Source organism: Perca flavescens, chromosome 9 (assembly GCF_004354835.1).
Source record: "Perca flavescens isolate YP-PL-M2 chromosome 9, PFLA_1.0, whole genome shotgun sequence".
NCBI lineage: Eukaryota > Metazoa > Chordata > Actinopteri > Perciformes > Percidae > Perca > Perca flavescens.
The window spans coordinates 19084405-19155029 of record NC_041339.1 but is presented as its reverse complement, the minus strand read 5'-3'; the positions used below and the strand labels follow the sequence as shown (position 1 = coordinate 19155029).

The window sequence follows — 70625 nt, the reverse complement described above, 5'->3', positions numbered from 1 at the left end:
TTGCCTCAAACCACTTCAAAACCAAAAGGACAAAGAGTGGGTGGTGTAAGGAGGAATCAAAGCAACAGATGGTGATAAGCAACAGTTATGTGTCTGTTGTGAAGATAATGACAACATATAATGGTATTAAGATGATCTTCAGGTGGCCGATTCTGTCACACTCTTTCTTTAGATGATTAGAGTCGAGGAACAGCAGTGGTTGGCACAAGGTTTTTCCATTGGCCTCCAATGTATGCTCCCCCAACCCCACCACCCCTCCATCTTCCTCCACATGCACCACCCAAACCCGGTCTATCCTGTCATCCCCATAGAAGTTTTATTCTCCTGATCGGTAAGGAAGTTAGCCAAATATGATGCAGTTGGAGAGACCCTAATAGTGGTTTGATAATGATAATCATTACTGAAATGATGATGAAAGATGTGTTGCTGTGAGTAATTCAATGATGTCACTGGAAGGCAATGAGAAGCTGGGGTGGGGAGAGGCAGCTGTGTGCGTGTCCGGACCTGTAAAGCGAAGGGACAAGGCTGAGGGCAGCTGGGATGAAGGTGGACTCACGAGACAGAGCGACAAGGACTACAGAAGAGTTTATTAAAGGGGGTGTCTATGACGTTTTTAAATATTTGTCCAGACGCTAATGTTAGTATGAGGTCTGGTCTGAACCTTGCTGACTAATGAAGGACATGTTTGGGAATGGTTGGGTAAAAAAAAGGTAAAGGCTGCCAGGAGAGCAGGGGGGATTTTCTCTGGATGAGGGCACATTTTTATTTTAAACTACAACAAAATGAAGCTCATATGGGAATTAGAAATAAAGGGAACAATGTGTGCAATTGCAACATGGCAAGCAGTGATGGTTTCCATTTGAATTGTGAGTCTTAGTTCTCTGGATTCCAGAGAGTTTTTCTTGTTTCCAAATATAAATTTGTCCTGAACAATATGAACACATGAGAACACACAAATTGCTAAGGGATAAGGCGGGCTATATACATGTATGTGTAGCCAAAAGCCTCAGAGAGCTTATTTCCACTGTGCCATACCATTGTTGTCCAAAAACTATTCAAAAAACATTAATAAGTCACAACTTGGCACTGGGTGACACATGTTCCTTCTTCACAATGAACATGGGCACTGTGGATTATTTTGAGTCAATGGCACAAAAAATAATTACAAGTGTGAGCGTGTATTAATCTATGCCTGAAAATAGTTCTCAATAAAATCATTTATTCCTGTTTGAGTTTCCCAAAATCTGTGATCACTTTTTAAAAATGTCTTTAGTAGGGACAAATTAGGTTTGTGTGCCACAGAGAGGGTAGGGCAGTCAGAAAGAAATAAGACCAAGATATAAATTTTTGGTTTCATGGGATTTGATGACAATAAGAAAATCCAACCTTATCCTTTGAATTAAGTGGTTCAAACTACTTTTGAATAAGTGGACAATCTGGTTAAATTATTTCCAGTCAGAAACATTCCTTTTCTGCCTGCAGGTGTACACCACGTATCTTCAGGTCTTGACTCCATTAATCATCCCTACTATCTAATATAGTCTGTGAAGATGTCAAAATGAAGGTGTATGACCCAATCTGTTATGGAATACATTATGATTTTGATTGAGAATGGTTTCTTGATGTTTTTGTAAATTAATCTTTCACTGAAAGAAGAGATGATACGAACTGCATTAATAATTTGATGTTGAAATAAACTGAATTTGAGAATTTCACACAAAAACTAGGACAGAACTGAGTAGCTGAAGAAAAAGGATGACATTCATTCCTGAGGAATGCCACAAAACAGACATTTACCCCAAACAAAAGTGGCCAAACACCTGCTAGACATAATAGCAGGTCATTAGTGAGGTGTACAGTTAGCTGGGAAAGCAGCCGATGACCAATAACAATGATTTTACTGCTCAGCTTCACCTGGTTTCTCTTTCCAGACGTTACAAGTTAAGCATGAAGGTGAGAGTCTTCCCCGGAGTCATTATCCAGTATACAAACCTGGGTCAAGTATTATTTGTTTGAGCATACATTGGAGAAAATGATATAAAACAACATGTTTATAGAATCATAAAAATATTTAAAATTCAGGTTGTGAAGCTCCTGTCTTCTGGCTTTGTTGTCTTATACTGGTGTTCTAAAACATCACCCATCTGTGTTTCATGTTTCTTAAAATAAACTAAGTATTTGCAAATGCAATACATGACTCAGGTCTGTTTATTTCTGTTGCCATTATTCTACTATAGTTATGTTTTCAAGATGTTTCCATTTCACTTCATGTTCTTTTCTGTCCTTTTGTTTATTCATTTTGAAAGATTTTGAATAGAAATCCAGCAGAACAAACATACAAACAACACATGCACAGAAAACAACAACGAAAGAAAACATTATTCTCTGAACCTAAACAGTTTTTTAAAAAGTTACACATTATTTATCACCTAACTTACAAGGTATTGACATGTGACACATTTAAGACTAATGACAGGTTGCCAGATTTTCTGAAAGAGTCTCTCGTTGTTTTACATCTAATTTGCTCTCATCGCTCTGGCAATTAAAATTGACAAGCGGCTCTTCGAACGTGAAAGAGAGAGGTTTGACTCCAAGGGTTCTCCGCTGGATTATCAGAGAGTAGTCGTCTCGGGTAAAGGGCGCTCCTCGCCATCGCCATCCACGCCGGCCGTTGCTTCACTTCCGGCTTTCACGGGTGAGGAGCCTATGCAACTGGGTAGAACCCAGTTAACCCATAAGAGAGAAGGAGGAGAATCCGGGAAGGAACATGTATCTACTGCACCCAGCTGGGTCACTTCATCAGTCAGCGTCCAGTAAAAAGGGAGGCGCCAGTAAAGGAGAGGGTCCTGGTGAGTCGTACTACAGTTTCTAACGTTCCCTCTCGCTCCATGTCCACTGTAACTCTGTCCTCCTCTGATATTTCCAGTACTCAGGCGGTGATGGTGGATTCTGGGGATGTTGCTAGTGCATGGACTTTTCCCTTGCCAGAGGTGTGAGCCTGAACTCTGTTCCTCTTGCTGCACCTTTGAGGGCCACAGCGCTGGATGGCTGGCTGCTCTGGCAGGTGACTCACCACACCACTCCTGTGACCCTTGTTTTTCCTGACCGACACACTGAGACTATGGATTTTTACCTGGTTGATTCCTCCCAACACCCGATTATCCTCAGATTTCCCTGGCCTTTCAAATGTAACCCTCATATTGACTGGACTTCGGGGGTTGTTAAGGGGTGGGGAAAACCTGTGCCAAGACCTGTTTTTGGTTCGGACCCGGAAGGAGTTCTGGGAGGATTATTCCTGTGTCTACTCCTGCGAATGTGACTGTGGTTCCTGCTTCCCCTTCTGTGGACCCTGAGGCTTCTTCTGAGAAGGATTTTCCAGTCATATTGTCCTGGTTCCTCTCGACCTTGGTCAGATATATCTCTGGACTTCATCACAGGTTTGCCCCCTTCTGAGGGGAACACAACCATTCTGACTATTGTTGATAGATTTTCCAAGATGGTTCACTTTGTTCCCCTATCTAAACTCCCTTCCGCCAAGGAGATGGCGGAGGTTATGCTTCAGCATGTATTGGTAGGTTGCATGGACTTCCTAGAGATGTGGTGTCTGACTGGGGCTCAACCAAGAGTTGGAGGTGGGTCTTCGCTGCCTATCTTCCAGGAATCCTGCCAGTTGGAGCAAACAGCTAACTTGGGTGGAATACTCCCATAACACTCTGCCCTGCTCCTCCACCGGCCTCACTCCCTTCCAGTGTGTGTATGGATACCAACCCCCCCTCTTCGCGGCTTTGGAACAGGAGTTGGGAGTTCCCTCAGCCCAAGCATTGGTTCGCCAGTGTTGGCGGACGTGGACCAGGGCACGCGTCAAGTCCTTCTACACAAGTCTTCATTGTACAAGAAGTCTACAGATCACTGGAGATCCAAGGCTCTAACCTATACTGAGGGTTGAAGAGTATGGCTGGCTACCCGGGATCTTCCTCTTCGCGTTGAGAGCCGCGAGTTGGCACCCCGGTTCATTGGTCCATTTCTTTTCAAGAAAGTTATTAACCCTGTTGCTGTGAGACTGAAGTTACCTAGGACCATGAGGTTTCATCTGACTTCCTGGTTCTTTGTCCTCCTTCCCACCTGTGTGATTACCTGTCCACGCCCCTATGTGTTGCCCCTATGTGTATTTAAGTTCAGTCTTCCCCTTACTCCTGTGCGAGATTGTCTGTTTTCCTTGTGTGCAACCTTCAAGCATTTTTCCCTGTTTTCCCTGAGTTCCTGATTCACTTGGATTTTTGACTACTGCTTGTTTCGGTTTTTCGGTCGTTTCTTGGACACTGTTGCCTGTAAGTTTTATTAGTGCTCTAATAAAACCATTAAACTTCTACTTACCTGATTCGAGCATTTGTGGGTCCATTTCCTGATGTGCGTGACATTTTGTTGTGTGACGGTTTTGTTTTGTGGCTTGTTTTTCTCAACCACTTATTTTTCTATTGTTCATTGTTTCAGTGGTAGACACTGTTTATATTTACTCTGGCATTAAGAACACACCTGCACAAAAAATTTGCAATTTCACCTTTATAAAAATTCTAATTAAATTACACTAAATTAAACTTGTATGCTGTTTCTTTGTTGTTGTTTTTTACCTCCTCTAGTTTTCTGTTTATAGGAATAATAACCTCTAAAACTGTGTCCTATTATTGTCAAACAATGATGCCAATACTCAGCGTTGGTTTGTTCTCTGGGAGGTTATGTCTTATGACCTCAGGGTCTCTTAAATACTTCCAGAGTGAAGCTATGAGAGACTGACCCAGAGCTCAACAGAACTGATGACATAGTTTCCATCTGACTTGAAGTTTGCCTGTTAATTAAGGCTGTAAACAGGTGGGTGAGAGAGGCTTTGTAGCTGACTTTATACTTGACAATCAAACTTCCTCACTTGAATTTTAATGATGTTTACCTCCTCAGGTCCCCTTGAAGGATGGAAATGTACCTTTCACTAAGCACACAAACACACATCTGTACGCACACACAAAAACACGCAATGTGAGGAATACCCATACATGCTTGTTGTATTAGGTCAAGTGTTATTGCTTCCGCAGCAGAAACTCATTAACAAAAGAGCTGCCTATATTCACTTGGCACGCATAATGCACCTGAAACAAATATTGAGTATTGTATAGTTACAAGGTAACCACTTGGAGTGCTTTTTTCATTCATTTTTCATTAATTAAGGATGTGGTGTGTTCTGTCAGCAGCAAAAGAAAAAAAGACATAGCCATAGCTATATACTATATATACTATGTTATACTACTAAAATTACAGCACCTAATCTGGGTTTTACCTGTAAACCCCTAGTCAGAGGATAGAGAGATTAAGATTTACAGATTAATTACAATAAATTACAGATTCTAAAAGCAAGCATTTCTTTCTTTCAAGGCTTTTTTTTTAACCAAGTAATCTTACAATGCAGTTACATGTGGGATGTATGTGCAGTACAATCAATATTTATTGAATCAAAGCATGTCAGTAAAAGAAAACGGAAAAGGCTACATTTTGTGAAGTAAATATGTGTGCTGAAAGATGGTGCTTCGATTCCCATGTTGATATAATATGTGTGTAGTCAGTTTAAAGTCAAAAAAGGGAAAGGGAAAAAAGCCTTCAGTTTGACAATGATATCTGTATCATGTATCAGTTAAAGGTAAGAGCTCCCAGACTGTAACTCCTGTGGGTTAGATATTTACATTGTGAGAGAAAGGGTGCTTTGGGGAACATTTTGTATCTACAGTTTGCATCTGAAGGGTGAATACTACTTAATGTGTTAAATGTAAAAGTACTTGTTTTGCAGAAAAATAAATTATTATTTATACTGATGCATCAATATACTGTATACTTTATACACAGTTTTCTGCAGATCCTGTAATGTCTGGTGGCCTCTGCTGGAATAAAGTGGTATCACTTTTTAGTCCAGGGTAGGAATGAGGTCACACTTTGTCCATGAGTTACACTTCCAATTATTCCAGGCCCATCCTTACTGGATGTCCCCAGTTGTTGTGTTAGCCTGGTCTCAGAAAGAGCGTGTGTTGAATAGGAGGCCTTGCACTGTTGTCTTTAGAGCTTAGAGCTTGAGAGTTAACTGGCTTCACTCTGGGGGTCCGAGGGTGAACTGATGCCAAAATCAACAGGAAAAAAAGAGAAACAACAGTGGACAGCTTGAGGAATGCTCCAGGAAAGAAATTATTAGGAAGGAATAGAGAAAAATGGGGAAAGAGGGGAAACAGAAAGAGAGTATGCATGCAAGGGCTTGTGCCTGTGAGTCTGGATCTAGACAAAAAGCTAATGGGTACATGTGCATGTGTGTTTTTGTGCACACTGTAATCCCAGTCAGGGTCCCATGGGAAAGCAGTGTGTGTGTGTGTGTGTGTGTGTGTGTGTGTGTGTGTGTGTGTGTGTGTGTGTGTGTGTGTGTGTGTGTGTGTGTGTGTGTGTGTGTGTTTCCTGGAGGAGCCCCCCTGGCCCCAGCTGAAACATGACTGTGCTCCAGCTAGGTCCTCAGCAGCTCAGCTCAGCTTAGCCAGGCTCAGAGCCGCCACTGCCGCTGGTGCGAAGTATTGGTTTCCTGTGCACATTCCCCACCTCCCCCGCTGTGTTATTGTTGGCCCAGACAGAGGGGTACACAGCTAAGAACCAGGGGTCTTGCAGAGGCTTCCACGGGCCCTACTCCTCAAGGCCTGCAGAGCCCTGAGAAAGGCGGCTGGATGTACATGATGGTGGACCTTGTGGACATAGGGCTGCAGTAGTGGAAAAAGTATTCAGATTCTTTACTTAAGTTAAAGTACTAATACCACACTGTAAAAATACTCTGTTACAAGTAAAAGTCCTGCATTGAAAATGTTACTTAAGTAAAAGTATGTAAGTATCATCAGAAAAATCTTACCAAAGTATTAAAAGTAAAAGTACTCAATGCAGAAAAATTCTCACATTTTTGAAACTAAGTGTTTATTTGGCTAATCATTTCAGCTGTACTTGTATGCCTTTATATTGTTGGGTTGTTTAATGTATAATAAAACATTGTATTTTATAAACTAGCCTACATTTGTTTTGTGTCAAAAATCTTAATAAGGTAATGGATTACAAATCACAATATTTCTCTCTGAAATGTAATGGAGTAGAAGTAAAAAGTAGAATGAAAAGAAAAGACTCAAGTAAAATAAGTAAGTACTTCAAATGTATAATTAAGTACAGTACTTGAGTAAATGTACTTTGTTACATTCCACCACTGTTGGCTGTCAGTCGGTCAGTCCAACACTTTGGTGCAGACGGAAATATCTCAACAACTATTTAATGGCTTGTCCGTGCTTTTTTGTGCAGACATTCCTGGTTCCCAGAGGATGCATCCTATTGACAACACCCCCTGACTTTTAATAGTGTCACTATTAGATTCACATTTGTGTTTTTAACTGAAACTTCAACTATTGGATGAATTGCCATGGAATTTGGTACACACATTCATGTTTCCATCAGGATGAATTATAATAACCTTGATCTGTTTAGTTTTCATCAGTTCCAATACTTTGGTTTACAGAATGACCAAATACCTGCTAAACTATAGACATTCCAACCTTTGGGTTTGGTTCTGATTAGCAGATGTTAGCATGCTAACATGCAGAATTAATATGGTGTACACAGTAAACATTATACCTGCTAAACACCAGCATGTTAGCAATGTCATTGTGACCATGTTAGCTTGCTGATGTTAGCATTTAGTTGAACTACCACTGTGATGATTTAGCCTTGTTTCACTTTGCTTACCATTTTCACACTGTGTACATTCTTACTTGCTGTATTTCTATCCAAATTGTTTTTGCATGGTGTAGCTCCCTTAGGGCTGCAGGTCAGGCCAAATAACAAACTGCAATCAGCCAGCAGAAAAAGCTTTTGTCACAGAGGAGAGGATGAATAAAAAGGTAGCAAAAAAAGCTGCGAATGTCATTAGGACACAAGAAAAGGCAGCAGGCATTAAATTATTTATGAACATGTATATCAATGCAATATTTATACAGACTACAAACACTTTTACACATGGTTTGAAGTTTAAAAAATTAAAACTTTTGCTCTGTATGTTCAGCATTTAATTAATATTTACCACCTTACCCGCTGTGCCATGTTTGTGCATCTGTTGTTGTGATTGGCCGTAAAACAGGAAATGAACTCAGTGGTTGTCAAAACCCACTCTATAAACCATATGTTTTCATTTCAAAACTAACTTTGATTTCACTTTTTGCATCACTGCTGTTTTAAAATGTTGCAGACATCTGTATGTGTGTATTAAGGGTCTACCAGCCTGATCCACTAAATGAGGTAACCTGCTAATAGTCCAGACAGCGTACATTCCACATCAATAACATAATTACATGTCATAGATTTGCTAAGGCGTACTTTAAGGAAATTCACTAAACCCTGAGTGTATGACAAGGCAGTAAAAAGGGACTGCTCATTTGCATATTTGTGCATGACCGCATGGGAGTGTATCGACTTCCCGCAACACTATAGTATGTAATTAACCTCTTGCAGAACATGTCACGCATATTTTCAGGAACTGACAGAAAAATCTCTTCATCTCTCCATCATAGCTGCATCATCAGTGACATGTTCTGTCTGAATCACACTCAACTCCAGCTCCTGGTCAATTAGACCTGAACAAGCCCTGCCAACTTAAGACAGTTAGTTAAGATAAAGCAGTCTAAGTCGATACTCCAGCAACACCTGTAGTATAGAGAACAACTTTATTGCACACACACACACACACACACACACACACACACACACACACACACACACACACACACACACACACACAAACAGACAGAGAGGCCAGGCAGACCATTAAAGTAAAGATCAGATTGTAGCCATGGGCACAGGTGGAGCAGTCTGTTGCACTGCAGATCACAACATTGAACTTTAATTTACTGCCTGGCATCCACAAAATGAACAACTTGGGAAATGGTGGTTTATTGTCCTTCAGGCTGTTCTATAGAGCCCTCTAGGATTTATATATAGAAGCAAAATGGGCAGAGATAAATTACAATACATCATTGGCATTGTAACACCTCTTACTTTATTTCCTAAAGAGGTTAAACATTACATGGCATAGGCCAATATTTTCTTTATTACTACACCTACATCTACACGCTTAAGTAAATGGTTTGAACTATATATGACACAAACAGCAATACCTGTATAAGGTGGTTACTTTGTCTGTATAACAAGTAAAATGCGTTGATTTTCATTTTTACATGAATGTCAGTTACATACAGCATTACTGTAAATCCCATCAGTATGTGCCTCCACACTTTACATCAGGATTCATCGCTTAAGGATTTTTGTAATACAAAGAGAAAGGAAAGTGTGTAGCCTATATTACAGTTTTTTCCGATTGCTAAACGACAGTGGGCACAACTGGAGTCACATGTGCAAAACTCAAACTACAGTCTGCACTACCAACAGTCACCTGAGCTAAACAGTTCACATCAGCTGCAAAACAGGCTCAGTGCAGCCAAACACTATGCACAAGCCTCACTGAGATAACACACACTGTCACTCAGAACACATTGAGGGTAAAAACACTAGCGTCAAACACCAATACAGAAATTACAAACTTTCTCATCTTTACAGTTTGAAAAATTTGAGTGACTTCACACTACTCAATAGTTTATTTAAGGAAAAGATATAGATTGTATAATACACCAATTTTTACATGGGGTAAACAAGAAGGAATGAAAATGTTCTGCAATATAGTATTTTGTCTCTAGTAATTTATGAAATTACTGTGGAAAAAAACTAAAGGTACATCACAGTAACAAAGAATAGTGTGACTAATCCTGCCTCTCTCCAGCATCATGTGGCAAGTTTTCTTCATTACATTGGATGTCTGCATCATCTCTAAATACAAATTCATTGCTTTCACCTCCATTACTTTCTGAAAAACAGTAAGAACACAGTTTTACTGTTGTAAAGATATAGTGTTTTTCACTTTTTTTTATAGCTGTGTACATAACCTCAGACATCTTACCTGGACATGTTGATATCTCTGTTCTTTAACCTGTTTCTCTCAAACTATACAGTTTATAATTGTTTCATTCTTATTTGGGGTTTGTATACAAAAAAGTCTCTCTGAGCTTTCTCTGTATAAATACCGTATATGTTTACTAACTAGTCTAAAACAAGACACCTGCTTAGGCTTTCAGCTAAAATTCCAATTAGCAGTGTTTGATAGGCACCAGACTGAAATCTATTCTGTTTTGAATGTGTGGTTAACAGTTTTGACAGCAGTGTGTTAGCATTTGAACAAATTGCTGTAAATCTACAGTGTTGTGCACGTTGTGGTTAAAGTCATGGAATAAGTGTGTAGAGTTTTGAAAACTGTGTTCAAGCAATGAAAAAACAACTAGAGTTTGGTCCACATGAACTGCTGCTGTGCAGACTGGAGTTAGAGTTTTGCACATGTGACTCCAGTTGTGCCCACTCGAAAAAAACTGTATCTACATAAACAACTGCTGGGTGGCATTTTCTCTTCTATGTATGTACTGTGATTGGTATGAAAAGCAGCACCATGTGAGCACCACTCTGAACCTTATCAGCATTCTTAACCTGACATTTAAATGATGAATGACATGAGAGACAGGAAATATGTAGTAATTTCCTGTATCCACCCAGTACACTGAAAACGTGTCCTTTCCTCCCTGATGATAACCAAACAAAAAACAAACTTGATAAGCTGGTGATTAAAAAACATGACTGTTGAAAGTATTCTGGTAAATACTAATAGTAACTAGGTAATATCCCCTATTACCTCTGTTGTAAATGTACTGCATGATGTACCTAATAAAATCTATAACATAATATTGAATTTACTCTAATTACTTCCCATTATGTTCTTCTCTGTTGTGTGTATTCTGCAAAATCCTGATACAATTGTATGACACCTTCACTCCTCTCTGTTGCTAAGCATATTGCTACTTTTTTGGTGCACTAAAGAGATGTTTTGAATAAGTTCTTCTACAAAGAAATCATTGATGAAAGCGCTGTCTTGGATTTATTTCCCTCTGCTCGCCTTAGGGAGTGGAACAAGAGGAAAATAGGACATCATTCAGGCTGCTGTGATCTTCTCCAGAAATGTCAATGGCTCATTAATAACGAAATAAAAATACATTTGAAAAAGAAAAAGCATATAGATGCTTAGCTCCTGCAGTCTTGGCTGGTAAGACATGGCTAGCTAACCTTATCTCATGCAGGTGGGTGACACAAAACCCAACGAGATGGTGAAAACAGCACGTGCCTCTCCCCGCCCACACAGCAGAAGCAGGTTGCGTAACTCTCCCATTTGCTGCTGTGCATTTCTAATCTCCATCAAAGGAGCGCGGACAGGTAACCGCAATGTCGCATTTATATTCTGTCATGGAACAACAAGGGGGCGGTTTTACGGTGTTTCTGACATGTGAAGTAGATAGGCTACATGTGATTAAAAAGGCAGGTTGTTTGATGATATGTATGTTCGGTTCCAGGCTGTTCGGCGGTAGCGGGATGTGAGAGGCTATGTGAGATTATTATTAATAATATGCTATGTGTCGTGTTTTTAATATATAACTTGATTTGTGTGTCTCTGGTTGTGCCTCGATGGATGTTTTGGTTTGTTTTGCAGGCAGGCTGCATGGAGGCTTTAACACGCGCTGTCTTGCTTAACCGCTATGATCAATATGCCGCATAATAACAATGTGACGCGATGAGAAGCAGCTTTTAAACTCATATCGATCAGCTGTGAGCATGTGGTTTCATAATCGCACAATCGTGTGTATGTCTGTTTGTGTGTTTATGAATGTGTGTGTGTGTGTGTGTGTGTGTGTGTGTGTGTGTGTGTGTGTGTGTTTTGGCTGTTGGATTTGTATTTTGTTATGTATTATGCTGTAGGTAGCCTACTGTTGTTTTTTCTTGTTGTTGTCTCCTTGCTAAACCAATGAATATGTGATGACTTCATTTTTCAGGCGAAAATGTCGAATATCGTCTGTTTCAGCTCCTCAAATGTGATGTGAAAATCGCGGTTTTGAATGGGAAAATGTCATCGACGCGAATCGTGTAGATCCGAAGAGTTTTTATTTTAGGGGGGAACCCGGTGTTACGTCACCGGTGCCTTAACGACCGTTATCTACCGGACCGAATAACAACTCGGATTTCGGTGCCTTATTTAGATGCCTCCGCTTCTCTCTGATGCTCCGAAAACGGGGATGATGATGTGTCACCTTTTTCAGCTTCTGTTTATAGACCAACAGAACTCATTAAGATCAAGAAATCAAGAAAGCAAACTGCAGATTAAGTGGTTCAAGGTGTGTGTGTGTGTGTGTGTGTGTGTGTGTGTGTGTGTGTGTGTGTGTGTGTGTGTGTGTGTGTGCGTGCGTGCGTGCGTGCGTGCGTGTGTGTGTGAACATGCAAGAGGCTGCTTTGCTCCCTGCGTCTTTTAAGGTCGGATCTTGAGGGTTTCTGCTGCTGTTTGGCATAAATATGAATAAGGCATCAATGTTTTAACAGTTAGGTCTGCTCTGGAGCTCGACAAACACTCACATGAAACTGTTCTCCTCTCCTCAGGATGGAGGCCCTGTTAAATGAGTGGCTTTGGCGGGAGGAGTACTGGCTTCCTCCTGGCATCCGCTGGCAGGACATTGAGATGAAGGAAGACGAGGGTCGCTTCCCTCTACCCAGGGATCTCATCTACACCTTGCCACTGGCCTTCGCCTTTATAGCCCTCAGAATTGTCTTTGAGAGGTGAGACACACCTGCCTCCATCAGAGCTGGACCGTGAAATCACAGATGCAAGATCTACTTTTTCGTTGTTTTCATTAACTTTGACGTCTGCTGTGCTTGACTCGCTGGAGCAGTAAGTTTTCAAGATGTATGGTGGAAATTTGTGGTGATCTTAAATGGTGTATATTGATGTCAAGTATCAAGGAAACTTTAACAGAGATGGGGACTTAAGTCTGTCACCAGGCGTAGCAAATGTTTAATCACATTGTGTGTGTCTTTCCTCTTGGCACTGGTCATGCTGGCTGGCTGGCTGGCTTCAGCCTGCTAAACTGCCTGTGTAGCTCAGCATAATGGCTCCTTTACCCTTCATTTGTGCTCCCAGTAGATGGAGGGTATAGATCAGACATGCAGTGGGAGGCAGGCATCACGAGTGGACAGTTTTTTAGCTGTGTGAAAGCCCTTCTTCCTCTCAGAGGGACTAGGCTCTGCCTTATAAAATATGCTGTGTATGTTGGAGGAAAGGGAGGATAATAACCATTATGATGATAGTGGTGTCTTTACAGTTGATGTAGGTTTAAAGCAAACTTCAGCTGGTGGGCTTTACTCAAGTTTTTGATGTTGAATGGCTACTGATTCTGTGATGATTCACAGTACTCATTGCTAGAATGGCCTCTGCAACCTCTAGAGATATACCAAACAGTGGGTGTTCACCAGGAAAAAAAGACAGATGGGCACACAAAATAAACATAATGGCATACAAGTATGATATTTTCTTTTTTACAGAACATTTTCTGTGCACACTTTGCCACTTTTCTGCACCAATAAAAGACGTGTGATGTGATATTATAGGACTGGGGGGCCTGTCTATATGTATATAAACTATTACAGGCTAATGGGGCTGCTTGGGATTAAACTGTATTGTATATGGATATGGGGGCTGAGTTGTTGTGTGTGTAAGAGTGTTTTTCCTTGTTTTTTTGTTTTTAGTTTCTCAGTGGGTGGTTGTGGTGTATGCATGTGTGGATGCGCACGTGAGAGTTTGTGAGTGTATGGGTGAATAAGCTGGGTTTAAGTGTATATAGGTTGTAATTTTGCTGTAATAACATCAAAAGTAAAGTATAGGACTGGGCAATAAATGTCCCCATCATGAATCTCTTACTGACCTTAAATTTACACATATTAGAAGTTTTAACCAATCAGCACACAGTACAGTCTGGTAATCCAGAATCTGATGAACTTTGAAGGTGAAACTGGGAAGGAAATATCATGCACGATGTGTTAAAAACATGTCGTCATTACATGCATCATTATCAAGGTCAGTTTATTGTGTTATATATTTTAGATTGTATCACCCAGCCATATGATATGTGGCAAAGGAGTAAAGCAACATTTATTTTGTCTTCGAGAGCATTCTGTTTTTTTTTTCACAGGTTGCATCAATTGTGTGAATCAAAGACCAAGTGGCTCAGGAACGCTTGTATTTTGAAAATTGTAAATTAGCAGGAAAGTTAACTTAACTTGTTTTGCTGGTAGCAGGAGAGGAATGGAGAATGTGATGTGATGGATAAACAGATAGGAGACTTGTTTGCATACTTTCCCTTATCAGCTCATATATTATCTGTCCTAAAGTTAAACTTAAACTTGTGAGCTTGCTTGGCTTGAGCTGTGTACAATTAGTACCATTATTTGGGCTTAAAGCCTAATTTGTACCTTCATCAGATATTTATTAGAGTAGTAACATCAGATGTATTACTAGCAGAGGAGGGGTCAGCATATGCTGAATACCTGTGTGTGTTAGTGTTGGGTATGTGTAGTTTGAGGTCCAAATGTTTGTTAGTTGTTGTGGTGTCCAGTCAGCTGGAAGGTGAAAAGTGAAAAGTCTTAATTCGATCATCCTGGGCCGCAGCTGTTTCCTGTGTTGAGGTAGGGTGTGTGTGTGTGTGTGTGTGTTTTGTGTGTGTGTGTGTGTGTGTGTGTGTGTGTGTGTGTGTGTGTGTGTGTGTGTGTCTGTGTGTCTGTGTGTGTCTGTGTGTTGGAGGTTCCTGTAACCAGAGACAATGTTTGTCTCTGTCTAAAGCTTTCCTGACCGTCTCATTCCTTCTCATCTTTCCTTCCCTGCCCACTTCAGGATCATTATCTCTGAGGTAGAGTTACACACATGTGATTATGCACACACACGTTAATGTGTAATCTTTCCGAGGGCTTTTACACTCACATTGTCCTCTCTCTTTCCCTCTGTCTCCCTCCCTCTGTAACACACACACTCACACATGCAGATCAAGTGTCTCTTGATGCCATATCAGCTAATGGCAAAGGCCGTCTGGCCAAATGTCACAATACAGCCATGAGAGCGGCTCTACAGGCTGTCAGGAGCATCATAATGAGCAAGCTTGTTGCCATTACTCTGTACTGAACTTTGGTAGGATCACATTGGACAGCTGTTGATGTCATCTCACATTAATCCCTCTGGAATTATAATCCAGTTGGTTGGACTATCAAGATTGAAGTTGTTATGGAAAAAACCTTAATTTTTTTCGCTCATGTTTTCTGTCCTCTCAGGCTCATCGCCGTCCCATTAAGCAAACATTTTGATGTGAAGGACCGGATTAGGATTCAAGCCGCTTCCATCCCAAAGCTGGAGACCTTCTACAAACAGAACAGTGCGCAACCATCGCAAGTTCGTATTACCCCCCCCCTCCCTCCACACACACACACTACAGCGGGAGGAGATAAAACTGTGTCTGAGGGTCTGAAAGCAGTTCTTTATGTCAAACTAGTATCCCACAGAGATGCTGTATAACCTGCAGAGTAGATGCAAATTTTAACAGGACTGCGCACCACAAGCCTCACTCTAATAATGCTTAGTGTGTTTCTTATAGTCAGGAACAGTGAAGGTAAAGGCATGATTGACTAATGCAAACATATGGAGGTTTACATACATTTGCAAACCAAAATTCAGAGAGTGAAGACAGGCTGTTGCTCTATTGTATCATCTACTGGTTCTGAATGTCGTATAAAGAGCCTTTACAGTTTTCTTTTATTGCTAAACGACAGTGGGCACAACTGGAGTCACATGTGCAAAACAGTCTGCACAGCAGCAGTTCATGTGGACCAAACTCAAGTTTGTTTTTTATTGCTTGAACACAGTTTTCAAAACTCTACACACTTATCCCATGGCTTTAACAACAACGTGCACAACACTGTAGATTTACAGCACTTTGTTACAATGCTAACACACTGCTGTCAAAACTGTTAACCACACATTCAAAACAGAATAGATTTCAGTCTGGTGCCTATCAAACACTGCTGATTGCAATTTCAGCTGAAAGCCTAAGTAGGTGTAGGTGTGATGTTTTAGACTAGTTAGTGAACATATATGTTATTTATACAGAGAAAGCTCAGAAAGCCTTTTTTTGTATACAAACACCAAATAAGAATGAAACAATTATACACTGTACCGTTTGAGAGAAACAGGTAAAAGAGCAAAGATACCAATGTCCATGAAAGATGTCTAAGGTTATATACACAGCTATAAAAAAAGTGAAAAATACTATATCTTTACAATAGTAAAACTGCGTTCTTACTGTTTTTCAGAAAGTAATGGAGGTGAAAGCAATGGATTTAGAGATGATGCAGACATCCAATGTGATGAAGAAAACTTGCCGCATGATGCTGGAGAGAGGCAGGATTAGTCACACCCAGTAATTCAATAAATTACTAGAGACAAAATACTATATTGAAGAAAACTGCTGATTTTCATTCCTTCTTGTTTACCATATGTAAAAATTGGTATATTATACAATCCATATCTTTTCCTTAAATAAAGTCACCCAAATTGTTCAAACTGTAAAGATGAGAAAGTTTGTAATTTCTGTATTGGTGTTTGTTGCTAGTGTTTTTACTCTCAGTGTGTTCTGAGTGACAGTGTGTGTGTGTTATCTCAGTGAGAGTGTTTGGCTGCATTGAGCCTGTTTTGAGACTTGTGTTAAGAGTTGTGTTGCTTTGAATGAGTTTTGCAGGTGATGTGAACTGTTTAGCTCAGGTGACTGTTGGTAATGCAGACTGTAGTTTGAGTGACTCCAGTTGTGCCCACTGTCGTTTAGCAATCGAAAAAAACTGTAAACAGCTCCACTATCAGTGTGCTCTCTGTTCTCCTCACTAATCACTATCACATTTTATTGCCATCATTTGCTTCTGTGAAACTGCTAATCAGAAGTGTTAGATAACCTCTGCATCAAACACAATAACTTTATGATGACATTCATATATATCTATTTCCTTGTGCAGAGAAAGTTTTACTATTTCCCCTTAATCAGTGAACAGGTGTAGGCAGAGAAGAGAAGACAGAGAAGATTAGGTTCACATGGAAATCTCCACCCTCCTCTTGGTTTCATTTTGCACTGCGACACTGATGTTCATGTGCTGCTCTGCACATGACTTGACATATTAAAATTAAAATGCACCGCTCAATGAGCTGTGTTCTGTGTTGTGTGTCTATGCATGTGCATAGATGTGTGTATGTTCATGTGCATGTATGCCTGTGTGCTCAGACTTATTTTCAAATCATCTATTTCCATTTGGCCTGGAATAGCAGCAGCACCTGATGCCTTCGTTGTTCTGCCATCTAAACTCCAGGGACATGATAGAATAGGCAGAGTAGTACCATATTTATTTGTACAGTAAGATGCAGGCATTTGCACAACACAGTCAGGAGAAAATGTTGCACCCTCAGTATTGTTGGCTTCAAATTTGAACACAAATAGATTTCTACACACGGAAATAGAAAAACATGGAAAGATGTGAGTGTTGTTGTTTTGTATTAAAAGTAATTAGGTTTCCTCTAGCACAAGGACATATTGTGCAGAGCCACAACCCTGTGTAAAGGATCAGGATGCAGAAAGAGAGAGTTGCCATTGTCTCAAGTGCAAAAATGAAGTCTAACCCTGTATGCGTGCACCTATACTGTATGTGTAAATATGTATTTGTGTTTCTGTGTATTAAGAGTGAGGTGGTGAGCTTGGGTAAGCAATGTGGACTTTCCCAGAGAAAGATCCAGACCTGGTTCAGACGCAGAAGGCACCAGGACCGACCCAGCAACACCAAAAAGTTCTGCGAGGCCTCGTGAGTTTTTGTTTTCCTAAACACAGTACACACAATGCATCAGTAATAATGCAGCATGTTGGAATGAAACATTACAGTACTGCTGTACAACATGCCTCTTTGACATTTCTTCTATTTGTTCCTAATAAAACAAATTCAGTAACTGAATTCATACCATGGTCTCTAAAAATGTTTGGTGTTTATTTTTATCTGTGCAGCTGGCGTTTTGTCTTCTACCTCGTATCGTTCACTGCGGGGCTCGGCTCTTTAATTAATGTAAGTCTGTTAGTCGCTTTTTTTTATAAAGATCAGCCTTCCTTATTGATTACAGTTATTTATACAATGTGAAGGAATAACACTGGGACTTGTTTTTGGATGTGAGTAGTGATATATACACATTTTAATAATCCCATGTGGTGTCATAGTCACACGCTGTATAACTTTATTTGCTTACGAAGCTGAAGTTTGTATCATGTGAAGAAGAGATGATTGTTTGATCTTCCAGACTCCGTGGTTCTGGGATCACAGAGAGTGTTGGAGGGGTTATCCCAAGCAGGTGAGCAGGACATAGCATGATTTGAAATGAAAGTTTTAATGTCGTTGATGTGAACTGTTGATCATTATCAGGCAGGATTTCATAAGACAATCTAGCATTTTAAAAGGAAAATTGATGTGATTTTCTTTCATTCCAGAAATGCCAGTAAGAACTCAGTTATTTTTTTTTTTAACCTTTATTTATTAAGGGAAGGTTCACTGAGAGGCAACCTCTCTTTTGCAGGAACGCCCTGATCACATTCACACAGTTACACATTCATACCTGGAAGCTGCCCAGTACAACCACAGTCTGATCTGCTGGCCACTGAGCAGCTCCACTGGAATGGAATAACGAATGCATAACTAAATGGAATATATTTGGCTTTGGACTGTTGGTTGGACAAAACATGCAATTTGAAAACATTATTCTAGGCTCATTGAGCTTGTAATGGGCATGTTTTACTATTTTCCAACAATTTATAGAGTAAATAATCAATTATCTGACAATAAATTAGAGATTTATTGGTAGCAACAATAAATGTTGTCTATACACAGCCCTAGTACCATTATCAACCTTGTCTCAAGCACAACTGGGATGTACGCTAACACCTTTAAAATAAAAGTGAGAAGAAAAAACAACAGCTAAAAGGAATTCAACAAAATAAGGTATTTAGCCTGTGTAGAAGACAGATGACTTTGAATTCATATCATAACACAGTTTGGTCAGTACACTCCACCCACCCATTAATGTTTTTGCCTTGAGTTTGAAAAGCTAATGTCTCTTCTGCGTTGATGACACTTAGGTATGCCTGCAGGTCGGCATTCCTTGGGGAAGCCAGCCCCCCTGACTGCAGGGTCAGGGCCTCAAACAGAAAACACTAGAAAAAATGCAAAGCCGCATGTCTCTGTATCTGCAGTTTGACTGATTACAGCTCCTCCAGGCAACACTGCCGCCGACCTTTTTTTTCCATTTCTAAGGTCTTGTGGCCTCTGACAGAGAGAAAGGATGTTTTTAAATGCTTCAGTCCACTTCCTACCATTGTGTTGCTGCAGACTGTGAATGCATGATATGTTTTGATTTGAGATATAATACCACCACTCTCTTTGAATAGAAAACACTTTTAATATAGCCTACAGTATGTTCTAGATCAGGGGTCTTTTTTAAGCCAAAGAGAGACGGATCAGGGACCCCCTACCATATATATTATATAAAATTAAGTTGCATATTAATCTGTTCCTACAGTAACTTTTGAGGGCAACCTAAAGCATTTTAAGATACCTTTTTTTTTTTTGCATAGAATACTAAGCTATTCAAATAGCCTAATAATTGTTGCCATGATTTTATAACTCATGTTTTAATGTTAAACACACATGTGGAACAGTCAATCCTTTGAGATGAACTGTATCTGTGGATGGCTACCTTAGTGACTACATTACCTGTTGGCCAGTAAGATTATCATCAGTGGGGATTTATATTTGCTAATAATATGTTGGAATGATGTTAAGATTTTAAAAAATTTTGAAAAAAAATTTAGAATTATCTGGAGGCCCCCCTGGAGTAACTCTGATGACCCCCTATGGGTCCCAGACACCCTGTTGAAGATCCCAGTTCTAGATGGTAATGTGAGGGAGGTATTATGGGACCATTAAGAGCTTTGGAAACACTTGATCGACTTCACTAATGTACTTTTTCACACACACACAAACCAACCACACAGTGGGAAGCTGTTAATGCTCAGCCCTGTGGAATCCTGGGTAGTTTTAGGACAAAGGGTGCCTTTGGGGGTCCGATTACCTCCAACTCCCTAAAAAATAATCTTCAGATCTTTCTCAGGACACACATGCTCGAGGGGCTAAGTCACTTAGCAATATCAGTTCATTCTCCTCTTTTAACTTTTTAAACATCTAGTTGAACAACATAAGTTTTTGCAAGAGTTTCACAAAATGTGTTTAGATTGTTTTGCTGCCTGAACACGCTTCACATCTATCTACATTATGTTTTCATGAGGCTTCACAGATAAGCAGGATGATGGATGATGGTTCTGTTCTGTTCTGCCACACACCACTAAATGTTCATTTTGACTTATTGTTTCTCTCTTCCTATCATTCCTCAGCCCGTGGCCGAGGCTCATTACTGGTATTACATCTTGGAAATGGGCTTCTATTTGTCGCTGCTTCTGTGCGTCTCTGTGGACATCAAGCGAAAAGTGAGTTTGATTGATTGATTTTCAGGGATCTTGTGCTCTAAACTACTCAGTAAGACTTTCTGTATTGCTAAATTAATCTATATACAGAAATTACACTAATAAGTAATGTAGTTCTTCTATTTTTCATGCTTCTATGTTTTAAGGAAACAGTTTCAGATGCTTGCTGCTGCTGCTGCTGCTGCTGCTGCTGTTGCTCCTGCAGCCTTGTTAGGAAACTTCTTAAATTCAGTGTAGGAAAAAAACTAAGATGGTTATACCAACAGCTCCAAACTGCTGATCAAAGATATCTGAGCTTCAAACACAACCACAAATCACTCCAGACAACATGAAAATCTGCCTTTCCAATACTTGGACACTGATGAACAAGACTGCAGATGGAGAGCTGCTGAAGACTTAGTTATGCTACTATACATCTTCCTACTGTGTGGTCTCTGTGTGTTCATGTGTGCGTTCCAGGACTTCAAGGAGCAGGTCATTCATCACATCGCCACCATATTCCTCATCGGTTTCTCCTACTGTGCCAACTATGTGAGGGTTGGCACTCTGGTGATGCTGGTGCACGATTCTTCTGACTTCCTTCTCGAGGTAAAACCTCACATGAATTTCAATCTGCGTGAAGTGATTTATTCATTCAATGGTGTACTTTAAGTTGGAGAAGAGGGAATGAGGAAATGCATCACTAAAATCTTCTGAAAGTTGAAACAACTCTGTTAACTCACATGCTTTGAAATGCCAAAAACATTGTACAAAGGTCACAGAGAACTTGCCTTGAATACACCCATTGTGTGTATTTATTGCGGAAGTTTTCTTTACACCCTGGCACATTATAAACCTACGTCCAGTATGACCTGAGCTGCACATAAAAAAACATTATGGTCAATGGTCTATGGTAAAAAATACCCTTTTTGGCTGTAAAAGTCTTACCTGCAAGTCCCTCCGCGAAACAATAGCTCCATTGTTCCATTGTGGTTTTATGAGGCTGATTTTCCTGGGTGTAACATTTCACTGATTGTATCTGAAAATAACAATTGCCACTGTCATCTCAGAGCTGAGTAAATATGTGGAGCTATATGTGACCTCAGGCGTCTGGCCTCTGATAAAAGTCAGGAATTAATTCATCTCTGTCCTGCCGCTGCTGGAGATCTCATTTTGGAGCATTTCTTTTTGTTTTACATTTTAAAAAATCTTCTTTTGTCATAATTTCTGTCATTGGAATCTTTCATTTGAGAGAATGGTAGGGATATTTTCTGATAAAGCAAACCATAGTTGATAAAATAAGGTCAGGCAAGGTACAGTACGTGGTTAGGGAGACTATCCTGCAGCTAAAAGACTGTCAGTCTTGTTGGCTGCTTACTGTTGCTCTGGATACAATATCAGAGAAAAGCCTTGGATTGTATGTAGAAATTAATCATAGATGTAAGCTGTAAGAGTGTTTGGTTTGGATAACTAAGAGGGACTTTTTCATCTAAAAGTCTGCCAAGATGCTTCACTATGCTGGCTGGACGAAGACGTGCGACTCACTGTTTGTCATCTTCTCTCTGGTCTTCCTGGTGACGAGGCTGGTGGTGTTTCCTTGCAGGTAAAACAGGTTTCATGTTTTCTCCCAACTTTCACACATGTTATATATAATATATATGATATGTATATACTGCATCATACACTGCATTTGTTTTGTAGTTCCTGTATGTGTGTACTAATGTTAACCTGTTAAAGATCTGCTCCGTTCTGCAGCAAGCAACTCCATGTTATCTTATTTTTCCTTATGCATCTTTGCCCTGTTCTCTCTCTCCCATCAACCTGACATCACTGGTTTCTTACCTAGGAGCAGCAGGTCTACAGTCCCTGGCAAAGAGTTGAGACACCTGAGTGGTCAAAATGCTCTAAACCTTTCAAGATTTTCAATACTAAAACAGTGTTTGTTTTGCAGAGTGGTCCACACAACCTTGGTGGTGTCTGTAGAATTCTTCCAGCCCTTCTTTGGTTATTATTTCTTCAACGCCCTTCTGTTAGTACTCCAAGCATTGCACATCTTCTGGGCTAATCTCATCCTGCGCATGGTCTACAAATTTGTGTTCCTGGGCAAGGTGAGAAGAGTGCGAATGAAAAGGGAACGGGAAATGAGTACAGTCAATTTTGGACCAAAAATTGTTTGTTTTTTAATATATTGTTTTCTTCATAGGTGGAGCGTGATGAACGCAGCGATGAGGAAAGTGAGGTGGATGATGAAGAGGAGGAGGCTGAGGAAGAAGAGGACGAGTGCAGCTGGGAGCAAAGAAAGGGTGCAATCAACTCCAAACTGGCATCGCTGGCAAACAACTGTGTCCTGAACAACCTGACCAACCCGAGGAATATAAACAGCAGACTGCCCAAAGCCAGATAGTGGAGCAACCTCTTTACGCGTCGACCGAGCCTTTCCAGAAGATTGTATTATTTACCCTTTCCGCCTATTGGTGATTAACTCATTTCTGACATATGATACATCCACATGGCTTGTGTACATCCCAGTCCACTGATGATTTCAGACAAGGGTTGGTCTGCATCCTGCTTATCTTCAAAAAAAGAAGGTGAAGAAGCACAGATGAAGAAACGCCATCATTACTGTCACCCATACCACTGCATACTGATAAAATATATATGGCAAAACAAAGAGTGAAATTTCCTGAACAACAAATCATGTGTTTTTGCACATTTTGTATTTATGCTGTTTCTTTTCATTGTATTATAATAACTAGTTTGTAAATACATAAGGATACAATTTCCTGACCTGTGCTATAATGCATTTATCCTTTCTTTGGTCAACAAGGAAAACAAAATGTGTTTTACACAAAATCAAACTGTTCCATCTAAAACAATATGTTTTAAACAGAGCGAAACTAAGCTAGAATCTAATAGTAATTCACTCTCCCAGCTTTGCATCCACATAGACAATACAGTATGGTTGATTGAACATAGACTATTAAAGAATATTGATCGTAGTAAATCTGTTGATAAACCACTTCATATATCTAACAGGTCCATTTTATGTTGTTGCAACTTGTGACAGAATCTAAAAGGCTACTGCAGAAGTCCCATAAAGTTATATTTTTCTGTGATAGGATTTGATTTAGGTCTAAGCTCACATCTTAGCAGAGATATGGCGCCCCCTGGTGCAAAAAGAAGAATGTATCGTTGTAGAGAAAGCACTCTCCATGTCTGATAAAAATTATGCCTTTACAAAAAAAATGTCTGTTCCTAAAAATCAGGACCTAAACCACATGTATGTGAGTGTGTGTTTTGTTTGTTTTTCTACTTTGAATAACATGGTAACAGGCAGCATAATTTCTCAATGAGGTCTTTTGGTTAAGGTTTGCTGAACTGGACTTTATTTTTGTGCCTTGGCTGATGTTTTTACACTATTCTGTGACAAACGCTTAATATTAAGCTCTGTGTGTAAGTAGGATTGCCATCACTGGACAGGTTTTACTGTGACGAATTTTAATGTTTAGCTTGAAATGTTGGTGAGGCAGCGGCTGGTACATAGTACCTAGTGCACACAGATGGGCATTAGGGAAATGTGAGATATTTTAGATAGCGGAACAATCTACAAAGGTCAAATGCTTTATAGCTCAGATGAAATTTGATGATTTTTATAAAAGATGGCATATTTTGATATCACTAGACCAGACAAGAGGTCCCTTGGATTTTAACATGTATTTTAACACAGCGAAAGATGTGGCTCAGTGTCTGTAAAGTGTTTCCAAGCTAGGCTCTAGATAGTGCATCATTATTGTCAACAGTACAGCACAGAGATCTTGTTCAGAAACCATCAAACTACAGTACACTCATACACAGTATTCACTACCAAAAACTGATGTTAATGTTTTACAGGTTAGTGAGAGCAACTCTTCAAAATAAGTGGTTAGAGTAGAAACGTGTGTCTGTCTCTGAACAGGGACTTAACAGCACTGGGGCCCACACATGATCAAGTTGTAGAGCACTAAAAGTGGTGATCCACTATAACGCGCCATGACCCCCACTAGAATATTGTTTTATAAATAAAAACAATAGATATAAAATCAGGAGCAATGTCATGTTTCCACGAAAGTAACACTTGACTGTTCTCTTAAGACTGCACACGGATGCTTTATTGATTGTGTGGCCAGTTGGAAAGTTTTAATAAATTACTTCTATTGAATAAATTAATACTGCTGTCTTATTTTAAGTTGAAGTATGTGAGTATGTGTTAATTCAATCAATTTTTCAGATTTTCTTTTAATGAAACAGCTTTTTATTTTATTTATTTTTTCTTCACCCAAATCATGACCTCTTACATAGAAATCTACTTGTGAAGTGCTCGACACTACATGCATACACATAACCACAAATAGTGTTATATGTGGAATAGATTAATGCATTTTCATTCAGTCACATCACACGACCATTCTCATGGTGACACACCCTCTGAGGGGCACAGGGCAGGGTATGGCATCATCAACCTCAATGTAAGTGTCTATGTAAGGATCCATCAGCACCATGTTTGGGAATGCTTTGTTACTCTTCCTCTCGCTGACCAAATATATCTGGCCGTTCACTGTTGTGCAGCCACAGAAGAACTTCCTGTCCAGACATTCCTCCTCCAGCACAGTCCACTCGTCTGTCTCTACGTCAAAACGCAAAGCTTGGCCTCCAAACAGGTAGAGGGCGCCGTTGAGCTCCGTGGCAACCAGGTCATATCTGTGAAAGGGTTGGAGAAAAAAAAAAAGGAGGTTCATTTTCACGTAATAACCCTGCTAACTAAGGTGGAAAAGAGAAGCTATTTAAAAATAAAAATAAAATAAAAATAAATAAACAAAAAGGAGTACCGGTAACTATTTAAAAAAACAATATCTTAATAAAGAAATATCAGTTGGTGTTGAGAAAGCAAAGATGAAGAGTTGGTGCACTATTAAAAGTCACTCACCGTGGAAATGGAGAATAGGAGACCACATCCCACTGATCCGTCTTCACTGTGTACCTCTGAATTCCACCGTACACTTCCCCGTTTTCATCCAGGCCACACGCCACGTAGATACACGACCCCAGAGCAGCAGTGGCTGCCCTCTCCACAGCCCTAACCATTGGGCTGACCCCCTCCCAACAATCCTCCGACCCCAGGACCAGCTTTTCCACATCGTCCACAAGCCCTTCATCCATGCTGCCCCCTAGGACATACAGTACAGAGTCCAGCCCTATGGAGCAGTGGCTGTGCCTGGACTTCTGCAGGGCCGGCCCATCCACCCAGCGCTGGTTCCCACATTCGTATATCCTGACCCAGTCCACACTAAACCACAGCACATCCCGGAAGTAGCCGCCAGTCACAACCACATTGTCTCCTGCATAACGAGTCAATCATAAAATAAAATAAAATTCTAAGGTATTCAACATACATATGTTGTGTTATTTGGCATTTAATGTAAGAACAAAGACAGATTGAGATCCATTTACACACTCCACATGAGGAATAATGCACATTCAGTCCCTCACTTACCAGTTTAATTACTACCCTCATCTTAATCACTATCATTCACATCAAACCATTACCTACTGCAGCTACCGAGTACTGTGTGAGGTTCTTCCTCTGCAAAGGTGGACAGCGCTGCCATCTACCACTGAGTGGGTGAAACTGGTAAAGTGACTGCTGCTCCTGATCATGAGGTCCACCTAGGACAAAGAGGGTGTCTCTGGCCCTGGTCCTCGTCATTGACCTCCCCATTGACCAAGATGCCGGGAAATGTTCATTCAGCATGCAGATGAGCTTGGCTCTAGGGTCACAGCTTTTCATTTTGGTTAAAAGATCAGTGATAAATGGTAAAGAGAGCGACTCAGGCCTCACCAGCTGAATGAGCTCCAGAAAATGTTCCTCTCGTTTAGGGTCAAATGACACCCAGCGCAGGGTGGCGTCCAGGGCCACATCATCTTTATGGATGGCCAGGTCATCACAGGCAAGAAGGTCTGCTATGGTCTCCTTAGACAGGGACAGGAAGTCCTCTTCAGCGACAACAGCAGGGAAGTGTGTGAGCACCACCTGTCGTGCTGTGGTGTAGAGCTGAGTGCAGCCCAGCCGCCAGGCGTAGGCCATCATTCCCAGACAGTTACTGAGGTGTAGCTCACGCTCCAAGAACTTGCAGCACAGCAGCCCGGCTCGCTCCAGTTGTAAAAAGTCTGCGGTCTCAAGGATCCCCAGAACGTTTGTTCTGTCCAGAGTTAGGTTGGATGTCTTGCTGTATTCCATCAAAACCCTGAAATCTTGAAGACTCACACCTTTGAGCTCAACTTTCCTTTTGGTGCTCTCTAGGCCACAGCCAAAAAATAGAGCCCTGAAGTAGGGACTCTGGAGGGCCAGTTGTTTACGGTTGACATAAAAACTCTCTCCTTCTACACAAAGAATAGCATCAGGGATTACATCAGGCGCAGAGACATGTAAAACAGATTTGTCCTCCTCTAGTTTGTTTATCTGTTCAGAGAGAACTGTGAATTTAAAGCTCTGAGGTTTTAGCTCAATGTCGGCTCTGCCGGCCATGTCACAGCCACACCAACCGTCTTCTGCACAGTGCCTCGTCCTCGTTCTAGTTTACAACACACCAACTGGTGTTATTAATAGACTTTCTCCCCTGACTGACTGCTGGCTAACCACAACAAGAAAAAGGAGGTCAGTTTGAAAAACAGATGCTATTTATACAACAGATAGGGCAGTGACTTATAATTAAACGCTACTTGTTTGATTATTAAACTCTGATAATTTTCTCCTGTTATTAAATTAATAATAGAGACAACAAACTAATAAACAATAAACCAATGACGTCAGCTACAGGCGCTCAATGATTTGATTGGTTGAACACTTCTGAGCTCACAGTTTAACTTCCGTGTCACACAGCTAAAACATGGCGGTGAGTTCGGTTGTTTTGCGCTGTCATTCAAACATCTTTTTACTTTTGTGCCCACTAACATTTTCATGGGCATCTTTAGCCAGTAATTGTTTGTTACCAACACGACCCGAAACGTAGAAGAGCTATTCGAAAGTACCGTGTAGTTTCTCTTACATCTAACTTGGCTAGCCACCAAAGCTAACCTAAGGCTAAGTCTATGGGCTAAGTCAATGGTTGTGTGAGGCTAGTTTACATGTGACTTACAAACAAATGTGCCTTTGTTCTGTGTAGGATAAAGAAAAGAAGAAAAAGGAGAGCATCTTCGACTTGTCAAAATACATCGACAAGCCGATTCGTGTTAAGTTTCAAGGAGGACGAGAAGGTAGGTGGCTTAATCCTGAAGATAATAAGCTAACTTAAGGCTAACGTATTTAGCCGGTTGGTAACTACATATTTGGGCATCTTTCCCTCGAAGTCATTGAATTGATACGGCCTAATGCAAACTTTATTCTGTGTATTTTCCCTCTCAGCCAGCGGTGTCCTGAAGGGTTTTGATCCTCTGTTGAACCTGGTGCTGGATGGCACAATCGAGTACATGCGTGGTAAGTCACAAACTCGGCCGGAAATCAAAAATCAAAACAAGTGTCAAACTGGGTCAGTTTGGGCTCATGAGTGAGCTGAATGGGACAAAGAAACATTGTCATGGGAAGTGTCATTATGTGCAACGTGACACTAAATTTGTTCTTCTCCAACGGGCAAAATATACTGCAAAAGGAAACTGTATGGAGAGATGTGACTGACTGGGAGAAAACCAATATTCATAAACAGTACTAGACTGTATAACTTGGAGTTTTGCCAAAGTCTGTGGCTGCGTCTCATGGCCCTTATTTGATAGCTCCTCGACTCCTTGGTCCTCGGCTGACCCGGAAGTTGTTCTGCCCCTCCTCCGTAAAGGCTGCCTCAAAGTTCTTATTTCTGCCCTGAGGACCGAGGTGCGAGCATCGAGGAGGGATCATCTAGGAGCTACAGGCGAGGATACAGTTTAGCTGAAGGAGTTGCTAACTCTGCCAATACAGCTGACGAATCTATGTGACGGTTCAGAGGAAAGGACGTCTCATCCCTCTAAAAACACATTTCCTCGTTGCCTCTCTCCTCCCCTGAATTCCTCGCGTCTCTCCCGTGCCTCCTCTGTGTGAGGGACTAAGAGGCAAGTGGAGGAGGCAATTTAAGAGACATGAGAAGCACCTTGTGTCCCCTTTGATTTATGTTTCAATTTCTCTCAACCTGAAACCAAACTAGTCATCAGTGCCCTGTCATTGACCTGAATGATGCACTAATCTCATCCAATGAGGGCTGCCCGACAGAAAACGCCATTTGAAAGGGTAAACGGACAGATGACACCAACTGTAATATCTAAACTCTGCAATAGTAGTATGGATTATCAAGAGTGGCGTCAATCTGTCATTGCTGTGTCCAGTAGGGCTGCACGATATGAGGAAAATATGCGATTACGTTATATTTCACGATAACGATATTACTTGCGATACATCAACAGATATTAAAGTGAAAAGTTTCCAACATTCTTTTATCGAACATTAATTTCCATTAATTGGACGGTTGAAGCGTTATGGAGGCTTCGGGTTCTGGTGGTTCACAGATCTTTTAGCAGGCAGCCCTCAAGACCGCAGGGACCGAAGCACTACTAACACCTTGCTGATTCATCCTTTACAGTGGGTTTACGCCTACATTTTAATTTAATTTATGACAAGCAGTAGCAATTTGAACAAGTAAACCTGATATTTTATAACTTTATAGTTTGTGGTCAGTATATAAGTCAGATTCATCTGGGAATGTCACCTGCTTGGTGAGGGAAATGGCTGATTTTCTTTTTTTTTTTTTTTTTTTTTTTTTTTTTTTAAATCTGATTGTACAGATGGGGAATCTTCTCATGGTGACAGCACAACTCCCAGTTCTGCAGAGGAGCTATCAAATAAGAGACATGAGATGCACCTCGAGATGTTTAAGGATCTATTTTAAGGGACGCCAGGAGTAGTTTTCTTCTGAACAAAGTTTACATCCAGTGTTACCAAATCGATTCTCTTCCTCGTAAAACGTTTTTTTAAAGATGATATTTTGAAACCAGCATTGTTGACGTTGTTTAAGTGCTAGCAGTCTTCTGCAATAGTTTTTCTGGTGCATTTCTGCGTTTTTTTGGTACGTTACTGCCACCTGTAGATAAGTGGAATAGTGTGAAAAGTTTGGCAAGACTGCATTGTGTCATCCATCTGCACATGTGCATGAGACTGAACTGAAACTCATACGTCTAAGCCTTGCTCCGTAGCGTTTCACCCGGGCCCCATTGGAAAATAAGGGTGTCCCTCAATGGGCCCCCAGTTTTAAGTAAGGTTTGAAATGAAAGTAGAGCTACTAGTAGTCAAACTCCCCCAGGTTACTTTTTTTTTTTTTTTTTTTTAAATAAGAACACGTTCATTCACATTAATCTTCACTTATGTGACATGTAAAGTTGAATTGTCTGTAACCTTTTTGTCTATCCAGATCCAGATGACCAGCTGAAGCTGACAGAAGACACCAGGCAGCTGGGGCTGGTGGTCTGTAGAGGAACCTCCGTAGTGCTAATCTGTCCCCAGGACGGCATGGAGGCTATACCAAACCCGTTCATACAGCAACAGGATGGCTAACACACAGCCTGTCACTCGCTGAGTTACAATCTCGCACACAAATACAACCATGCACACACTTGAACATTTTGTGGAGTTTTTTGTTTTTCAAACGTAACGGTAATAATGCGTTCCTCAAAGCAAATTTATGTTAAAAATCATAAGTTGACCAGCAAAAGGACACATGAAAGCACTTCACTTTTGTTTCTGTCTGTGTTGTGCAATTTTGCAAAGATTTGAGTTGTAAAGAGCCCACAAGTTTGGGAAGTGTTAACAATACCATTTTCTTTTATCTACAAATAGAAATTTTTACTATTCTTTGTTTTTGATAAGAAAATAAAATGAGTATGTATGTTGAGTGTTGTTCTCCCTCGTTTTTGTACATATTCATGGGTGCATAAGGATTTCCTTCAAAAGTGAATTGTTTGTTCCGTTTAGTTTTACCGCAACATACAAAAGCTTGGCTCCTAATACCAACGTCGGACATTTCTGGATCGTACTTAACAAATAGCCTACGTTATAGGATCTTCCAATTGAATCCCCTCAGCAGGGAGGACAGGATGAAGGACTGATACTGACTGATGTCTGTGTTCTTCCTACTAAACCTCACTGTTATGTCGTTTGAAATATTTCTTTTGACCTTTTAGATTTGTTTACAGTAAGAGATGACTCCTACATCACTAGTAGCATATGTTTTGAAGGTACAATGTTTTATTTTATACTTTTCATGCATAAACTTTTGCACTTGCTAGGGATAAAAAATCATAAGTTAGCTGCTGCTAATTTACACCTGCAGATCTTTAATAAGCACACATGCTAATAGGTTGTCATATAAATTTCATAACACTGGCTTACTACTTCAGACCAGTTGAGGGACTTCTTAACCATTAAATGGTAGTCTGTGGACAAACTGCTGGATTGACTACAGCTCCGTTCTCTTTTCACGCAGTAACAGAAGTGTGTGTGTGTGTGTGTGTGTGTCCATCCACTGACAAAGAGACACTTGTCATAACTGCTCTCTGAAGTGCTTTAAGCAGGGTGGGGGAAATATTGTAAGTGAAGGGATTAAGGCTACCTTTGTTAGGATTGATCCTTTGGGAGGGGATGACAGGAGGGATTATATGTTCACTGTTGCGTCAGAAAAATAGCAAATGTGTTTTTGTTAAAAGCATCCAAGTCATTTTAAATGAGTAATTATTAAGACATAATTACAATTGAATTGTGCCATTTCTAATCTAAAGCATTTTCTTATGAACAGAACTAGGTTACATTCTGAATTGTTGCTCCGAATTTCACTTTTTTTATTTAGATTTTTGAGTCAAATGTGTTAAATCATCATGGAATTGCAAATAAAACTAACTTCACTTCCTCTCTCACTGTCAAACTAAGTGCAGTAGGTTAATACATTCGCAGTAAATGCACCTTAAAGCTAGAAACGGTATAATGGTTTGCCAGGTGTTGTGAGCCCCGGGACATGCAGCCAGAATTCCAGGAGGCTTCGCCCCTCCTCTGCTGCTCACAGACCAAGGGCAGCCAGCAACTAGAGCGAGTAATGAGCTCTACTGAGGACATTTGTAATGCCCTTTTTGCATTTCTTTCCTCCAACTTATTGTAGGCCTAATGTGCGTAAAGGAGTAGCCGGTGTTTATTATTTACCTGGAGATTACTGGAGGTGACAGTAAAATGCCTCTGCACATCGGGGTGTAACCAAAGGGATCAAGACCGATGGGAGGAGGGTCGGCCGGGGATTTCTAAAGCCGAGCCGACTTTGTAAAAGTAAAGTGAAAAGGTGAGCTACCTACGGGACGGACGCGCCACGCCCCTTGGCAGGTGGAACAAATAGCGGACCTCTCCCTTGTCTTCCTCCATCCATGAGTCTATTCTTGTGTGCGCCAAGTCATGCACTGAGAACTGCGGGACGTCGTGAATGTCAGTGTTGAGAGGGAAGAGAGAAGAAAGAGGTGAGTGAGTTTATAATGCTTCACGCTCTGGTGCACCTGGAGTCTCCGTGCGTAATTTGCTGGTGCAGTAAATATTCTCACCGAGTCCATTTGTTCATTGAAATCCTGTTGTCTGCAGAATTTCAGAGAAGTTGACTTGTTTTTTTAGTGGGACCTTTTTCCACATCTGATCTGTGATCGCCAGGCAACATGGCCTCCCTGGTCTCTTTTACGTAGAGACTGTACATCTCAGCCAGCTCTCCGGAACAGAATCACTGCTTGATGTTTCTGTGTATCTTATAATCGACATTTTCTTGGGCATCTGGGTTTTAAATTAAACTATTTGTGTTTTATACATTGCCATCCATTTCATTAGTGGGACCTTATTCCTTAATGTTTTTGGAACACCCTTTTCATCATTGTAGAATTTGGTTTGGTTTGTGTGAATTGCAATAAATATTTAGTATTTATTAACTATCAGAAGATATGAACAAACTTTGTTATTTAAGATTTTTTTAGTTTTATCTGTTATAATGCAAAGTTGTGGAACACCTACATATTCATATTGTGATATAAGGTTAAATTAGATTAAAGACAAAATTATAAATATGTTCTCATTGATATCCATCCTGTTGTACAGCCCTACCCATTGCATTAGTATGGTGGCCCTGAGAGGCCACTGCACTGCAACTTAAGAAAATGCACGCAAATAGATCACATCACGCAACATTAAGAACACACGCAAACAGATCACAACACGCCACATTTAGAGAACACATGCAAAAAGATCGCAACACGCAACATTAAGAAAACGCTCGCAAATAGACCACAACACAACAGAAGTGTTTCCAGGGAACACTTGTAAGTGATGCACACATCTGGCTTGCTTGCTGCAGTTTGACATCTTAACTCGGCTATCCGTCAGTGGTGTTGGGAAATAAGCTAAAATGTAAGTTGTTTTTTTTGGCTTTTTCATTTCATTGACATTGTATGATTCTGATATTAACTATTGCAGATATCTGCTGTTAAACTAGCGATAGCCTTGTGCTTATTGTAGTTAGCCTTTTGCTAACTAACGTTTTGATGTTGTCAAATTGTTTAAGATAATTTCTTAAACTTGTGCTTTGTCTGCTGATTCAATTCCGATATACACATAATTGCCATGTGCTATATTAACTGGCTAGATTGATGGACTATATTCCCATTGCACTCATATTAACAGTATGTAACGTTAAATTAAAACCTTTGTGTGGAACAAACTTTGAACTTTTCTTACAATTGAGTTTTGACCTTAATACATCCATGGTTTTGACTGTGACAAGTCAACATGTCTGCTATCAGTCAGAGGTTTCGTTAGACTTACTCCTCCATCAACTTGACTGACACATCAAGCTTTTTATTTAGTGTAATTAATTATTTCATAATAAAAGTAAAATGTGAGAACTGTGTCAAACACTCAGCCACAATGTTCAGAGGAAATGTCTGTGTATTATAATGTGTATATAATAAGTGAATACACAATGGTCCTGCACTGAAGCAAACCTCCATACACCTGGTTTGACAAGCTGGTATGTATGTGATGCATTGTCATCTTTCAAGTCCTCATTAAATTGTCTTGCTTTAACAGGAAAGCTATCCACACATTGAAAACTGAATGACCGCATAAGACAAACCTGAAGATTGCAGCATGTTTGGTGCCATCTTTCTGGGTGTGGAGAAGGAAGACAACATGGACATCATTCTCCGTTCTCAAAAGACTTATGAAGATGATACTACCATCAAAATACAGTTCAGCTTTTCTGATGTAGACAGACCCATTTTTCATTAGCAGTATATATGGATCACTGAAGGATCACTCTTACTTAGTTATAGTTTCAACTTATTTTCTGTATGGGGTCTTCTATTGTTATAACTCATGCAAGATAGTCATTACATATTTTTAAGAATACAGTTTAAAGAACTTACAGGCTTGAGTTCAAGGACAAAACAAACCCAGTGCACTAGCTTACACAAGTGAAATGTTTTAGATTAACAGGATCTAGATTAGAAAACATCTGGAACTGCTAGCTGGATGTCTATCTGAGAGCAAATCTCCTGCAATATACATGTATGTGTACTGTAATCATTTACTCTTAAATGACAATATCCTGTTGGTATATTAAAGCTGAGTTTAAAAAGTTGTATTATTAGCTGCAAAATAATTATATTTAAAGAATGCAATAAATATGAGCCATTGGGAATGTTTTTGTCAACTGACTACTCCTGATTTTGTAGATTTGCCACATGTCTTGTAAAATACAACACTGCAGTGAATTGTTTTGAGGTTCAGCACATTTGATATGTACATTTGTCACAAGTCATCTCTCTTCTAATCCTTGGTCGTAATGTTAAGGGACATGTTCTAATATCACATTTGTGTATAAGTTATTTTGCATGCAAGAAGTATAAGATGACATTGAGTATGGCCTTTTCTTGAATAATTTACATTCTGACAAACAAAAATACCATTATAGTATTTCTATGATTTGATTATTGTACATAATGACTTTAAACATATGTACCAAAAGAGAAATCAACTGACCTAGAGCAACAAATAAATAAATGACTTTATTTCACATAAAAAATATTTAAGGTTATAAATACACAGAGGTGGTTTTGGTCTATTTGTGTGCATTTTCTTATTGTTGCGTGTTGTGGTTTATTTGTGTGCATTTTCTTATTGTTGCATTTTCTGGTCCATTTGCGTGCGTTTTCTCATTGTTGCGTGTTGTGGTTTATTTGCGTGCATTTTATTAATGTTGAGTGTTGTGGTTTATATGCGTGCGTTTTCTTATTGTTGCTTGTTGTGATCTATTTGCATGCATTTTCTTATTGTTAAGTGTTGTGGTTTATATGTGTGCATTTTCTTAATGTTGCATGTTGTGGTTTATTTGCGTGTGTTTTATTAATGTTGCGTGTCGTGATCTATTTGCGTGCATTTTCTTAATGTTGCGTGTCGTGATCTATTTGTGTGCGTTTTCTTAAATTGCAGTGCAGTGGTCTCTCAGGGCCACCGTACATTAGTCTGTAATGATTCTATAACAACTCAGTCTAATGTTATTTTACAGAGTCTCAAATATTGTCACTGTATTTTTTACCAGGACTGGATCATTTTGTCTGTCGGGCATTATGATACTGTGTACACTGGCATGTGAGTTGTGAGGTTGTTGTTGCTGTGAATCCAACATGGAGGTGAAGAAGGATGGAGGAGGGCCATGGTCGTCTCCAGGAGCCTCCTCTGCTCCCTCCAACCGTGTCTGCTACAGGAGCACCCTCACAGCCTTCCTCCTCCTTTTCCTTGTTATCGGGATCTTTGTAGGCCTGGTTATTGGTGAGTGTCACATTCACCACACAATTGCATACTTAGACATGTATTATACACTTCATGAGCTATTTAGACTACTCTGTCAAGCACAATTTCTAAACTTTATTATTTTGTGAAGCCATCTGTAAGAATGAACCATTTCTACTCTGTCGGTGCCAGCCTACCTGGTGCAGGAGCAGCATTATTTTATGGAGACGGTGGAGCTGAAAGGTCTGAAGTATGATCCAGTTCTGCAGAATGAGAACTCTGGTTTCTTCATAGTACTGACCTCAGTTTTAAAGTCCAAGGTAAGATCAGACTGTCGCCATGTTGAGAGTCCAATATTTTTTTTTATAAGTGTTAAATTGTACATTTTCCCTTTCTTACAGATTAAAAATGTCTTAACTGCCTCGTCAATATCACATCACTACGTTGATTGGAATTTTGTTGCCTATGGGTGAGTGAAAGCTGAACTCAGATAGATAGATAGATTAGGTTAACAGCATCCAATAAACAACATTGTCTGTTTCTTCCCAGTAACGTTAGTGGTGATGTGATGGCAACATTCACACTGGTCTTCAGTGTGTCCAGGATCCAGCAGTATTCAGACAACTCTGTTCAGGACCTGCTGAGAGCAGGACTCAGCTCAGTAATGCACGGGAAACCACTGAAGGTGCCAGAATTTGGAGAGATCAACGCTATCATCTTACTGGGTAGTAAAACTACACTGTCATCAGTTGACTGTCTGTGGCCCTACAAGTGGATGTGTGTAGTGGGAGTGACACAAACAGGCCACAGCTGTGTGATGCATTGTGTCAGGGCTTCCACAGTCCTCACAGTATCTAATGTTTGTATTATTCCTAGGAACCAGTGGGAAGTCATTTTATGCTATTGGAGATGAGTTGACAGGTGAGTAAATAGGAAGACCCATGTTAAAGTGTGCCTGGAAATAACTCTCCAGAATATGTTTATAGCATCTTGGAACTTGTTAATCACAGACAAATGTGCTTGTCTGGGATTCTTATTTTTTTAGTTTATAGTTTAGAGTTTAGAGAGCTGGTTTTGCTCTTTTCTGTAACTTTGATAATTTATTCAGACCTTAAAAAACACTCACATGCTGCCCATACTGGCCGTGAAGAGATCTCTTCATTACTCAATTCCGAGGTATGAGGGGGTGAACAAAATCCACAGTTCTGGTTCTGTGCAAAAATGCATTCTAAAGTTGATGTGAAGCTAATATGAAGCTAACTAAACTCAAAAAGCCTCTTAGGAGCTTTGGCTGAACTTTGAGGTATATTTTTGTATGTATTAGGGCGCACTGTGAATTTTATTCCCCATCTCTCACGTTAGAATCACATTAGGAATGGATTTCTTTATGCAGTATGAAAAGGAGGAATAATTACAGTGACCAATTTGCAATGTACATATGGGCATGTGAGTATTGTTGTTTTCACGTGTAAAAAAATAAATAAGGGAAAAGCTCTAATATGAATTGAATTGCACAATAGACTTCCTTCTTGCACCTAAATATGTGAAAACCAATTACACTATAAAGACATTTTCTAATTGTACCTTTTTCTGTAACTCTCATCCTGACCTTTTTCTCTCATCTGTTCTCTCCAGCCAGGTGTCCTGACAACACCTTCACTTGTGACAATGGAGAATGTGTCACCAAATTGAATCCAGAGTGTGACTTTATCCCCAACTGTGCAGATGGATCTGATGAAGCTCATTGTGGTGAATGACTTAAAACTACTACTTTACTCCTTTTAAGCCTTGCAATTTTCTTTTTCAGTTGTTGTTGTTGGTAAATAGGAATATACTTTGCACTGACAGGTCATATTGTAAATATGAGGTTACTGACGTGTAAGAATCATCTTGACCGCATCATCCAACTTTTCCCCTCAGCCTGTGGTACACGCCCCGCTATGGGGAATCGCGTGGTAGGTGGTGCGGATGCTCGGCAAGGGGAGCTGCCATGGCAGGTCAGTCTGAGGCTCAATGGACAACACTCATGTGGAGCCTCCATCATCAATGAACGATGGCTGGTCAGTGCAGCACATTGCTTTGAGAGGTAGGCATTATTTCCAAGTCACTGAGGAGTTATTTATAAATCTGCCAAGCAGTGACATTGCCTGCACATGCCACAACAGCTTTTTCAAATCAAGGGACAAACAATTTGCAAAAATTAAGTATTTTGTCATTTCTTTCATTTCTATTTCTAGGAACAACGACCCCAGAGAGTGGACGGCCCTCGTAGGGGCCAGACTTATGAGCGGTGAAGAGTCTGAGTCCACAACGATTAAGATCAAGTCGCTGGTTGTGTCTCCAGACTACAACCCTACGACTACTGACAGCGATGTTACAGTGCTGGAGCTGGAGACCCCTCTCACCTTCAGCTCTTACATCCAGCCTGTCTGCCTGCCCTCCCTGTCTCATGTGTTTGCCCCCGGACAGAGCTGCATGGTCTCAGGGTGGGGTGCACTAGACCAGTTAAGGAGTGAGTCAGCCTGCATGAGTTCACCTCAAAATATCAACAGATGAAAGATTTAAAGTGAAAAGGAGCTCCTTTTTTGCTACCCAATACTATATACTATGATGCCAATAGTTTCTAATTATTTTGGGAATGACTGTGTTTAGCTCTCAGGTGATATTGTCCTATAAGATTATAAAGAAAAACAAATCATTTATAATGTGGATACGATAACTAAACAGGGCAATTGAGGCATGAGTGATTCAGTTATCAGAATCAGAATTAGAAAAGCTTTATTGCCAAGTACATTTTTTACACATACAAGGAATTTGTTTTGGTGTCGTAGGTGCATGTCACACATTATCTAAAATAAGTTAAACAAACAGGTTAACAGAACAGACAATATAAGTATAAATATATAAATATATGTGTATTTATATACACACACAGGATGTAATAAAATAAGAGTAACAATTAAGATAAAAAAGAGAGTGCTCTTCTGTCATTCAGTCGACTTGCCAACCAAACTGCAGAAGGCGGTGGTGAAAATCATTGACTCCGAAGTGTGCAATCAATCATCTGTGTACAGAGGAGCTGTTTCTGACAACATGATGTGTGCCGGATTCCTGGAGGGCAAGGTGGACTCATGTCAGGTCAGTGCTGTTTCACTTGGTGCACATAATGCGGCTACAATTAGCATGAGTTATCAGCTTACGTTGTCTTACAATACTTTCTTGTCTCGGGGCAAAGTTTGTATACATACACTGATGATCTTGAAACTATAAGCAGGGTCAAAACTGTATGTTAACAGTGGTTCCACCCTAAAAATAGAGGCCTTAACATGATATGTGCTGTTAATATTATAGAGGAATACAGGGCATCCCCCCCTCAGTCAAGGCTCAGTCCAGCTCCCATTACAGCTCAATCGTTTTAAATCACCTGGACACAATTCAGATTGCACTAACTTATTCAACACATTATATTGCGAAAACAAGTCAAAGTATACAGAGTTGAAATAATGCATTCTGACAATTAATTTGTCTAAATACAGACATTTCCATGTTCCTTGCTCAGCAACCCCGAAGCTGGTATTGATTTGGTACCCTGCTTATAAAAATGCCATATGCACTTACATGAAAACTTGAAACTCTGTCCTTCATAGGGTCATTTGATTCTCTAAACCAGGTTCAATTTATTCATCCATAAAACCATGGAAGTTACTGTGCTCCCATCCTAATTATAACCAACATTGATTACCTGACAGTAACCTGAAACAGGAAAGTCACCAAAATGACACTAACACGTTTTTCACAGGGCAACAGCAGTTAGATTTAATTAGAGGTCTTGTGTTTTCCCTGCAGGGAGACTCTGGAGGGCCTCTGGTGTGTGAGGGTGCCCCAGGGAGGTTCTTTCTGGCTGGGGTGGTGAGTTGGGGTGTGGGCTGTGCCCAGATCAACCGGCCTGGGGTTTATTCCCGCGTCACCAGGCTCCGCAACTGGATTCTAAGCTATGCAGATCCCAGCTTGGTCCATGGTTACTCCCACCATGTTCCCACTGTGCCAGTTACCGTTACAGGAGGAAGCTCTAAAAATCAGCCAGTATCCAGGCCCATAGCCACAGATGTGTTATCTGCACCAACACTACCTGGTAATGTCATACTGAAAGCAGCTTGATTTATTGGTCACTCGTTCATCAGTTACCAAGAGAAACACAATTAAGTCAGTCATGTAGTGTAGTGTGTATAGTCTCATCCTACATGATCTGTCCAACATGTCTTCCAGTCTTCAACTGCAGTGGAAACTTCCAGTGTAGCTCCACCTCTTGCATCAGCAAGGCCAACCCAGAGTGTGACGGCGTCCCAGACTGCCCCAACCAGGACGACGAAAGAAACTGTGGTAAGTTTATATGTGTGAATAAGTGCACATACAGGATTTAAAGGACATGCTTCTGATGGGTGTTTTTGTTTCAGACTGTGGCGTACGTCCTGCATTGGGCTCCCACAGGATTGTGGGTGGAGTAACAGCTCGAAGGGGGGAGTGGCCTTGGATTGGTAGTCTCCAGTACCAGAGACTTCACCGCTGTGGCGCCACACTCATTCACAACAAATGGTTACTCACAGCGGCACACTGCTTGAAAAGGTACTGCTGAACCTAAACTTTACCACAATAATATTTTTTATATTCCCATCACGTTCAGAAGTGTACTGAGCCGGTCTTCATTTCTAACGCCCAGTGACCCTGGCCCGACTAACTGGGCTGTGAGCCTGGGATCTGTGCTGCGCTCGGGGGTAGGAGCCCTGGTCATCCCCATCCAGAGGGTCGTCATCCACCCGGCATTCAACAGCACCAACATGGACTATGACGTGGCTCTGTTGGAGCTGGCAGTACCGGCCCCCATGTCTTACACCATCCAGTCTGTCTGTCTCCCCTCACCGGTGCACCGCTTCCTCAAGAATGCAGAGTGCTACATCACAGGCTGGGGATCCATGAGGGAAGGAGGTGAGAGATTTAAAATCCCACTGACATCAGGCTCAGTTCTCCAGAAAGCATCGAACAATTTCATAATGATGTTACATGCTGTTACAACAAACTGGACAATTGGACGTTACTGTCCACAGAGAATTTGTTGAAAGCAAGGAAACATTGAAGGAGCAAAAGCTTCCACATTATTATGATCTTAAAGACTCAAGAAAACAGACTTGAGTCTAAACTCTTTTTTTCAATAATCATAAGGGTTTTTGGACTGAGGTAAGCCCTTACAGCTCAATTATCCCACAAACCTTAAAATATGATATGATATGAAATACTATCAGATGGTCTGTTCACACAATATTTCTCACTTACCCTTTTGGTGTGTAGCCATGCAGATAGTTTCACTTTTATCTGCTTATGTTCTGACTCATCTACCACTGAAACTCCTGCTGCTAAACCAGAAAAATGGAGGTGAATGGAATTTGGTTTTGCTCACAGCTGTAAAAAATGACATTTAAAATGCAACAGTGACTTTTCTTTCCAGAAACAATGTTGTAATAAGACTTAGTTTTGGTGAAAATGCACTAAAATTCCCACTATAAAAAATTATAATTTTTTGGCACAGGTTCGTTGACCAACCTGCTGCAGAAAGCTGCAGTGAGCATCATTGACCAGGCAGACTGCCAGCAGTCGTATGGAAACGTGCTGACTCCCAACATGATGTGTGCCGGTTTCATGGAGGGAGGCAGGGACACCTGTTTGGTAAGATGCAAGACATTCTACTATGTATGTGACACAAATACCTTTTCCACAGCCTGGAAATGGGCCAGACATCTGGGTGGTACAGTCTTGGCAGCATCTGAGCATTAAGATTGTGGACCAAGTGCTCAGAGGCTCAGAAAAAATAGGGCCATGGCTCCGATAAATCTTTTTTTTACAGTGGATGGTTAACTAGGTCAGAGCAAAGTAAATCTTGCCCTTTGTTGTTTAGAAGTTTCTAGGACTTGTCTTTGGAAAAAGTAAAAGCATATAAATAAATTCATGATTTGGAAATACTTGTCGGATATTAAAATCATGGCGAAAACCAAGTGTTGCTTGTTAAGGAACATTGTAGCACTTATGTGAGAGACGCTTATCTGATGGGAGGGAGTAGACTTTACTTTCCTAAAAATACAGAGCCCCCCTTTTCACCCACTTCCTCTCTGTAATCTTCTTATGTAAGAAAACCCACATGCATTCCTGTCTCGGTCAAAGCACCTGGCATCTCAGCAGCGATCCAAGTGACATTCTCTTTGTACCTTACTCTTCTGCTTCCTCACTCATCCTTAAGCAATTGTTTTATTCTCCTGTACATGCTGGAGACCTAAGTGTATTTAGGTTATTTTAATTTTGGTTATTTCTGCCCTCTCTCCTCCCATCATCCAGGGAGACTCTGGAGGGCCGCTGACTTGTCGCGAGCTCTCTGGCCAGTGGTTTATTGCTGGAGTGACCAGCTGGGGACATGGATGTGGACGAATTGGTTTTCCAGGGGTTTACACTCGTGTTACGTCTGTCAGGAAATGGATATCTACATACCTGCCTTTCTGAAGAAGATGACAAACTACACACAGTGGATTTTCCTGATACATTTTCAAAAAACTGTACTGTACAAGGACCAAAGTCATGCTAAAAGCCACACATACTGTAGTTTCCACAGTATTTACCTGTGTGACCTACTGGTGCTGTTTTGTAATACTGTGCAATCATCTAAAATGGGAGCATCCTCTTTCATAACGTACTGAAGAAGGAAGGAGAATACGGAACTGTGGCCTATGGACATTCTGCTAGCACATGCATGATTGAAAGTATTTATTTACATTATTTATTTACATTACTGGTTAACTTACTGTACATGGTGTTTTTTTTCATTTTGTATGGGGTTCAGAATATATGCGATTCATTTATGGGTACATTTCCTTGTCTTTTTTTGTATCTAATCTTAAAAAAAGACAAAGTATAAATTGTTACTGAAAGGTGGGTTTTCTGGGAAAAGAATATAGTTCTATATGAAAAAGTGGAATCAGCTTTAAAGGAATTTTTGACTTAAGCTTAAACGCATGGTGAGGTTTCATTGACATACACTCTTTGTGATGAGAGAGACAAGAGAAGACATGAAAAAATGAAAATCATTCCATTTGCTCTCAATCTCACTGCAAATAATGTGTCCCTACGTGAACTCAGCAGGATAGGGGGAAAAGGATTGTGGTTCCTAGACAAGCTATGCTCATAAAGCTGAGAAAGGTTCAGTACCCCGTGTACAGCAAGGCAGACCCTGCTGAAACAAGCCCACTACTGTGGAGGGCGGCAGATAGGGTGACAACTAGAAAACAGATCAGACAAAACAGTTTTGTTCTCCAGGCGTACTTTGATATCGAACTGTTTAGAGGCTTGTGAATGTCAGGTTCACGGTTGTGAAAACACCAAGTTGCTCCTCAAGTCTTCCTTTTGATTTTAAGTAGGTATTTTTGAGTAAAATCATTTTAAGGAAAGCCTCTGTTGTCCCCAAAGGGCTCCAGTTTTGCGGCTTATTTTTTTTTTAGGCACAAATGTTTAGTCTCTCTCAGGGCATAAACACAATGAAAATAATTTGCAACATACATGCTGACATTTTTTTTATGGAGTAATTGTTGTGAGTGAGAGACTTAAGTCGTGTTTACAGTTATTACAGGTATCATGTCCCAATTATACCAGCTCTTAAACACAAGAAACATTCAACCTTAATTTGATGGCAGGAAGGTGTCAGTGTTTCTATTGGAAGCCACGCTGTAGTAAACACATCCTGTTAGAATGACTCCAAACAAAAGCCATATTGTTGCAGTTGACTGAATTAAAGACACATTGCAAACGTAAATTTTAATTTTCTAATTGATTATCCTAGTCACACTTGGTTGAAACATATTCCAGCATGCACTGCACATGGGGTACGCCTTAGACATGTTGCCAGTCAATCACAAGGCTGGCACGAACTTACAGACACATTCACACTTATGTTCCCTCCACTGGGCAATTTAGAGTTTCCGATCCTCCTCACCTACATGTATTAAAACATGCAGGTGTAAACTGCAGCTTTTTAAAATGCATGTTTACTTGTTAACCAGAAGCTTAATTATTCATAATTAATTTCGTTGTATGTACAATTACAATAAATTCAATTCTGAAAAACTGAACTTTTCCTCGGAGCAAAATAAAAATGTCCAAAGAGACATTGTTATGGCTAGAGTCCACAGGCTCAGCTTGCCTGTCTGTGAGGTATTGTGATGATGATGATGATGATGATGGTGTGCTGCTGCCACGACACAACTTTGCCCATCTCCTGCCTTCAGTGGAAACACTGCTCTTCTTCACTGTGAGCAGCAGCCCGAGGATAGGAATGGGTGAAGAGCAGGATGTTCACATGCGAGCTCTTTCCCTCTGTAATCTGGAGTTGTATGTTCTGGACACAGTGTTCCAGGCATCCATATACCGGTCCATACACATGGCAATACATTTCTGTGAGGACAAAAGCAGTGACATTAACACACTTAAGAAAGAACATTGAAATTGTGTAATAATTTAACGTAAATTGTGAAAAATGCCCATGTAAATTTAACAGAGACTTCAATTGACATATTCAAATAGCTTGTTTCGTCCAACAGACAATCCCTTTACTATCATTCAAATCAAAGGTTGCAAAGAGAGGCTAGAAGCTTCGGATTTTTATTTGAAATAATACACATTATTAATAGATAGTTATTACAGATGTGTCAATTGACTAGTCGTTTCAGCTCTAATCTTTTTACACCAGAAAGCAAACTGCTCATTTTGGGAAAATAGGCAGCAAATCTTCACATGAGAATACCATAGATGACCAAATTTACTACTGATTTTCTGTCAATTGATTAATGATTTTAAAGCAAACTGCTTAATGTTGCCCAGCGCATACCTGCTCAGAGTTGTCCAGCGTGCTCCCAGGTTTACCTATGCACTTCTTGAAGCATTTGTCTGTCATTCTCTGAAACACAAAGACATCGGATAGTTTATTATAATGTATTAACGTTACTAACAGTTGACAGTGAACAACTTCACCCGGTGAGCACTTAGTTGACGTTTTGTAGGTGAAAACACTCCCGAGACGTCTAGAATTAAGGTGGTTCAAAAGATACATTTGGTTGAAGAGGACGCTAACGTTACATTAGCTATGTCAACAGCATTTCAATGACTAGCTAGTTAGCTAGCTACTGTTGTTTCTATAAGTCTTATTTCATTAACGTTATTGAATATTAACGACAATATCTTTAGCTATGTAACGTTGTGACAGGATTCGTAATGGTGCTCATACTATCCCCAATAATCTTTACTATATTTAACGTTAGTCTTAGCTACATGTAAGTAACTTAAGTTTTAGGTTAGTCTTACTAGCTAGCTAAGCAGCTGTGTCCATTGATTTACCTGCAGAAGCTCCTGAGCGTTAGCCACCGCGATCTGGACCTTGACCTGCTCCATGATCGTTCCGGTGTCCACTTTACCACCGGATCCACCTGCTGAGAAGTCTGAACTGAATCCGTCCATTTTTTACCTGAGTCGTTACCGACAACTGTATCTTTATTGATCTTATTTAAATGCACGTGCGGACAGCTACTGCTAGGTTTGGCTAACGTTAGTTTTCGGTGCCCTTGACAGCGGCGGAACACTGCGTACGTCACTTCCGTAGAAGGGATTCCAACATGGGAAATGTAGTTTTTGGTGAGCGGACACGATTGAGTTACAGTGCAATAAATACACCGCTGCCAAAAACATCCTTCATATATTTAAACGCATGTTTATAATAGTTAGGAGACACAGACATCTTGTCAGCACATATACACCAGCACCCCAACCCTCCTAACACACGTGCACGCAATCACGCATGTTTGCCGCACGGTGGAGATATAGCCTAGGCTACTCCACTGAATCACAAATTTAAATGAAGTGAATTAGACTCTTTTGTACCAACAGATACTTATACCAATAACTATTAATAATAGTTAATATTATTATATAATGGTGTTATGCGGTTTTTTAAACATATAATTAAATAGTTTAATGTACACATTGTTGGATTTTGAGTTTTGAGATTTAATAGCCTTACAAAATCAAAGTCGACAGACGGACAATAGATGGATAGATAGATAGATTGCCACAAGGCTTATATAGCCTAGCACATGCAGTCATTGCATTGTTGTAGATCAAGAGTTGGTTGTACAGGTAATGGGGACCAGTTTAGGACTGTTATGTCTGCTTTAACTTAATCAAAAAATACATTAACGTATACGTATTTACAGAAAAATATGCAATGACAAGATATGATACGGTTTTGTTTTGTTTTTAAGTTATTTATTGTCATATGCACAAAAAATAGAGAAGCAGTCGTTGGCAATGCAATTAGATCTCAGGCTCCCACCAACAATGCTTCTACAAAATGTATAAAAAGAAATGCTTGTGAGTAAAAATTAGGATCCAAGACGTAAAATAGTGCAGAAGTCAAAACATAGGAAAGGGGAAACGTTCATGTATTACGATAAGATAAGATAAGATAAAATAGACTTTATTAATCCCACCCTTGGGAAATTCCTGTGCTTCAGCAGCTCAAAAGAAAAAAAATGTACACACATCAGAATACCACAAATACACATTAAGTAGACGTAGGAGAAAAAATATACTAAAAGTATAAGAAATAGAAAAAATATAATTAGTTATAATAATAATAGTAATAAAACAAAGATATTTACACAATAAACACCCTTATATAAACAGACAGTATATAAACACAGGTTTACAGAGGAGTAAGGTGTGGATGAATACGAATGACATATTGCACAGTTGGAGGTAACAAAGAGTGATAAATAATTAAATATGTATAATGCAGAATATTGTCCAGTGATGGCTCATATTGCAGAAACAGCTAGCAGTGCTACATTATGATGTTGCATTAAAGAATCTGACTGCTGCTGGAATGAAGGACCTGCGTTAGCGCTCCTTCTTGCACTGAGCGTGCAGCAGTCTGCTGTTGAAGGAGCAACAACCATTTATCTCATCCTCCTGATCCTCCACAGCAGGCTGTGTTGGGAAAAAAATCAATTAAAAAAGATGAATAATATGCATCCACAGTGTGTAATTTCAATCAGAATATTCCATAATCCCTTTATCCATTGCATAATTGGATTGCATTCATGCTCAGTCTGTCATTCCAAGGAAGTTATTGTAAGATTTATGTGACAACTTGCCTTGGTAAATCAATAAAGTGTTTACTTCAAACTAACTATGTGGAAAGCAGGAGCCAACAACATAAATAGAACGTCATAAAAACCTCTGCATGCTTTGGTGTTGAGACCTGGGTGTGAGGATGACCCCTCTGAGGACCCCTCTCCTTATGTTTCAGACGAGATGACCTCACTAAGAAGACCACCTGCCTTGAGTGAACAAATATGTGGCACAATGAGTCTGCAGGCAACAATGGAGCGACGGTTACTGTCACTGTCAACAGACACTGTGTGAGTGGCTTGTTGCAATGCTTGGGGCATTAAGGAATAATTGCGAGGGGTCTGATTAGTGGCGTGCCTGCCTAAGAGTAATTAATGACCAGTTACACAATGCTAGCACCCAAGCCCATGCAAACACACACACAAACACATAAGTCCTCAGACCAGTTTGGCTTCAAGCCACTGGGTTGAACGCGGGGAAGGGACGGTTGGGTTAAAGTGCAGCAAAATGAATTAACCCTAGATTACAATCATGAGTTCATTAATCTAATCTTCTTAAATTCTTAATCTCCTTTAGGCACACTTGTGTGTACGAAAGCATTTGGCCCAGTCGGGAGGCTTCAATGAGCACCGGCAACAATTGTTAGGAGAATGTGAATTACCCTCGAGCGTGTTTATGGTGTCAAATTTAAGGTTACACAAGACTCAAGGTGGCTAGGCTTTCAAGTGTAAAAAAAGATGTTGGTGACTTGAGATATGAATAGCAGTCAAGTTTGAATCCCTTGTGAGGAAACAATGGTAAATAGTGGAAGGAAGGAAAGCTGACTGAAAAACACACACACACATGCTCACATACACACAAACTCAGGCTGTTGAGAAACAGCAGCAGCTTTTAATCTTTAAAAGCAGCTGTTGAGTGACAGCAGAGGGAGAGAGAGACAGATAGAGAGGGATGGGAAACCTGAGCAGTGTGGCAATGACTCTGGCCGTGGTGCTGGAGATCAGTCAGCCCGGTCAGTCATTCAATTTGAAAAGGAAGTAACTGTCACCTTTATTGTTTGAATAAAAATGAGAACTCAAATATTAGAACTACCACTGATCCATTAACTGCTTCAAGTATGTTTGTAGTATTCAATGTTCCTTCTTTGCTGACTTCCCTGTGGCCTTTTTCCCAGCAGACATAATGGTTTGTTAAAGCATGAAACACACAGGTGCAGCTAATAACATAAACTCTGTGTCCCCAGGCAAAGAGCCAGCATGCACAATGGCAGGGCCCTGGATCTGGCACACCTAAATGTAATGAAGCCATTATTAATGCCATTAATTACACCTGCAGACATGCCGGAACATATCCCAACAAAGAGTCTTGCACAGAAAAGACACTTCATTCCTGAATTTTTTGTGTATTTCTTTAAAAATTCTACAATTCTTGGATACTACTCACTTGTTTCTATGACATACATGCATATAAAAAGAGATACAAAGAGAGAGAGAGCGAGACACACCACGTTTCATAGCTTCTGTGTTGTATACCATGTTTCTTAAGCAGCCCATGAAATTTCCTTGTATGTGCAGGCTGACTAGGCTGATTCTTTACTATAGCTCACAAGTCCTTAAATCCTTCAGAAAATGCCAGGAATTCAGCTGGATAAACAATCTCATGGTCCTCAGAAGGACTTTAACCTGCCATCATATGATCATTAAGACTGTTGGTTATGTGGAGCTGGCAAACAGGCCAGGGAATGTGCTGTGCCTGGTGCTATAGATCAGAGATGCTGATCAATATCCCTGATGATAGTATTACTATCTTAATATCTCTTTTTGGCTTGCTCAGTTTAAGAGGTAGCTACAAATAAGGGCATTAGGCCATGTTAAAGAGGATTATCTCATATTCTTACTTTTTAGCAACCGGTTTCATTAATTAAAAACTTGGACCCTTTTAGACTTAACATATTTAAATTTAAAGACTTTTAGGCCAACAAAATGATAAATAAATTAAGGCTTCAGTATATTCTCCCCCAAAATGTAATTCCTGGCAGTGTGCAAGTGATATTTAGACCTTTATGTCTAGCAATAGCATTTCACAGAAAGCATTACTAAACTGTCAACTGAATAAATAAATAAATAAATGTAAATCCTTTCCTGGTTTCTGGCCAAAACCACATATTTGGAACAAAATTCCCAAAAATATAAGAAAAAATATTTCTTTTGGCCACTGCTAAATTAAAATGTGGGCCCATTCAGTCATATCTCTCACCATACTGTACTTTTCTTGTATTTCATTCTTTTAAAATCCTATGTATATGTCTTGTTGTATCACCTATAGCATTATATTTATATAATGTCTTAATGTTGTTGAAAGGTGGTGCTGTACAAATAAACTTGCTTTGCTTTTAATACTAGAGGCAAACTAGAGCTTTTCCTCTGACTAGGCCTACTTCTGAGTAAAAGTAAGAAACACACAGAGACAGGTGTTTCTGTATTCTTTATGGCAATGCTATTCTCCAATAATACTGTGCATTGACCCTTAAATTGGCCAGAGAATAAAGAAAGCCTTTGCTGCAGTGTTTCAGCCCATTGGACAATGCCAGGAGGAGTAGGAGGAGCCAGTGTGAACACCACGGCTGCCTCTGCTCTTTCTCTCCGCTCCGCTCGTCGCTCTCTCTGCTGCAGGCTGCGTGGCTTCCCGAGAACACACCGAGCGACTAACTTTTTAACATTGTTTTGGTTTTTTTTACGCGTTTAAACTCGAAGCTCGCGACGCAGACAAATGGCTCAACCGTTTCCCAACACTTTAGGTTGTGATACAGTTTTAAACTCGGAAAGCGGATTTGTCTGAATTGTGTCACAACTTCAAACAAATCCACGACGGAACAAGTTGGGACCGAGATAAAGGAATCCGGATCTGCTTTGCGCCTATCAAGGTAAGCATTTAGACGGCTAATCCTCTTACATTATCGATCCCAGAGATACGTGCCTGTTTGACATTTCTCCAACTTCCGAAACGTGAGGAGTTTAGTCGCAGGGAGTAACGGCGGATCCTTTGATGTTGGCTGGTTGTAGCTGCCTGGATGTTTGCAGGCTAACTTGGGAGGAAAGTTGAGCGCATGCTGAAGTGCTGACCGTAGTTTCACATTTACTGCACACAACGAATTGGATTTCACGCTGAGTGCCTCCACGGAAGTCCACAGCCCCCTTTCAGTGGGATTGAATAGCCGACTTAAATTTATCTGCTATGAAACAATGGAGGCTTTAAAGCGGAAGATATAAATTTGGTCGTTTTCAAGTTGTGGACAGTCTTTATTAACCTACGGTGCCATGCCATCGTCATTACTAAGTGGTTATTTTACATTATTATATTTATTAGAAATGTAATACAAATGTCTTTAGCATTAAGTTAATCTTATTTTAAATTAAGCATGAACATTCTCCCACTTAATGCAGTGGCTGCATGCCTGTCTAAATCCACTGCAGATGATCAAAAGAGAGATTTTCAAAGGTTTTCATCTGTTGCACTGTGGTTATATAATTTCATCCTGAAGGAGCTGGACTGAAGTGTTACATCTTGTGGGCTTGAAAGCTTTGGCACCATCTTGTATGTGAACCAGCAGAGGAACAAGCTGAAAGGAATTGATTGGCTCTCCCTGTGGTTGGAGGTGACTCACAGACCTGAAATGTTTATAGGGGTGGAAAGATGTGATATAGTGCAACACACCCAGGTGTTGTTTCTTTGCCTATCGTTAATTACAGAAGGAAGGTTGATTTAAAGGCCAGTTAATGTAGCTCATTTGTTTTCACAGGTTTTGGGAATTAAGTCTTGACACTGATGTCTGTTTCATGGTGTAAATCCCTGTGTACCCACACTGCAGTTTTGTGTGGGTGTGCTCCTTATCTGATCTCCTTTCATCGCTGAAGTTTATATCCATTGTAACCCAGCGTACTGATAGGAGTATTTTATTTCTGAACAACCCGTTCAGCAGCTGTTGGCATAGTGAGTTTTGTTTAATCATAAAATGGGAGGGTTGTTTATGGTAGCGTTCACATCAAAAGGCGGGTGCATGACTTGATAAAATCTCTTCCTCCTGTCCAAGTGTTATAAATGGTTGAACTAAACAAATGATAATAAAATAAACCAAAGGAGTGGCTCTTTTTACTGGTGCTTTATATTTTTGTATGCTCTATTTCCTCCTCCAGGTCCAAGTCAAGATGTCTGTCAGTAACCACGAAAACAGAAAGTCTCGCTCTAGTTCTGGCTCAATGAATATCCAACTCTTCCATAAGACGTCCCATGCAGACAGCCTGTTGACTCAGCTCAACCTGTTACGCAAACGAAAAATCTTCACAGATGTCATCCTGAAGGCCGGAAATAGATCCTTCCCCTGCCACCGGGCCGTCCTGGCCTCCTGTAGCCGATACTTTGAAGCCATGTTTAGTGGCGGGCTCAGGGAGAGTCGTGACGCCGAAGTCAACTTCAAAGACTCTCTCCATCCAGAGGTGCTGGAGCTCTTGCTCGACTACGCCTATTCAGCCCGGATCCTCATTAACGAGGAAAATGCGGAGTCGCTCCTGGAAGCCGGCGACATGCTTCAGTTTCACGACATCAGGGACGCAGCAGCAGAGTTTCTAGAAAAGAACCTCCACCAGTCAAACTGTCTGGGGATGATGCTGCTGTCAGATGCCCACCAGTGCCAGAGACTGTACGAGCTGTCGTGGAGGATGTGCCTGGCGAACTTTGCTACTCTCTTCAGGACTGAGGACTTCCTCAGCCTACCCAGAGACAAATTCCAGGAACTGATCCTCAGCGAGGAACTGGAGGTGGAGGATGAGAGCCTGGTGTACGAGGCTGTTATCGACTGGGTCAAGGCCGACATGGAGCACAGGCACAGCGAGCTGCCAGAGCTGCTGCGTTGTGTCCGCCTGGCGCTGCTCCCTGAAACATACCTGCTGAAGAACGTTGCTTCAGAGGAGCTGGTGATGTGCCATAAGGTGGGCCGGGAGATTGTCGAAGATGCCGTACGGTGCAAAATGAGGATCCTCCAGAATGACGGTATTGTAACAGGGTTCTGTGCCCGGCCAAGGAAGGTTAGCCAGGCCCTGCTGCTGCTGGGAGGACAGACTTTCATGTGCGATAAAGTCTACATGATCGACAACAAGACAAAGGAGATCACCCCCAAAACAGACATCCCCAGCCCCAGGAAAGAATGCAGCGCCTGTGCTATTGGTTGCAAGGTATGTATCTGATCTATACTTAAATATGTGCGTTTTAATGTAATGCCATGTAGAAGTAAACAAAATTTAACTTATCTCCATGTGTCTCAGGTTTATGTTACCGGAGGGCGTGGCTCTGAAAACGGGGCCTCCAAAGATGTCTGGGTCTACGACACATTACATGACGAGTGGTCCAAAGCTTCACCTATGCTGGTAGCCAGATTCGGACACGGGTCTGCGGAGCTCGACCACATGCTGTATGTTGTGGGAGGACACACTTCTCTTGCAGGATCTTTCCCTGCATCTCCATCGGTGTCTCTCAAACAGGTGGAACAGTACGACCCTCAGACCAATAAATGGACCCTGGTGGCTCCGCTCAGAGAGGGGGTGAGCAATGCTGCTGTCGTCGGGGCCAAAAACAAGCTCTTTGCCTTTGGGGGCACCTGTGTGAACAGAGACAAATACCCCAAGGTGCAGTGCTTTGACCCCTGCCAGAACCGTTGGTCCGTGCCGGCTTCCTGTCCACAGCTGTGGCGCTACACCGCAGCGGCCGTGGTTGGTAACCACGTTGTGGTGATCGGAGGCGACACTGAATTCTCAGCCAGCTCTGCTTACCGGTTCAACAGTGAGACGTACCAGTGGTCAAAGTTTGGCGACGTGACAGCCAAACGGATCAGCTGCCATGCAGTGGCGTCCGGAAACCGACTATATGTGGTTGGGGGGTACTTTGGGGCTCAGAGGTGTAAGACACTAGACTGTTATGATCCATCGTCAGACTCCTGGGACAGTGTGACCAGTGTGCCCTACTCACTCATTCCCACTGCCTTCGTCAGCACATGGAAGTACCTCTCAGCATAGAGAGAGACGCACTGACTCTTTGCAGTTTCTATGGTGAGTAATTGTAGTTTCCTTAAACTGAAACAAACAAAATGTCAATTGTATGTGCTATGCGTAGTGTCCCTTGTATTGTCCGATAATCTATGGGAATCAAAAATATCTTTAGATAATTCACACAACATACTGTAGTTACTTAACAGAGGTGAATGTCCGTTTGAGCCGGGCAAAGCCAACTTTAAAAACCCCTCACTGTTTTCAGGGTTGCTAGTGGTTACAGTTACACATTATCTAGCTGCTGCGATGGCTGGGTGTTGAATAAACATGGTGGAGCCCTGGTTTAGAGAGCAGGAGGAATGTTAGCAGTGCTGACAATTACAGAGCGAGAGCAATGACACAAGACCTCTGTCCCTGACAGGAGCGAGGTGGAGAGGCAGGGATCAGGTCTGTGCTCGTAGGTGCTCTGCAGGGCCAGTCCTGGGTGCTAACCTTAATGCCTAGCATGAGTCAGTACCTCAAAACAGTATGGGGGGGGGGGGGGGGAATGCAGCATACTGTGGCAATACTGTGTCGATACACAGACGCCAAATATCAATATTTTATTATGTATGTGTTTGTCTGCTTGACAATCCCATTTTGCAGCAATAAAATTGAAGTGAGATGAACAAAGAGAAATGTATCTTTTCAGATAACACGGTTAAGGTTTTTTCTTTTGGGGACATCATTTGAAATTGGGAAAAATTTGAAGTTGGAAGAAAGGTAATGAATTGCAATATATCGCAGAATATTGCAATATGTTTTAAAATTGCACTAGTATCATAACATAAGTATCGTGATGATATCGTATCGTGAGGCCTCTGGTGATTCCCACCCATACAAAACAGTTTAGTTATAAAAGTAGATGTGAGCAAGAGGAGCATAAGGAGCCTTCGGGGAGCTTTAGATGAGAGGCGAAACAAACTTATGTATGTGTGATACAGCGCTTACTTTGACATGATTGAAAAACCTAGTTTTACCCCCAAAAGTCCTCTGTACACTTAGTGATACAAGCCCCTTTTTTCTTAATAAAAATAAAACTTTATCCAAATGGCACCTTTCTTAAAGAGCTTTCAAGGACAAAAAGAAAGTACCTAAGTATGTGCTGACAGACACTAGGGCAATCTGTTCTGCTCCGAATAAAAAAAGCCTGATCGCTAATCTTATGAGGAATTCGGGAGAGGGGGTTAGTGGGGATAAAAAGGGAAAGATGCATCTCAAGGGTATGAAAATATGATTGACTTAGATGTAACCTACCATGTCAGTGTAGAATTGCTCGCCCTAATCTTCCTGCAGGAATGACAGGTGGCAGTTTTCACAGCTTCATGTGTGATAAGAGATGATACATTTTTCCTGAGGTGTTTTCAGTTTTTCACACAGGGTGAGGACGGAGGGAGAGATGGAGGGGCCAGTAGATGAAACAAGAAGAGGATGTACAGTGATGTACAATGAAGGTTTTGCAGGTTGTCGTGCCCGGTGGTGTTAGAGCTAGTTTGTTAAGTTTTGTGACATGAGGCCTGTCCTGTGATCTTATTTTAGCAGTGATGCAACCAATAGAGAACTGTTGATTGCTGCAGTAATCCTTGGTTTGCTTTTTTAAAAAGCCCAGCCTCTGCTGCATCCTTTGTATTGTTGGTTGTTGTGGTTTTATCTTTATTGGAGCTTTTATTATGCTGACCATGTTCACTGAACTTTTAGAAAGCACGTCTGTCCTACAGGTTCAATGGTTTAATGCAGCCCATTTGCCCTAAAGATCCAGTCTGTCATCAAAGATAACAAATTCCCACATTTAAAAGCAATTCTGTGCAGCATTTAAATGTTTTCACTTTTTTGCTGAGTTAGATTAGAAGGTTGATAGTGATAACATCCTCAAATGTTCTGTTCAATATAAAGTTGCAGTTAGCTTCACTTAGCACAAAGACTGGAAATGGGGAAACAGCTAGCCATGCTAAGCTAAGATAACATATATTAATATTTACAAGAAAGGGAATTTATTTATTTATCAAAATATCAAACTATTGCTTTAAACGAGACTGGAACAACCCGAGTTTGTTAGCCAACAACTTTGGCCAGAGATCAAAATGGATAAAACTCCATAAATGTAAACTATACTCGTATGTCTGACTGGTAAAATCTGTTGTTTGCATTTATTTCAATGCCCCCTTAACAGTTGAAAATCAAGTTTAAAGTCTTTCTAGTTGTTGTCAAGTAAGATATTTTGTCAGTGTCAATTATGTAAATAAGAATACTGAAGTACTGAAGTAAATAGTGTGCAAAGTGTGGCAGATTGGTCTGTTTAAAAAGGATAAAGCGTACTGCAAAACAACAGCTTTCTCTGTCAGGAATACGGGAAAGTGACTCTGAACAAGTTCCTTTTTATGCTGCCAAGAATTTATTTTGAAAGTAAAGCTGAGGGGAAGCAAGTGAGAAGCAGAGAGCTTATGTGTGACTTGTGTCTTCAGTAAACAGCTGGATATGATGGAGCTGAGGGCTTAGCATTATGAGGTTGTTGGTATGGACCGCTAGCCTCGTGTTTTTTTATTTTTATTTTTTTTTCTTGTCGGGATGGAGACAGGCTGGCTATGAAAGATCAAGGCACTGCATCTTTATGAACTCAGTTGAACGCAGCTACCATCCCGCTGCTGGCTGCCTTTTTGTTTAATTACAGCAGACATGGAAAAGCTCAGATTTCCATCTTGTTAAGCAGGCGTCCTACCCTCACACTGGTTGACTCTCTCATTCGAGAGTCGGGGGGGCTTGAGAGGAAAATCCAAGTGGCAAAAAATGTAGGGAGCAACAGATAGTGACACAGAACGTGTGTGTGTGTGTGTGTGTGTGTGTGTGTGTGTGTGTGTGTGTGTGTGTGTGTGTGTGTGTGTGTGTGTGTGTGTGTGTGTGTGTGTGTGTGTGTGTGTGTGTGTGTGTGTGTGTGTGTGTGTGTGTGTGTGTGTGTGTGTGTGTGTGTGTGTGTGTGTGTTGAGTTTTTACGCACATGTGAAACCACTCATTTTCCACTTGTACAACTCTGTCTCTCTCACACAGGCACTCACATTGCTAGCATTGCCTGTCCTTTAAAAAGACAGCCATCCTTACTCTAATTTGGGAGGAATGAAGGTGTGGCCTGCATTCCCATTAGTAAAGATTTGTTAATGTTGCCTTATGGTTGAGGCCCTTCAGTTGTCCTGGCAGTTTGCGTGGCCTGTGTGCGATTACCAGCCTTTTTGTCACCACCTACTGTAGTTTGTGGTCCTGTGTATTTCCAACAGATGTGACTAACCACAGACTCCAGGGCCAAGCCAGAACCCACTGTTGATGGAAAAGTATTTGTAAACGTTAAAGCATTATAGTTCAAATTGGTTATGGTCCAGACGGCAGAAGTAAATAACTTTTTAGGCTAAAAACATAAAGACCTAAATAGTATCATTGTAATATTTGACTGTACAATTTTTACAGTTACCAGTTAAGCTTAGATTAGTATATTTAGTGTGTGTTTTGGATCCGTAAGCAGAGGACCATCATGGTGGAATCTGGTCAGTTTTTCATTCCAGACTACAACCAGACAGGATGTAACCGGAGATCCCTGCACAAAGTTCAGGACAATCTCTCTCTCTCCTTTTTAAACTAATGAACTTTAACGGCCACAGAGACGACGGTTATCTACGCTTGAGCCTTTTTTTTTCTCAGCCCCCACACTTCCTCTGTTTTCCTTTTCCATCCCTCCCTCCTCATCACCCCTCTCTGTTACTAAAAATCAGACATAAGCAGTATTCTCTTCTCAACGGCTTCAACCGAAGCACTTATGAGGTGGGCACGGCTCTGTGTGATAGGGTACACCTGGAGAGGTCAGGGGCCACAGAGGGAGTCCTCGGCGGGCGCTCTGCTTTCCCAGACAGCTGCTGTAAAATGGAAAGGTCACGGTGGGATCAGGGAGGAGGAGTGCAAAGGCCCCAGTCACTCAATACTAATGTTTTATTAATCCCTCACTGTGAGGGCCACCAGGAACACAAGCTGAATGAGGCTTTTATTGTGGCATCTGTGTACAACAACGATTCCCCCCCTTCCCTCAGACACACACACATACACAGTCAGAGTTAGCATGTGCACACACTTCGTCTTCAGTCCCTTGAGTAATCAATCTGCCACATTACAGCCCTCGGCACGGCTGCTTAAATTTGCATAAACCTAATGGAGTTTTTATTGGTCTTTTCACCATGCTGCGAGTAACAAAAAAGGAAAAGGGGAAAAGATGCTTAAAATGGCTGAATAATCACCCAGACTAATTTGATTACGCACTTAAAAAGAGGCGAGCCGTCATACAGTTACAGGGGCCTCTGCAGGAAGCCAGCTGGGATGGGACGGAGTGTGTCTGCCTGGTATTTAATGTGAATTGCGTAATATTTGCGGCTCTGAAGTAGTACTGAAGTGGCACGTTCTGGTCACAGAGACGCTCCTTGTTCGTAAGTCGTAAACTGGAGTTTTTTTGCAAGGATTCATCAAGACTCAATATACTTTGCAGCTGTACCAAGATAGTTGTGTCTCTGAGCTCACCCCGGAGTCCTTAATCTGTCCCTGAAAACGATGCAAACTCATGTAAATGAAGTGACTGTGATTCATCCGTTCGTCAATACAGTGCATTTCTTTGTGGTCATTAGTAAACATGGCACGGGGGGGACACAAGGGACACCTAAAGAAAAAGGACTCCACTTTGGTGTTTTGCATCGTGGGTAACTGGGCCTCTGGAAGACGTTGTTTATTTAATAAATGTGACCTAGTCTTGTGGTGTGATGAAGTGATGGGAGCAGACAGGCTGAGTCAGGTTAGACCTCAGAGTGTCAGATCCAATCACTTCATATGGTTCCAGCCCATCTGTCTGGTCTGCTGTGGACACGTGGACTCCCTCCGTCCCTCATAGCTTCACACTGTGGTTACTGCACAGGATCGGACCAAAGGCACACACGGGGCATCTGGGTACTTTCTGGGTTACAGTTATTAACCCTGCCACCTGTTGGCACTCCAGACAGCTTACTCCCTGTTGGCAGAAGGAAGTCGGACAGGTGAAGGTCCATTTGGTTGTTTCGGTGCAAGTTTGAATGCAAGTCGGGATGAGTTTTTCCATATAAACAACGTGGGTCAGAAGTGTACAGCGTTGAGTAGAATTGACCTTGACATGACAGGTAATAATGACGGCCCTGTGAGGCAGTCTGGAGCTGATTTCTTGTGACTGCGGGACCCTTGTTGTGGCGCTGGGAGCTGAAGTTTGATGATGCGAGACGGGAATGGTGTTTTTTGATGGATCTACTGATAATGACAGACCCATAACCTTTGTGGGTCAGAGTGTATCTCTATGGAATACAATCTAACCTTTTTTTTTGTTTTGTTTTTTTATGTGGTTGTCTTGGGTTGAGATCATGCTGGTGGTTTGACAACAACAATGCATCGTGTGAAAGCCCATGCTCTTTGCAGATAGATGACTAAATATAAAGCTGCAACTCGTATGAAACCGTGATATTGTCGTAGTTGGAGCGGAGCAGAGTGGCAGAGTATTTAAGATTTAGAGGCATGCTCTTCATCATCTGCACTTGAGAGAGATTAGACCACCAGCAGCAGCAGAACTCAAGAAGTGCAGTGATCCATGCACACACAGAGAGCAGCAGTGGAAACTTCCATCAGGCCTGCAGTCACAAGTGATGCAATAAGTGCTACTACTGCAACTTTACTTTGATCAGGAAGCTGAGTTTGTCTTGCAGCATACAGTATGTGCTGTTAACTTGTTGGTTTCAGTGCTGGGCGTTGAACTTGAATACCTTTTTGGCACTGACCGAAATGTGTCTGTAGTAGTATCATAAACTGTCAAGTACTGAAAGCTGGCACCAAATGTGTGGCCAGATTTGGAAGCTTGTTTACTTATTCTGTGAGCACTTTGAGATTTAAATGATAATTGTGCCAATTTCAGATAACTAGTTCTTGTACAACTGCTTATATTTATACAACATTTAATGTTGTGAAGTGTGGCTTATTTTGTTAAAGGAATACTTCACTGGTTGCCTAGCAACCTCACAGTGATAAGAGACCAGGAAGCCATTGCACAGGGCCAAGAAAAGGACTGGTACATAACCCGCCGTAAAACCACAGCTTGTTGTTTTTAAGGACTAAACAAAGGAAATGTATAGCTGGTGATTACCGATGGTGATTACCAATGTCTACCAAAGTGGTGTCCCCAGTGAAACCTCACCATGGACGATTATATAGTCTATAGGCCTATCTGTCTCTCCTCTCAGTGCTGAGCACTCGGACTGGGGGCAGCAGCTATATCCACCAAAAAAACAAAGAAACTGTAAAGCATCTTTGAATGTCTAGAAAAGCGATCTAAAAATAAATGTATTATTACGAATAAAATAGTGGTCAGTCAGTGACTGTCAGCCATCGGCCTACCCTAGAGTAAATGGTATATGGATTTTGATTTACTTGATGGTATCTACGTAAGAGTGACATGACACTGTTGTGAACGTGTCATAAACATTATAAACAGTCATAAATGTTTATGACATAATGCTTCTTTTAGTAAATATCATTCCGTTTTTGTCATGACAATTATGGATAGGGTTAGAGTTAGGGTTCATGTGTTCATGACAGTGTCATGTCACTCTTATGTAGATACCTTCAAGTAAAGTGTTACTGGATTTTGTTGCCTTCAGACAGAGCCAGCCTAGCTGTTTCCCCTAGTTCCAGTCTATCTTCTAAGCTCACTAGCTGCTGGCTGTAGCTTCATATTTAACCGAGAAATATGAGAATGGTATCAATCTTCTTCTGTAAGAAAGCAAAAATGGCAAATATATATATATATATATATATATATATATATATATATATATATATATATATATATATATATATATATATATATATATATATATATATATATATATATATATATATATATATATTGTATCAAAGGTCTGTGTTAATATTGATACAAAACTTGAAAATGAAACCCTTCCCTATACTTGGTTTGTGCCTTGAGGCCATTCGACTGATGCTGTCTAGTACGTCTTATTTTAGCATTCGGGTTAATACAAAATACAGTATTTTGCATTATATCAGCCTGCCAGAGTAATTCTTTCAGAATTTAAATGTATTTCCTCCTGCTTCTAATCCCAAAGCTAGTTTGTAACCTCTTTCTGTCTCTCTGCTAGTAGTGCAGTAGTTCTGGCTCTGTCCTACTGTTATGCTAGAGGCAATGTATTCACAACAGTAACAGATGTGTATGGATCAGTTGGGTCTTCAGTAGTATCAGCCGGCTTTGTCAGCCATGGAAATGAGAACTCATTAGGTTATCAAAACAAGCCCCCAGCAGAGCCTGTCTGTACAGTTACTGTCAACTGTCTTTCTCCTAGAATAGAGAGCACACACACATCCTTCATCTGTTCTGGCAGAATGAATTATCATCCAAAATATGCAAATCAGAGGGTAACATTTCTCTCCAACCCCCCAAATATCCAGTGGATCATTTCTTTATAACAGCAGGAGACGGAAATTAAATACTGAAGTATCTGAATTTGCAGAGAACGGCGGAGATAAGAAATTCCAAAGAATTCACAATGTTTAGTAAAATATTGTGCTTCACACATTCAGGAATTTGACAATTAAACCATAAGGAAGCCTCTTACAGTTAGGAATTATATCCAGATAAAGCAGATAAGCAGATGGTTTTGGAATATGTGTTTAGTCCAGAGAAGCTTATTTTTGCAGCGTGGGGTCCTCTCTAATGCCACCCTCAGATATTTATTACCTAGCGACATAAATGGCTTGAGCAGTTTAATCCCACATGCCAGGAGGACTTTGGTTAAATAGCGCCCCATCCTGAGGCATTATTAACGCTATGTGGGTAAGCCTGATAAAATGGCATGGTGATGAGCTGATGTGTAGCCTGGAGGACCAAAGTTTCTGCATTCCTTTCCACTCCCTTAGAATGGCTGCCCCTCTGGTCATGTGGTTGTTCCTCATACAGCAGAGTTCACAGGACCTAAACATTAATCTCCCTCTTGTCTCTTTCCCCAGATCAGCCGTGGTGTCTGGTATGCAGGCATGTGTCTCCCTTCACTGGCTGAACGGAGGAGGAGGAAGAGCTTGTATATTCCTGCTGTGGCTCCATCCAGCCTGATTCACTTTAGTCTGCGGCCTCTTTCCACCTGATCGGTTTACTCGTACTTCTTGTGTAACTTTCCCATGTAGCTACTAGCCTGAGATGGACCGGTTGCCATGTATACTGCAGTGGGGGCCTCACAGTCTCTGTACAACATGCGAAGTGAAGCAAAGCACAGCCTGGAAGCAGACCGATAGCATAGTTGTGTGCTCCGGGCATCTGCCTCCGATCTCCAAACTTTTCTATTTCCATCTCCTGGGGCCAATCTGCTAACTGTATCGGCCCTGCACTGCTCAACTGACACACTCCATCATCAAAATATGAGCTTCAACTCGCCAGTAGCGTACCAGTTAACAGACTCCGTAAGGACTTATTAGTGTCTCTCACTGACATCTTGTTTTAAAGTCAACCGAAAAGAAAGTCAGCTGGTCCTTTTTTGTTGTGGTTTCTCTCCCATCCTGACACTGAGCATTTACTCAGGTGTAATTTATTTAGACTGCTGATAGACTGAATTAGACCTTTGCTATGCTCGGTGTATGGGGAAGGAGAGAAGACATTTGGGGAAGTGTATGATTTTGTGCACAAAAACAACCTTCCTGTCTGTATTTTTAGACTTTGGACTCGGTCTTCCCTCAATTTTGGTAAGCTAAATTTGTATCTTCCTCCTTGACTTAAAATATGCGCTCGCAAGAGAGAATGTGGCCCATTAAGGCCTGAAGAAGATACTTTTCTGTTTCAAGATGTTATTTCAGGCTATGATTTTGTCATTTTTTTGTGTGTATTTTGTGTCTCAGGGTTATGTATAGTTTTGCCTGTATTTGTTCAAGGAAGGGTAACGTTTTCTAACGTTTTGTCTTTTTTTTTTTTTTTTTTGTGTGTGTGAATGTACTATTTCACAGAGCTCTTTCATTTTAGAATACATTCTTACATACCTTGTTTTGCCAATTGTAAATGTATGATTACGTTTAATAGTAGTGGTCATATTTAAAATGTATGTGTTTCCAAAACCTGAATAGCTAACCTTCGTGTCCAAAGTAGTTAAGAAATACTTTGTAGCTATGTTATTTTTTTCATTTGATAGTTCACGATCTTTAATGGAAGTTTTTTTTGTGTATGGTTTGTATATTTGCTTTGTAATGGATTTGTAGAAGCCTTTGATTTGCACATTTTGTACAAAGAAATCTCTTAATGGTCTTAATTTTGTATCTTTGTCTTAACCCAGCTTGGGTAGTGTGAATAATCAAAAGCGTTTTTGTAGCAAATTATCAAGTTGTTTCTGTTTGAACATTATCTTCCTTTGCTCTGTGTGGAAGTTTGCAATTTTCCAATATATCAAAGTATATATCAAATACACTGATATATTAAGCTATTACTGATATACCATCTGTTACTTCATGTTCTACAGCCCATAACTGGTCAATAAATATCTTCTTGTTGAAACCATATTTTCTGTTTGTCCTGTTGTTTTCCAGGGAATGACTGGAATTCAGCAGCTGTGTCATTAAAACAGCGTGGGCAGCCATATAATCACACAGGTACACTTAACGTGCCTGGAATAGTTTCCAAACGCAGGTTAGGAGTGGTTTTGGTATTTACCAGGAACACCCATCTCCTTCCTCCTGTCTGTGCATTTAAGATCCAATGAGATGAACAGTCCATGCTCTGTCTCTTATATAACCCCCCCCCCAACCCCCACCCACCCAGAAGTAGCCTACAGTATATGCTTAATACTCAAGTAAAGTACCTGGAACAATGTGCTAATGCTGCTCAGTGTAAGTCAGGTGATGCTCTTCCATACCTCTGATTCTGCAGCGGCCAAGTTTACGTGAGAAACCGGTGCAGTCCAGATTGGGCGTTGCATGGCAAGAAGTCTGGTTGGCACATTTGTACAGAGCGGCAGGGAGGAGAACCAGAGAGGAATGTACCCACGCTCATGTTCAGGGAGGCAGCTCTGAATGTTCTGCCTGCAGGCTCCGAGTTTGAAGATGTTTGTGACGTCTTAGCTCCTGAGCTGTGGTATTTAAACAATCCAGCTCCACTTGATTCTTTAGTAGCTTGTGGTATACTTCAACTTTCAAATTCTCCTCTATTTATTTCTAAGTAAAGGGTAGTCAGAGAATCCCTGGCAACAGATGATTTAAACACGTCAAACAAGTAGAAAAAAACGTTAAGCTCTGACGAAGTGGGTAGGTAAATAAATGTTTTACAAATCAATAGAGAAAATGTGGATATAAAACCCAAATTATCACTTAAAAATAACCTGTTGCATGAACTTTCTCTGATAAATGGGGGGGGGGGCTACACATTTCATAAATCTTTTTGTGTGTAAAGTTTGATTAACGTTTTCATTGTTTTTGGAAGTTGAAATTCTGTTCTTAATCCTTTGGAAAACAATAATCAACATTTTTCACAATTTTGAGACATTTGACAGATTAGTCGATAATGAAAGAAGGTCTAAACCAAGCTCACGTTCCCTATTAGTGGGTGAACTATTCAACACTTGGTTAATGAATTAGTTCATTCTTTGAAAGCTCTGGTAAAAAGCCTCTAAATGGACCTTGAGTTCAGGTCTTTTGTACCACAAATATACAGTATATCACAAGGACTCCTATCAATGATAGTGTAATAATCTTAATATGGTTAACAACTTGATTCTGTCAACACTTAAATGCGTTGTATTTGAGAACATGTTTCATGGCTGTTTGTGTGGACATAAATTTTTCTATAGTCCCTCAGTTCTTCCTTCCTCACAACTCATCACCGTTTCCTCCTGCCACTCTGCCTGGGCGGAGATGAGATGAGTTACCTTGAGGATGCTCGAGGAAGATGGATGGATGAACACAAATATCAGTGTGCGAATGTGTGTGTGTATACAGTAATATGTGTGTGTGGCAGGCGGTAAGAGTGAAATGAATTGCTGGAGAGAGACACGAGGGAAAACATCCTGCCGAATGTTTTCCAAGTTGTTTGCAAGTTGAGTGATTTGAATATCAGAAGATTTTTTTCCTCAGATATGTCGATTGCTGTAACATCCTGTTCTAAATATTTAAAGATGGAGTGTTATGTAAATGTCTACAAACTTGATAAACAGAAAATAGTCCACTAAATAGGCTTTGCACTCCATATGCACTAACTAAATGACTATAAATTACATGATTTGTCGATCAAATTACATCAAATCTTTAGGGGATGCCCTAAAACAAATACTTCAGTGACATAATGCAACCCCATTGTTAAATCTTTTCAAAGCCAACCGAAAAAGCTTCAAAGGCTGCTGTTAATTGGATGTAAGCAAGAGGCGGCTCCAAAAAAATCCCCTTCTGCAGCCATGACATCATGCCTGTAACAGGCTAGGTCCAGTCAAGCATGTGAACATGTTTGTGCCAGAATGAGTACAATGATGCATCAAAGGTCAATTTATGGATTTGTAAATACAATGCAGACATGCATAAAAAGATGAAACACCCTCTCTGAAAAGAGGACCTGGCACTGGACAGCAGGATGAGCAGGCCGGTCAATGGCTCCTATTGTCATGCAAAATGTGCTAACTGGGCGATTTCAAACAGATCTAGCGACAACACAATTAAACCATGGCGAATAAATAAACATTTGAAAGTCGGCTGGACACAAAAGAACCTCAGAGACCGCCAAAACAGAAGACCAGAGGAGAAGAAAGAGGACAAGCTGTCATAACAATCTGGATCGAAAGATATTTGGGGTCTCTATGCATGCGTGTGTGCGTGCGTGTGTGTGTGTGCATATGAATTTATGCTTAATGTACGTGTGTGTGTGTGTGTGTGTGTGTGTGTGAAGTGGGGGAGGAGCAGTTACGACTTCTTGTTAACCAATAAGAAAGGAGGCAGTGAGGTGGAACCGACAGGAACGTTGCGCTCTGCCTTTCCACCCAAATATTGGTGTGTGTCTGCTGGCCTGAGACCCCCAGCTGGGGTCTCCGCCTACTCTGGATGTGAGGACAAAGACGCCTTGATGAAACCAAAATCGACCTTCTCTCACCTTCCCAAGGGGGCCTGGAAAATGCCCCTGCTGGCCAGCTCTGTAAACCCCACAGCCGAAGGGCAGATCAATATGTACCTTGTGTCAGAAACAAATCTGATCAGATCTGCAAAAAAAAAAAAAAACTGTATCAATAGAAGTACAGTCTACTGAATTTTTCATTATATTTGTTACCTCCACTGTCGCTGCATACAAAAAACGGTGTACTGTCTGAGGAGCCTCTTTCACAGTCACTCTTGAATAAATGTCCCTCGCTGCAAATCTCTACCCCCCTACCCCCCCTCTCTGACTGTGGGCATCTCTGCTGGCAGCAGTTCTGAGGTTTCAGAGCTGACTGGGTAAGCAAATGAGGAGTAAACAATGTGTGAGACAGATAGACAGCCAGTCAGACAGCCTAACCACTGGAGCGCATGCAGGGGTTGCCTTGTCCCTGCTGTCTGAGCAGGAAGTGTGTGTGTGTGTGTGTGTGTGTGTGTGTGTGTGTGTGTGTGTGTGTGTGTGTGTGTGTGTGTGATTTTCATGACTTTTTATGATATACTATACTATGACTTTTTTATGACATCCTATACTATGATTTTTTTTTATGATTTACTATGACTTTTTTCATTACGTTTTACTGACATACTATACTATGACTTTTTTGCATTACTTTTTTATGACATACTATACTATGATTTTTATCATAACTTTTTTGACATACTATACTATGACTTTTTTGCATTACTTTTTTATGACATACTATACTATGATTTTTATCATAACTTTTTTGACATACTATACTATGACTTTTTTGCATTACTTTTTTATGACATCCTATACTAGGATTTTTTTAATGATTTTTCATGACATTGTTTTTTTTATCTCTTACTATACTAAGACTTTTTCATGATTTTTTATGACATGCTATACTATGACCTTTTCGTCAATTTTTATGACATACTATACTATGACTTTTTCCAGGACTTTTTTGTGACATACTATGCTATGACTTTTTTGCATTACTTTTTTATGACATCCTATACTATGACTTTTTCCATAACTTTTTTGACATACTATACTATGACTTTTTTGCATTACTTTTTTATGACATCCTATACTATGATTTTTTCCATAACTTTTTTGACATACTATACTATGACCTTTTTGCATTACTTTTTTATGACATCCTATACTATGATTTTTTCCATAACTTTTTTGACATACTATACTATGACTTTTTTGCATTACTTTTTTATGACATCCTATACTATGATTTTTTTAATGATTTTTCATGACATTGTTTTTTTCATCTCTTACTATACTAAGACTTTTTCATGATTTTTTATGACATGCTATACTATGACCTTTTCGTAAATTTTTATGACATACTATACTATGACTTTTTCCATGACTTTTTTGTGACATACTATGCTATGACTTTTTTCACAACTTGTTTATGACATACTATACAATGACTTGTTCATTAATTTCAAAACATACTATACTATGATTATTGTACTATGTCTTTTTATGGCATACTATACTATGACTTTTAAATGAAATATTATGACATACTATTCTATGACTTTTTTCATTACTTTTTTATGACATACTATACTATGATTTGTTTTATGATTTTTTATGACATACTATTCTGTGACTTTTTCATGAATTTCTATGACATACTATACTATGATTTGTTTTATGATTTTTTATGACTATTTTCGACATACTATGACTTTGTAATCACTTTTTTCGACGAACTATGCTATTACTCTTTTCAACATGCATTCTTCGGTGGCACACTGGCTCAGTGGTCAGCACTGCTGCCAATGGGCAAATATCCACTGCAGACTCTGAACCGGGTTTGATACCCAGTCCAAGCTGGCCCTTTTCATGACGATATTTTTAACACACAATAATATGACTTTTTTCGACATTTTTTCCTACTTTTTTGACTTTGATTTTTTTAGATATACTATTCTATAATTTTTTTAAACATTCTATACTATGACTTTTTCATTATTTTTTACGACATACTATACTATGACTTTTTTCATTACTTTTTTATTCATTATTGTATACGGTATGGTTTGATACCATGATCTTAAATTAAGGATTCAATACTGATCTTGATTTTGCATGTTTCCCGAAACCTTTATACTAAAATTACTTAAATGATGAGAAGGTGAGTTAAATTATCTTTAAGTATGAAAAACCCCTCTCAAATCTTAGATCCATTACTGCAAGAGGCCTTATTGTCAAAATAGTGTGTTGCCATTAATACCTGACGCAGAGATGTGAAATTGCAATCAGTGTGGATTACAGAGGCAGGCTGTTTTTGTAGACTTGATCCAACAATTTGTCTCTTGCTCTCTCTCTCTCTCTCTTTCTCTCTCTCTCTGTCTTTGTCAAAGCCACAAGTCTTCACTGCACAGAAACTCGAAAATAGAAGCAGTGAAATTAATCCGGTGGTGAGAGAGAGAGACAGAGACAGAGAAAGAAACAGAGAGAAAGAAAGACAGAGAGAGAAATGTGAACATTGTAACAGGAGAATGCTTTTAGACTGGCCAGTAATAGCTGTTTACACAATGGAATAATTACCCAGTAAATTGCAGGGAGGAAATGGGAGAGAGGAGAGGAGATGTGACAGTCAGAGAGTTAATTGTTCAGCGTTCAGGTCTTTGATGAGCTCAGTTCTGTGCTTGATTCCTTGTACTTGCACTCAAGCTCAAACATGCAAACACACATCTAACAATTTTACTGCTATTTGCCTGCAGATTCAAATTCCATGTTGCCTGTAATGATGACAAGAAAGCTTGTTTTCTCTTCCTGTTGATGAACCAGTCTTTGATTAGTGTTGGAAAGTAAAGTAAGTATATTTACTCAAGTTGTGTACTTAAGTACAATGTTGAGGTACTTAAGTACAGTACTAGTATTTCATTTTTCCAAAATGTCCAAAAATACTAATTTATGTAGTATAACTTTTGTCTTTTCTACCCCATTATTCATATCACGACTCCCCAGATTTATCTTGAGACCCTTTGCAGGGAGCCCAAGCATATATACACTGGACAGAACTACCTAATTACATATATAGTAGGTAAAAGATCCACCTTAATTAATTACAATATTAAAATGCTATTTACACTTGGATGAATTAATAATCTAATAATGTCCTACTTTGATACTTTAAGTAAATTTTTGCTAATGACAGCCTACTTCAGTAGAATTTTGAATAAATGACTTTCTTTGCATGAAGTATTTGTACATTGTTGTACTTATACTTAAGGACAGGATCTGTGTACTTCGTCCACCTCTGCTCAAGATTTCATGAATATGTAGTTGCATGCCTATCTGAATGGCATTATTAAGATGCCTCTCCCACCTTTTTATTTTTCTCCCCCTTACAAACAGAGGTGGGAGGACCATCTGAAATATGCACCTTGGTAGAATAGGCACACAAAGTCACAGTCAAAGTCAACACATGCACTTTTATACACAGTAAAAGGACACAAAGGCTCCATCCACTGACCGTAGCCGATGAACAACAACTGTTGTCAGAGCAGAGAAGAGCCAGCGGACATTCTAAGCAAGCCTGGCATACTTGGATTAATGTGGTAGAAAAATTCTCTTCCTCTTTGTCACAAAGACACAGCAAAGCCCTTTGTGTTTTTTGAAGGACCTGAGATGTTTTATATATAATTGACACTTCCTCTGACTCTCATTAATAAAACAGATTAATTCCCAGTTGGCCTCACTGCGAGGCTCAAGGAGGGGGTTGCCGAAGGTTGGGGTAGCATGGAGGGGTTTGATATGCTGCCTGAGGTGACACATTTACACACACACACACACACACACACACACACACACACACACACACACACACACACACACACACACACACACACACACACACACACACACACACACTGTTACAAAACCCCCTTGCTTCCCTAATCAAAAGCCCCTTTCCGCTTGGAGAGAGAAAAAAACTTCAAAAGCCCCATATACAGCCAAGCTGGAGTGTGGCAGATGTAAACCCGCCCTATGGCACATACACACACATGCACAGAAAGCTACACCAAACAGAATTATGAAAATAAGCTGTGTGTGTGTGTGTGTGTGTGTGTGTGTGTGTGTGTGTGTGTGCGTGCGCGTGCGTGCGTGTGTGCGTGCATGCGTGCGTGTGTGTGTGTGGCGACCCCTTCTGTTGCACCGTGTCCGGCTGACCACTTTGGATGAGATGTGACACTGAGGATGAATAATACAATAGAAAGATACTCGGACGTGTCAGCAGCATCTGTCTCTGTCTGGGGCTGACGTGTGTCGTCCTCCCTCCTCATTCAGAGCAGGGAGCAGGGGCTTATACAAAACTAATGAAGCAGACACACGTTGTATTAACACACACTCTCATGCATGCACGCACACATATAGAGACTCACAAACGAGTGCAGCTCTGACGGAAAGAGGGGTGCAATGTGGCCACACCATGACTAGCATCTCTCATCTCAGATTCCTCAAATTCCCCAAAGAGCCTCACTCCGCTTTTGATACACAAAAATGAGATCTCAGTGAAGAGGAAAGGGTCACTGCAAACACTTGCAAGCAAGACCAAAACTGAATGATTTATGATAGAGAAAAGCTGATTATTGCTGGGTGTATTGTTCAGAGTTGTAACTGAACTGAAGTGGCGCTTGTTGTCCTTTTCAAAGAAGGCAATGGCCCGACCGCTGTGCTCCCATTGGCTGACAGACGCCGTTTCCCAGAGGGCCAAGGAAAGGATTATTAAAAGAAAGAAAGAAAGACAGGAATGAGTAACAGATGTAAAGGACAGAGATGCATGAGTAAGAGATATGTATTTGAACAATGGTGCAGTCTTCCTTTATTTGTGGTGGAACAGGTTCTTGTGCAAGTTACAGGAGATGACAGCGCTTTTATTGGAGCTTGTGTCACATTATGTCACATTATCATATTAGCCTACTTAATGCGCTTCAACACTCTGCCAAGAATCTTTGACATGTTAATGGTCTGAAATAAGACCCATGGATAAAAAAAGATTCATGCAGTTTGTGTTTTTGGGTGGGTGTGTTTACAGTTACAGTGTGACAAGAGTGATTAACTGGGTTGGCAAATAGTTTATCCTATGTTGCGTAAGTTTTTTTCTCAGAGGTGATGAGAACCTCAGCAGACGACTGAAGGCTGAAACTGTGAATAAAGTCAAGAGGTGAATCAGAGGCGCTCGGCATTCAGTGTTATCTGGCAAGAGAGAAACACACCACATTTAATCTGGATCTGGTCACTCCTCCAATTGAACATCACACCTAGCTGAGTTTGGCTGCAGTATTTCTTTATATTTCATATTTATTTCATCATTTTAGTTAGTGATTGCTTTATATCAGGGATCTTCAAAAGAGGTTCCTCAGAGTCAATGCAGGGGGGCCTCCAAATTATCTAATCGTATTATTAAGTCTTTTTAAAAATTAAAAAGTCTTAACATGAATATAATATAAATCCCCACTGCCTACTGGCAGGTAAAGGTAAAGTAGTCATATACATACAGTTCATCCTAAGGATTCACTGTGCCACATGTATGTTTAATATTAAAACATGGTTCATAAAATCATGCCAACAAATAGCAGAAGTATCATTTTATACACTTTATTTATACAATTTTTAAAAAGCAGGACTTTTACTTATAATGTAGTTTACATTGTTGTATTTCTACAATTACTGAAGTAAAAGAT

At 40.5% G+C, this 70625-nt stretch overlaps 6 protein-coding genes across 9 annotated transcripts; 4 read left to right on the top strand and 2 right to left on the bottom strand.

Annotated features, from left to right (window-relative positions):
- Positions 1–11335: 11335 nt before the first annotated feature.
- cers4a (ceramide synthase 4a) lies at positions 11336–24741 on the top strand. 4 transcript variants are annotated; one of them, XM_028587679.1, is made up of 11 exons: positions 11336–11409; positions 12622–12798; positions 15337–15454; positions 17780–17898; positions 18096–18153; positions 18383–18433; positions 20526–20618; positions 21075–21203; positions 22091–22197; positions 22546–22702; positions 22798–24741. In XM_028587679.1, exons 2-11 carry the CDS (start codon positions 12623–12625, stop codon positions 22996–22998), a joined length of 1209 nt encoding a protein of 402 aa, XP_028443480.1. In that variant the 5' UTR covers positions 11336–11409; position 12622; the 3' UTR covers positions 22999–24741. The 4 variants fall into 4 exon arrangements, with proteins under 4 accessions (XP_028443480.1, XP_028443479.1, XP_028443482.1 ...); XM_028587678.1 differs by lacking the exon at positions 11336–11409 and adding an exon at positions 11472–11579; XM_028587681.1 differs by lacking the exon at positions 11336–11409 and adding an exon at positions 11680–11799.
- A 170-nt stretch (positions 24742–24911) lies between these two features.
- Positions 24912–27237, bottom strand: LOC114561609 (kelch-like protein 23). Its single transcript, XM_028587677.1, has 3 exons — positions 26178–27237; positions 25558–25969; positions 24912–25331 (listed from the first exon to the last, which is right to left on the bottom strand). Exons 1-3 carry the CDS (start codon positions 27154–27156, stop codon positions 25028–25030), a joined length of 1695 nt encoding a protein of 564 aa, XP_028443478.1. The 5' UTR covers positions 27157–27237; the 3' UTR covers positions 24912–25027.
- A 205-nt stretch (positions 27238–27442) lies between these two features.
- On the top strand, positions 27443–30265 carry lsm7 (LSM7 homolog, U6 small nuclear RNA and mRNA degradation associated). Its single transcript, XM_028587682.1, has 4 exons — positions 27443–27523; positions 27794–27884; positions 28033–28104; positions 30059–30265. Exons 1-4 carry the CDS (start codon positions 27518–27520, stop codon positions 30199–30201), a joined length of 312 nt encoding a protein of 103 aa, XP_028443483.1. The 5' UTR covers positions 27443–27517; the 3' UTR covers positions 30202–30265.
- Positions 30266–31996: 1731 nt separating this feature from the next.
- On the top strand, positions 31997–43529 carry tmprss9 (transmembrane serine protease 9). The gene is made up of 16 exons (XM_028587718.1): positions 31997–32141; positions 35261–35490; positions 35644–35771; positions 35853–35920; positions 36001–36176; positions 36328–36372; positions 37087–37200; positions 37372–37537; positions 37689–37963; positions 38447–38589; positions 39298–39583; positions 39718–39831; positions 39906–40074; positions 40169–40434; positions 41033–41169; positions 41833–43529. The coding sequence occupies exons 2-16, from the start codon at positions 35346–35348 to the stop codon at positions 41992–41994; spliced, it is 2394 nt and encodes a 797-aa protein (XP_028443519.1). The 5' UTR covers positions 31997–32141; positions 35261–35345; the 3' UTR covers positions 41995–43529.
- timm13 (translocase of inner mitochondrial membrane 13 homolog (yeast)) lies at positions 43042–45318 on the bottom strand. The gene is made up of 3 exons (XM_028588311.1): positions 44875–45318; positions 44369–44437; positions 43042–43935 (listed from the first exon to the last, which is right to left on the bottom strand). Exons 1-3 carry the CDS (start codon positions 44992–44994, stop codon positions 43837–43839), a joined length of 288 nt encoding a protein of 95 aa, XP_028444112.1. The 5' UTR covers positions 44995–45318; the 3' UTR covers positions 43042–43836.
- Positions 45319–49256: 3938 nt separating this feature from the next.
- enc3 (ectodermal-neural cortex 3) lies at positions 49257–62330 on the top strand. The gene is made up of 4 exons (XM_028587362.1): positions 49257–49588; positions 50859–51893; positions 51984–52763; positions 60801–62330. Exons 2-3 carry the CDS (start codon positions 50871–50873, stop codon positions 52728–52730), a joined length of 1770 nt encoding a protein of 589 aa, XP_028443163.1. The 5' UTR covers positions 49257–49588; positions 50859–50870; the 3' UTR covers positions 52731–52763; positions 60801–62330.
- Positions 62331–70625: the final 8295 nt, after the last annotated feature.

Coding starts and splice junctions, on each gene's coding strand:
- LOC114561609 (XM_028587677.1), bottom strand. CDS start 27,156: ATGGCCGGCAGAGCCGACATTGAGCTAAAACCTCAGAGCTTTAAATTC. Junction 25,970..26,177: donor GTACTCGGTAGCTGCAGTAG/GTAATGGTTTGA, acceptor CTCGTTATGCAG/GAGACAATGTGGTTGTGACT. Junction 25,332..25,557: donor TCCTATTCTCCATTTCCACG/GTGAGTGACTTT, acceptor ACCCTTTCACAG/ATATGACCTGGTTGCCACGG.
- cers4a (XM_028587678.1), top strand. Junction 17,899..18,095: donor AAAAAGTTCTGCGAGGCCTC/GTGAGTTTTTGT, acceptor TTATCTGTGCAG/CTGGCGTTTTGTCTTCTACC. Junction 22,198..22,545: donor CTGGTGGTGTTTCCTTGCAG/GTAAAACAGGTT, acceptor TTTGTTTTGCAG/AGTGGTCCACACAACCTTGG.
- lsm7 (XM_028587682.1), top strand. Junction 27,885..28,032: donor GTTTCAAGGAGGACGAGAAG/GTAGGTGGCTTA, acceptor TTTCCCTCTCAG/CCAGCGGTGTCCTGAAGGGT. Junction 28,105..30,058: donor CACAATCGAGTACATGCGTG/GTAAGTCACAAA, acceptor TTGTCTATCCAG/ATCCAGATGACCAGCTGAAG.
- tmprss9 (XM_028587718.1), top strand. CDS start 35,346: ATGGAGGTGAAGAAGGATGGAGGAGGGCCATGGTCGTCTCCAGGAGCC. Junction 37,538..37,688: donor GCAGCACATTGCTTTGAGAG/GTAGGCATTATT, acceptor TTCTATTTCTAG/GAACAACGACCCCAGAGAGT. Junction 37,964..38,446: donor TGCACTAGACCAGTTAAGGA/GTGAGTCAGCCT, acceptor TCTGTCATTCAG/TCGACTTGCCAACCAAACTG.
- enc3 (XM_028587362.1), top strand. CDS start 50,871: ATGTCTGTCAGTAACCACGAAAACAGAAAGTCTCGCTCTAGTTCTGGC. Junction 51,894..51,983: donor CCTGTGCTATTGGTTGCAAG/GTATGTATCTGA, acceptor CATGTGTCTCAG/GTTTATGTTACCGGAGGGCG.
- timm13 (XM_028588311.1), bottom strand. CDS start 44,994: ATGGACGGATTCAGTTCAGACTTCTCAGCAGGTGGATCCGGTGGTAAA. Junction 44,438..44,874: donor ACGCTCAGGAGCTTCTGCAG/GTAAATCAATGG, acceptor TTTGTGTTTCAG/AGAATGACAGACAAATGCTT. Junction 43,936..44,368: donor CGCTGGACAACTCTGAGCAG/GTATGCGCTGGG, acceptor TTGTCCTCACAG/AAATGTATTGCCATGTGTAT.